The sequence below is a fragment of the Papaver somniferum genome, unplaced genomic scaffold, assembly GCF_003573695.1.
Source record: "Papaver somniferum cultivar HN1 unplaced genomic scaffold, ASM357369v1 unplaced-scaffold_137, whole genome shotgun sequence".
NCBI classification, from domain to species: Eukaryota; Viridiplantae; Streptophyta; class Magnoliopsida; order Ranunculales; family Papaveraceae; genus Papaver; species Papaver somniferum.
Genome location: NW_020622934.1, coordinates 22491958 through 22564046, shown reverse-complemented (window position 1 = coordinate 22564046; position 72089 = coordinate 22491958). Strand labels below are relative to the sequence as shown.

At 37.7% G+C, this 72089-nt stretch overlaps 2 protein-coding genes, 2 non-coding genes and 1 pseudogene across 6 annotated transcripts; 4 read left to right on the top strand and 1 right to left on the bottom strand.

Annotated features, from left to right (window-relative positions):
- Positions 1-42395: 42395 nt before the first annotated feature.
- LOC113334902 lies at positions 42396-47041 on the top strand. 3 transcript variants are annotated; one of them, XM_026581126.1, is made up of 9 exons: positions 42396-42689; positions 43773-43911; positions 44354-44629; positions 44704-44852; positions 44953-45162; positions 45259-45351; positions 45455-45562; positions 45667-46138; positions 46765-47041. In XM_026581126.1, exons 3-9 carry the CDS (start codon positions 44590-44592, stop codon positions 46797-46799), a joined length of 1107 nt encoding a protein of 368 aa, XP_026436911.1. In that variant the 5' UTR covers positions 42396-42689; positions 43773-43911; positions 44354-44589; the 3' UTR covers positions 46800-47041. The 3 variants fall into 3 exon arrangements, with proteins under 3 accessions (XP_026436911.1, XP_026436912.1, XP_026436913.1); XM_026581127.1 differs by having other exon boundaries at positions 44345-44629; XM_026581128.1 differs by having other exon boundaries at positions 44623-44852.
- Positions 47042-48380: 1339 nt separating this feature from the next.
- On the bottom strand, positions 48381-50026 carry LOC113334694 (patatin-like protein 2). The gene is made up of 4 exons (XM_026580887.1): positions 49880-50026; positions 49564-49748; positions 49100-49460; positions 48381-49010 (listed from the first exon to the last, which is right to left on the bottom strand). The coding sequence occupies exons 1-4, from the start codon at positions 50024-50026 to the stop codon at positions 48381-48383; spliced, it is 1323 nt and encodes a 440-aa protein (XP_026436672.1).
- Positions 50027-54703: 4677 nt separating this feature from the next.
- On the top strand, positions 54704-54785 carry LOC113335047. The gene has a single exon (XR_003353146.1). It is a non-coding gene; the product is annotated as a small nucleolar RNA snoR118 (small nucleolar RNA).
- Positions 54786-55778: 993 nt separating this feature from the next.
- On the top strand, positions 55779-55863 carry LOC113335100. Its single transcript, XR_003353162.1, has one exon. It is a non-coding gene; the product is annotated as a small nucleolar RNA snoR118 (small nucleolar RNA).
- A 1095-nt stretch (positions 55864-56958) lies between these two features.
- LOC113334693 lies at positions 56959-58414 on the top strand (annotated as a pseudogene).
- The last annotated feature ends 13675 nt before the right edge of the window (positions 58415-72089 follow it).

Below are 72089 nucleotides of genomic sequence, written 5' to 3'. Positions count from 1 at the left end.
CTTAGAACGTACCTACAAAGTTCTAGGAAAAAATATAAGCTCAGATTCCATGAAATGTGACATGTGCAAGACAGTTTAAGCTCACAGCAAAATGGATATGTCAATCTAGCTATCAAAGGAACAATCCTAGCACTGATAACAAATAAAGACATGTGATAAGAGTGTAAAGTATATCTACACATGTGTAAAGAAAGATCGGATGTTATGACTACTAATCACCAAGAGATAGTTTCTCAGGCTAAGAACCGAGGTCGAAATCTAGCTACCTGTCCGGACTTTACGAGAATTGTGAATGAGTTGGAGGTATTTCACAATTACTCGCGTTGTACATCAATGGCATACACCCTTCCTTGCTTATAACACAAAAACACAAAAGATGACTCTTTACATGAATCTTATTTACATTGACTACTCTCTTTTATTTTTGGAACAAGAGAGGATGGAATTGATAAATACTTGATTTTTTTTTTGAATTTTTTTTCTGATATTAATTTATTTATTTTTTTTCTGAATATACATCATATTTTTTTTTTTAACATGGTAACACTTTTGATACATATACAAAAGGAAACAAAAAATTACATGACTCTTAGCAAGAGGTAGCCCTTTTTGATGCACCCAGTTAAATTCGATGGTTGTCTTTCTTAATGTAACCTCCACCTTCTATCCCAACCAACCAAAGAACAAGCTAGTCAAGTTTCGTTCAGTATTCTAAAGTGATTGGAAATCGTGACTTCCGATAGAACACCTCAAGGATGAGGCTATACATGTATTGGTAGATCGTGCGCGTGCAAGTTTCTTATCACTATGTGAATTGTGCTAGAATCAGGGGTGCCTAAATATCTAGACTAAGAATCCTTATGTTTACATACATGCACAAGAGTCAACATTTCAAGGTAAATGAGCTCCATTTTTATGTTTTTTTCAATTTTTTAATTTTTGATTTTGATTTTTTCATTTTTTTCATTTTTTTCAAAAAGAAAGAGTTCTATTTTTCAATTATAGCATGTGATCGTGGTATCTATACCATACCCCCAAACCTAAACTAAACATTGTCCTCACTGTTCCAAAATATGAAAAGAATTATAACATACGAAGAGGATTATGCTGAGTAGAGAGAAAGGAAAGAGAATACCCGATTTGACGGCGAAAGCAAAATTAGAACTCTGTTATTCAAGGCAAAAATCCAACATATTTCAGTTAAGAGTCACATTGGATTAGCAAAATATGTACAAAAGAAACAAAAGATTTAACTAAGAAACTATCTACTAGATTCTATACAAGAAAATTTGGTTTTTAATGGGATTGGACTTTTTGGAAAAAATTTGGTTTTGTCGGGAGACATTTGATTTTGATGGGAAAAAAGAAAAATTTTAGTTTTTAGGGAATCATTTGGTTTTTAATGGGTTTTGAAAAGAAAAATTTGGTTTTAAAATCGGGAGGAAGCCCACATTGGTGGAAGAATGCACAGCCCACTAGAAATTTGAAAACAGCTCACAACTGCTGTGTAAAATGAAGCCTAGCTGAGTGTGAAGTGAAGCCCAACGAATCAGTTTGAATTTTGAAAGTTTGGCCCACTCGAAGTTTGGTTCAGGCCCACAGTTCAGAAACAAGCCCAGAGTTCAGAAACAGTTGGGTTTTGGGCTAGCAGTTAACTGGAATGCGAGGCACAGCTGGGTTTTAAAACTTTAAAACGTTTTTCAAATTTTTGGTCTGGGTCTAAGCTCACAATGTAGGGGTTTAAAGTTCAGTTGAGTCTAAGCCCACGAATGGTTGGAGCCCACAGTTTAAACAAATTTCAGTTTGAGGCCCAAAATGTAACTAAGTCCACAGTCCAATTCACAAGCCCATAATCACTTTTAGAATTTACACTGCCCAAAAAGAAATGCAACTGGGTTTGAAAATGGTTGTCAACTTTTGTTTGGGTCAAGCCCACAGTTCAGGCTTACTCTTGTAGCACAGCCCAGCTGTTCTGTTTTAGTTGCACAGCCCAGTTGGGCTTGGTTCACAGCAACAACAACTTCAGCAAGAGCACCAGAGGCTCATCAGCAACAGCAACAAGAAGAAGAAGCAGCAGCAGTAGGAGGCAGCAAGACAGCAGCAGCATCAACACAGAAAACAGCAGCAGCGCCAGAGGCTGGCTGTAGCAGCACCTGTTGGCTCAAAAGAGAAGATCAGTCTCTTTGAAGCAAATGGGTTAGGCCAAGAAGCAATGAGGAAAAAGGGCAAGCAACACAGCAAGAAAATAACAAGTATGCTCAGGCAGCAAGTTTCAGACAAGGAAATGCTATAGGTGCTAGGCCACAGGGCAATGCTGCAGATGAAGCAAGGCTGCAGAGCATCATGCTTACAGGGCATGGCAAAGCTACAGGCAATGAGCAAAGCTGAAGAGCAAGGATGCAAACACAGATGCAAATGCAAGATGCAGATATGGAGAATATGCAGGCATGCAATGATATGCAAGTGACAGATGCAAGTTATGATGACAATATGCAAACTAGAGATGATGCAGGTATGCAGATATGGAGGATGCAATGCTTACATCTAAGATGCAGATGCTAAATGATGCAGATATGGATGCAGGAGATGCAGAACTATAGTTACAGCTAAAGCTAAGTTACACTAAGAGCTACACTAAGTTACAGATGCAGTTATACTAATATAGCTAAGTTATACTAAAGCTATTACACTAATATAGTTATACTAAGTTACAACAGCAAAACACTAAGTTACATCTACAACAGGCTAAGTTACACTAAGACAGGTACACTATTTTTTTTTTTTCTTTTCAACTACACAGCACCAGTCCCCGGCAACGGCGCCAAAAACTTGGTGGCTCTCTAAAAGAGTCACAGAAATGATACCTGCAAGTGCACAGGGTCTGTTGTAGTGAGTGTAAATACGGGTCGAATCCACAGGGACTAGGGTGTGAGTTGAAGTTTACTAAGCTAATTCTCTGAGCAGTGAACTAATGAAGCAAAGAGTGACAGTGGCAAATGACAGTTACAATGGCAATGAGCCAAAGGCAGTGAAGTATAGAATTTAGAAGCAAACAGTGAAGCAAGAATTTGGAAACAAATGTAAACAAAATACCAAGGTCTTTGAATCCACCTCTAACTCACACTGACTATTAATCACTGACAGTAACTTTTTTTTTCTATAACCACCAGCAAGAGGGATGTCAATCCTCTATATATCAAGGGTCATTTTGATATGAAATCTCCTGTCACAACTAAGGTATCTTCCCTAAGTATTAACTGTCTGTTTAAAGCACAATTAATCAAAAGAACAATATATAAAATTAAGCGTGAGTTGCAGTTCAACAACACTAGATGATTCTAACTACAATGGATGCCTGACATCCAATGTGAAAGGCTAGTGTTGAAGCCCTAAGATGGAGTTTCACTATGAGCATTTAAACACATCATGGCTACTGACAAGAGCATGAATAACAAATGTTAAGCTAGGGTTTCATCTCTGCCTTAGTAGTAGAATTAAAACATGATGAAGTTCTTAAACATGTTGTTTGTCAGACAACAATGTATAAAACTATCCTACTGATGCTAACATAAGAACATAACATGAACATGAGCTTAATGAAAATTGTAACAATCACACAATCACATTCAAAACATGTTGGAGTTCTGAACAACAAATATTTAACAGTGCATTTGAATTGAAAATTGTGGAACTGAAAGATTGACAAACCCTAAAACTAACAGTTCATGGAAATGTAAATTACAAAATAAAACCTAAACTATTCATATTGATGCTCTGGCTAATCCAGGCATACCTTCTACAACACCCACACATCCCTATTTATAGATGCAACATAAAAATATCAAAATCCCCAAAAATTAGGGTTTCACCTAAATCGAAATTAAATCATACCAACTCTCTGAAATTTGATTTTGATTTCGACCCATCCCTCTTGTGCGTCTCCTACATCTCCTGTTGCTTCCAATTTCATCTTTAACCTAACCTATTTCATCAACCCCTAAAACTAGGGTTTCAGAGAGAAAAAGATCGAAAGGTTGATGTAATAGGTAGATAGAGTGATGGGTGTTGGTTGTTAGAGTGATATGATGAAGGTGGTGGCGGTATGTAAGGTGCAAACAGAGTTGGTGGTGGCAGTGGAATAGTTGCAGAGGGAGTGGGAGGAAGAAGATGGGTTCGATGGAAAGAAGGAGGGGAGTGTTTGGCGATGGGTATAGGTGTAGGTTGTCACAGTGTGAAGCGGGTGTAGCCAATTCGATGTCCAGCGAAGCTGAGCCGTGGGATGCGGAAATGATAGATAGATCTAACGGCTACAAGTGAATAGGATGGTATCGACCGTCGGATGCCTGATACAACTAAACTGACGGCTCAAGATGGGGTTAGGTGCTGTAGTGTTAGACAGGAGCTTCAGACTTTGATGTACTGATAATGCTGCGACCGTATGATGCTGAGATGATCCAATCTGACGGCTAGAAAGGGAAACGGGTATGGATATAGGAAATGGGTTTGGGTAAGGGTTTTGGACCTTGGGTATGCCAAGCCCATATCTTCTTTAAGAACAATTCTTCCTTGTTAAGCCCATTTCTAGCCTTTTGGTCTTGTGCACAACATTCCTCGCGGCTTCCTTGCGTAATTCCTCTCGGCTTCCACCACTTTTCTGCTCTTTTCGCTCCGTAATTCCATCCAAACTTTATTTAGAACCTAAAAATACAAAATTAATTAAGAAAAGTATTTATTCTTGAAAACAATGAAAATACAGAATATGGGATAAAATGGAGAATTAGAGCACAAAAGATGAGTTAATTGCCAAGAAAAAGATATAGAAATATGCACTTTTTAGCACTCATCAGACAGAACCTTAGTATATAGCTGCTAGCAACTGTGCTACTCAGGCTGTATGGTTAAGAATGATGCTGAAGTCATTATTTCAAGAACAAACAACACCAACAACAATAGTTTGTGATAATAAGTCGACAATTTCACTAACTAAGAATCCAGTACTTCATGGAAGAAGTAAGCATATTGATATCAAATATCGTTACATCAGAGAGCGTGTAAGCAATAAGGAGATAGATGTTGAGTTTGTTGAGAGTGAAGAGCAAGTGGAAGATATTTTCACCAAGTCCTTGAAGTCTAACACTTTCATTTAGTTGCGTGGAAAGTTGGGGATGATTAGCAAAGAGTATCTTGGTTTAAGGGAGGATGTTGAAGAATAAACCAAGATACTATGAAGAAGATGGAAGAGATCAACAAGAGTTGTTGACGCATGGCAGGATATTTAGAAGTTTACTTGGGTTGCAAGTATTACTGTTTTTAGAGTTTTTTTACGTGAGTATTTTCTAGAAGAGTCTTTGTTAGAGTTTGATTATGTTAGGAAAGTGTTTATTACTTAAGATTCAAGTTTGTAAACATATAAATAGGCTGTTAACCCGTGATTTTTTATAATATTAATTAAGAGAAGTTTGTTTGATTTTAGTTTTGTGTTCTTTCATTAAGTCTTTGATATCAGATTTTCTACACTCGATCTTTGAACATATAGAAAAGGGAATTGAATCTCATTTAGACCGATGGAGAGGATATACAGGACTGGTATCATCCATCGTTTGCTGGGTGCAGAACTTACCTCAAGCACCAATATAGTATCCCTAATTTGTTGCATGTGGATATATTGATGGCAACACAAACTTTACTATTACTACGGCACAATAAGGAAAGCCTACAATTACAAAGTAAGGAAATCTATGAAGAGAAATCAACATAATATACATAGTACTCGTTCATCATGAGCTAACTGAAACATACAACTAGATCTAGAATTAGGGAACTTCCATGTTTGTTAAATTTGCACACTTTCATGTTTATCAGTTTGGCTTCGAATACATGCAGGACTTAATGGGACTTTCTTATATCAAGTGGACATTGCAAGATGGAGGGAACTTTCCTTTTAGCTGTACACCCACGACTTCTCACTAATCTAAAACACCAGCATGCAGTTTCTCAAAGTTCAAAGACAATGTGTGACTGGCTTTCAAAGTTCAAAGACATGTAATTTTGTTTTATGTTTACTAGTTTAAAAATATATATCCGATTCTTTTGGAAATTTAGTGTGGTTTGTTGTGAAATATTGGTAGTACACCACCGATATTATTGATAAATCATTGAATTCAAATTGGTGTTATAGGACTGAGGAAGTCCACATCATTAGCTTGTCCAATTCAAGGTTATTCTTTCTTAGAACCTTTCTTAATGCTAACCTAGTGAGACTTTTCAAGTTACCACAGTTACAAGTTACTGGCCTAGCGAACTTATTTATTCTCATTTTTGATCTAACACTGGAAAAAAAATTGAGATTTGGAAAAATATGAGATAATAAAAGATTAGCCAGCAATGAGGTTGGAATCTAGATTAATTAAGCATGAGCTTGGGGCAGAACTTATTTACTTCCCTAATAATAGATTATCAATCAATTAAACAAAGTATACTCTATAAAATTGAATCACAAGTAATTAAGAAAATTATGTGAATATTTAGAACTCTGAAAAAGCGGTGATTGAATGAATTATAAATTGTAAATTAGAGAAAATAAAATTGTTACCAATCATTCATGCATAGATAGCTTAATCCATTGCCTTGGTTGCGCGAGAGTTAGCTCATCATCATGGAAACACGCCCAAAATTCATTTTTGTTGCTCAAAGGGTGTTTACAAAGATGAAATGGGAGAAACAATGATAAAACAATGATTTTCTTTTCTCTACCAAAAACTCTGCCCAAATGTGCTCTCTAGCTCTCTATTTATACACACAAATACACATCACTCAAATATATTCTTTCATAACTCCAAAATCTTCTTCTTTTTAATTAAAAATATCTTCAGAATTTTTCCTTCTCTTTATTCTATATATTTCTTTACTAAACCCATATCTTCTTTAATTCGCGGAATAAAATCCAAGATAAAATCTTCTAAGGATATCTTTCTTGTTTAATACAAGATAACTTCCTTTTTCTTCAAAACTTCATGTTTGTAAGGCAAGAAGATATTCTTATCTTAAAGATAATAAATCCTTTACCGTTGAAACCAAATTTCCCGCCAATTTTTTCTTTTCAAATCAAGGAACAAGATGGAGCCCCCTAACCAGTAATGGGGTGCGATTAGCAGTTGGTTCCCAGGGGTGCCCCTTATCAGTTAGGTGCCCCTTATCCAAAACTGAGAGTCTGAATAACATGTGTCCTCCGGGTGCCTATACCAACTTTTCGAGCCGAATTTTATAAAAATGTTTATTTTCCAAAAATACCTACAAACACATAAAACACCATAATAAGTAGAAAATCGAGTACCAACAATACTGAAAATTGAGGATAATTTGGTCACAAAAATGTGTCTATCACAGACCATATGACATGTGATTCTAAAAAAATCTCTCACCTTAAACCATCCTTACAAAAAACAGTCTCTACTGCAAATGGCTCACAAGCTCCAATTACTGGTGAAGGGTCAATATCTCTCACTGAAACTTTAAACTTAGATTTTGTCTTAGTAGTTCCTACATTAGACTGTAATCTCCTATCAGTTTCCCAAATAACTAATACTTTACATTGTGTAGTATATTTTGGCCTGACTGTTGTGTTTTTAAGGAAATCACAACGAAGCAAACAATTGGTTATGGTGTTAAACGTGGGAAACTATATTATCTGGATTTAGTGTCAAGTAGTTCGGATAAGCTGCGTCAAACTCTTCTTGCTGATGGTTCTGAGGGGGAGAGACAAAAATCTCAAATTTTGTTATGGCATCGACGATTAGGACATGCGTCGTTTGGTTATTTACAAAAATTATGTCCTAGTTTATTTGCAAAACTTGATATTTCTAGTTTTCATTGTGAAGTATGTGAACTTGCAAAAATCCATCGTGCTTTTTTTCCATTATCATTCAATAAGAGTCCAGTTCCTTTTATGATCATACACTCTGATGTTTGGGGGCCATCTAAAACTACTACCCTGGGTGGTTCAAGATGGTTTGTTACTTTTATTGATGATTGCACTAGAATGACGTGGGTGTGTCTCATGAAAAACAAAAGTGAAGTTACCGCCTTGTTTTAAAAGTTCCATAAGATGATTGACACTCAGTACAACAAACAGATTCAAGTACTTTGTAGTGATAATGGTGGTGAATATATGGATTATTACCTTCAACATTATTTGGAGGGACACGGAATTATTCATTAAACTACTTGTTCTAATACGCCTCAGCAGAATGGAATAGCAGAGAGAAAGAATCGTCACTTACTGGAAGTGGTTCGTGCTTCATTGATAAAAGCATATATTCCATTGATGTATTGGGGAGAGGCATTACTTCTGCAGCATATCTTATAAATCGAGTGTCATCCAGTACCATTGTGTTTCAAACACCCCATCAAGCTCTTGATGAAGAAGTTGTGGCTCCAACTGTTCCTAATCTGCCGCCTCATGTGTTTGGTTGTGTAGCTTATGTTCATCTGCACAAGAACCAACATGATAAGTTGGCTCCTAGAGCTCTGAAGTATGTATTTGTGGGATATGCAACAACTAAAAAGGGATACCTTTGCTATCATTCTCCAACCAAAAGAATGTTTTTTACTTTGGATGTTGTATTTCATGAAGATACTATGTATTTTTCATGTGAGTCTGAACTTAAGGGGGAGTACCATAAGGAAATTCAGACTCTTAACTATGATGAAGATATATTGGAAATTGATGTATCTGTTATTGTCAACTCTGATGATATGGTAAGAGAATCTGTTGATGAAAGTTCTTCAAAAGAAGAAACAGAAATTACAGTATTGGATCGTGATATAGAGATTCAAGATGAGGTTATGATAGAAGAGATTACAGAGTCTACGTTACCTCAAGAAGATGAAACACCAAACCAATCGTATGCTACGGATTTTCTTGAAGAATCAAGGAAACAACTTCCACAACATGTAAAAAGAGGTATTCCTAAACCCAAATATGAACCTGAAATCTCTAGGTAAGGTTAAGTACCCTATGAGTCATTATGTCTCTCACCATCGTTTTTCTAAAGGTACTAAGGCATTCGTTAATAAATTGTCTATTGTTTTTATTCCTAACAATGTGCAGGAAGCATTAGCTGATCCAAAATGGAGAGAAGCTATAGAAGAAGAAATGAGGTCCCTTTTTCAGAATGATACTTGGGATTATATTGATTGTCCAGAAGAAAGAAAGATTGTGGGGTGTCGTTGGATTATCACCATTAAATGCAAGGCAAATGGTGATATTGAACGTTATAAAGCAAGATTAGTTGCTAAAGGGTACAGCCAAACTTATGGTATCGACTATACAGAAACCTTTGCTCCAGTAGAAAAAATCAACACAGTACGAGTCTTGTTATCGTTTGCTGCAAACTTGGATTGGCCTTTGCAGCAGTTTGATGTAAAGAATGCCTTCTTCTATGGTGAATTAACTGAAGAAGTTTACATGGAGCTCCCACCTGGTATTTCAGTTCCAGGATCTCATGGTAAGAAGGTATGTAATCTAAACAAGTCATTGTATGGACTAAAACAATCTCCAATGGCCTGGTTTGGAAGATTCACCAAATCTATGAGGAACTTTGGATATCTTCATAGTAATTCTGATCATACTTTGTTCATAAAGAAAAGGAAGGATAAAGTTACTGCTCTTATCATATATGTAGATGATATGGTGGTGACAGGAAATGATCCAGAGGAGAGGAAATCTTTGCAAAGATACTTATCAAAGGAATTTCAAATGAAAGATCTTGGTTCATTGAAATACTTCCTTGGGATTGAAGTTTCTCGATCCGGTGAAGGAATTTTTTTATCACAAAGGAAATATGTTCTTGATCTGCTAAAAGAAGTGGGCATGTCAGCCAGTCCATACACCTTTAGAAGAAAAGGTAAATCTGTGTATTGAACCTGATTAAGTTCCTACTGATAAAAGGAGATATCAAAGACTTGTGAGGAGATTGACGTATCTATCTCACAGAAGGCCATATCTTGCTTATGCACTCAGTGTTGTTAGTCAATTCATGCACAATCCAGGTGAACAACACATGGATGCAGTTTTACGTATTTTAAGGTATTTAAAGTCTGCTCCTGGAAAAGGAATTTTATTCTCTAAAAATGAAGATTATAGAAAGGTTGTGGCATATACATATTCTGACTATGCAGGATAAATAGATGGCAGACGTTCTACTGCAGGCTACTTTACCTTTGTGGGAGGTAACTTAGTTACTTGGAGAAGTAAGAAACAAAATATTGTTACACGATGAAGTGCAGAGGATGAATTCAGAGGTATGGCATATGGCATTTATGAAACTTTGTGGTTGAGGCTTCTCCTTAAGGATTTGGGGGTTCCTCTCAAGGATCCTATTACTCTGTATTGTGATAAAAAAGCTGCACGTGATATTTCTTATAATCCTGTTCAGCATGATCGTACTAAACATGTGGAGGTTGACAGGTTCTTCATCAAAGAGAAGCTGGACAACAACATTATTGAGCTTCCACCGGTTCGGTCTGAAGAAAAACTTGGAGATATTCTCACACATGGAGTGTCAAGCAAAAATACTTGAGTTTTCTAGACAAGTTGGGCATGTGTGATATCTATGCACCAACTTGAGGGGGAGTGTTAATATATATCTTTATTCAAGGATAATATATTGTTTCCTAGTATATAGGATCTTAGCTTTAATCGTAATATTGGACTTTATATATTCATGAGCTGTGTAACCAGAATTGAAAAGATTATCATAATAAGAATTATCTTCTTCTCGTTCCTATATTTGTGAAGAGAGACAAATTCTTTTACTCTTCTTACATTACTCATTCATTAACAATTATGAATAGCGACTCAATAATCAAGATACAACTTAGTTTCTCTCGTTTTTGAATCACCTTTGTTTAAAGAGATTCAGACCAAGATACTAAAAATAGATTCAGACCAAAATACCAAAAATAAACAGTAAAATTATTGAGAATCCTGAAGTCAAGACATCTTACAATTTTGAGAGGAAATATCATAATGCTGAAAATAATTTGAAGTTGATGGTGCTGCTTCCATGATTTTTCTGGGATGATATACATCTATCTGTATCATCAATTAACAATTTAACAGATCGTTTGTTTTCAAGGTTAGGGTTTGCTTTCTTCCTATCATTCTCTCTAAACAGACTAAGGGAGGCGCAGTTTAGTTCCTTCATATCATTCTCTAAACTTTGTACATATATAATACCGATAAGGGTAACGGCTCATCCGTGTATTTGTCTGACCGTTCTTTTGGATACATATTTGACAGACCGTTCTTGTGGACTGGCGATTGGTAGCGAAACAAGATGTTGCGGAATCACAAACAATGAGACGAAGATGTTTATGATTAATTTTTATATCTTGCCTATCGGAGATATCAATCTCAAGCCAATCAATCTGATTGTACTCGTACGGTAGAATATGCAAGATCAGATTACACAACTACGATAAAAGTAGTATCGGTCTGGATTCACAATCCCAATGAAGTCTTTAAGTCGTTAACTTAGTTTTAGAAGAAGAAAACAAAAGGTTAAAGGAGAATCGACTCTAGCAAACAAACTAGTATCACACGTAAGGTGTGGGGATTATTTTGCACAGATGCTAGAGTTCCTCTTATATAGTCTTTCAAATCAGGGTTTGCAATCAATGTTAGATTAGTAACAAAGCATTCAATATTCACCGTTAGATGAAAACCTGATTAGATTCAAGCTAATATCTTTCAACCGTTAGATCGAAAACTTAGCTTGTTACACAAAAATGAAATGCAGGTTTCTAGGTTTGTGTAACCGTACCCAAACATATGCATTAGTTTGTTCAACAATAGTTAACCAAAAGGTTAGCCATATGATTACATCCATATCAACCATATTCTTCTTCACCATAACTAGTTCAAATGACTTCACATGAACTAGTTAGAGAGTTGTTCAATTGCAAGGAAATCTTATGTAACTACACAAGACACAATTGAAACAAAGATGATTTGATTCACTTGAATCGGTTCATGAACTTTATAGCCACGGTTTGCAAACTGCATTCCTCAGTATTTATAAATAAGTTCAAAAAAATCATCTTTAGATACTAGTCATCCTTCTTTATCATTGAATATTTGTAATTATTGAACAAATAAAGTCATTTGTATTCGTTTATCAATGTGTATCTTTGAAAATCAAAATTTTATTCTAAAAATTAAGGCATGCAATTATGTCATTTATTCACTTTTATTATAAGATAATATTTGATTGATTGTGCATGTGTAATGCTGGAAAATTTGGTTAGCCCATACATTAATGAAATTTATTTTGCCGAATTTAATAATTCCCATTAATAACACCCTTTTTTATACTGATCGGTAAATTTTCAGTGTTGGCGAGTTTCAAATTCAGATCACTGGTATCATCATCCAACAACTTTACCACTATGTTACAGCCACACCGACGAACCCAAAATATAAGACTTGTGGCTAAGAATAATAAGTTTTGAATCAAGTTTATATTTTCACATTGTTAATTAACATGACTAAATCAACATTAATTTTTTAACTTATTATTAATAAGAGAAATTAAAACGAGAAATTCCTTTCTTTATAACGCCCACATTGATTTGATTGTAGATCAATGAAATTTCATCTTAATTTCTTTTGTTAATAACACGTAGTAAATTAATAAAAGTTACTTGAGTCATATTAAAAGTGTGAAAATTTAAATTCTATTTAAAACTGGCTATTCTTATCTGAAAATTCTAAGGATGAATTATGGAAGAAAGGGGGGACCAAACTAGGGTCTCTAGGATTCTACAAAAAGACATAAATCTATCTTATTTTATTCTTTGCATGTTCATCATTATTTTTATAGTAATATTTTTTTACTGGATGGATTTATCTGACGGAAATAATTTAGAAACTCGATTAACCAGTAACAAGTCAGTTTTTTTTTGCTCGTTGAAGGAAAAAGATTGGCTGCAAAACACTAAGAAATCAGGAAACGTTTCAAATTAATTCTTACTAATTACCGGATAGTAATCGAAGGACCGTTTAGTGTTGGGTCTAAATTTAAGAGGACTAAAGATTCAAGATGGCTCCTACTGGAATCAGTTGTACTCTTGAATTTTTTGCCTCATATATGAAGTTTGAAAATCTGATTTTGTTAATTTAAATTTTGATGAAGAACAAATTCATCCTCGAAAATCCAATTTTTTTATTTTAGTTTTTAATGAAACACAGATTGATACGCTGACACTAATTTAAATTTCCTTTTTGTACGAGAGATCTTTTTATAATGAATCAATAATCTTTTGTTTTTCTATAAACTGAAAGTTAATTTATCTTAAAACTTAGACTTCAAATTTGTTATTGAGATAGAGAAGAAGGAGGGAGATCGAGTGTGAGAAAGTCATATTATCTTTTTAAAACCTCGTATATTTTTGTGCAAAAATATATTTTATATTTTTAAATTAAGTGCATGAATCGCATGCTTTTAATATACAACTCTCATATAATAATGTGTAATATATATTTCATATTTATTGCTGCATGTTTGCATTACTGGATATAGACGACTTTACGATTGTTTACCAACTATTGATTCTTGGTGATCTCTTTTTTATTTTCGATTAGATAATCCCATAAAGTTGGCAGGATATCTGGAGCCAATATCTTCTTGTTTATTGAGGCCTATAAAAAGGTGGTAAAAGTCGTACACAAAAAATTCATCTTTCCTAATGTGTTTTCATATACAGAGAGGTTCCACAGTTTTTGGTGGTAAATACACTTCATAGTTAGAGATAAAAACTAGCTTTTGCAAGTAACTGACGAGGATGAAGACGTCACCCATTTTTGTGCTAGCATTTCTGTTACCGTTAGATGAAAACCTGATTAGATTCAAGCTAATATCTTTCTACATGGTTATAACTCTTACAATTATCATCTTTAGAGCTAACCTCTTTTTTTTGTCTTAATCTTGGATTACAGGTTATGGTTCATGCAAGTATGATATTGCAATGGCGTAATTTTGATAATAAAGACCTAGTTGTCGTGAATCATCTCAAAATATAGATCTAATATGATGGAAGTGAACAACAATCAAGACAATTTGGTCTTCAAAATTTAGCCAAATTTCTTTGTCTAAGGATTTAATTTGTTAATTATAATTTCTACATTAAGAGTATGTTTGGGTTGGCGTTTGTAGCAGAGACGTTTATTTTGAATGCACTTTCAGTATTAGGATAGTCTCACATTTATTTACCATAAATAATAGATATCGAGTTTATGTTAATTTTGGGTTTTTTCTTCATTTATTATCATATGCATAGTTTCTCTTAGGAATAATTCAACTTCTAGACAATCTATCTCTTTTCTTTAGTTTGGTAATATCCACACGCGGTGGAGATACTTTCCTAATCTGAAGTGACAAAATCTGTTGCCCTCAATTTGTTTTGTTGTTCTTTATATCATTCATGACAATCTTTAATCAAACAATTGTTTCACTTCTCTTTAAAAAAATGGTGATTTTTATATGTTATTTTATGATAACGGACATAGCAACGGTTAGTTAGAAAATAAAAAGAATTATGAATTTATGATTTGAAATTCCAAACAAACGGTTATAAGTGCATGAAACCAGTTATAATGAGTCTAAAACTGTTGTTAAAATATTTTTTATATTTTATTATTTTACTGTTAAGATTATAAGAGAGTACTCTATATACGCACTCTTAAACTTTGCTTTACTCGTTATACATGTACCCAAATGGATTTTAATGTGGCGATATTTATTTTCAGAGTTATACATGCACACCTGAAGGAGATTACCTACTCATTTTATGTTCTCTACAAATACACCAGTGGTTCTGCATTCAATATTATTAATTGTTTGTTTAATCCGGTGGATAAAGGATTATTAGGTGATTAAATATTAGTATTATTAATTGTTTGAATTCTCCGGTTCCGTTGTCAGCATAAACTTTGCACTCTTTTTGCTTATTGCTATCATGAAGGCGGGAATTATGTGCAAATGTTGTATAATCGATGACCTACCTAAAGAGGCCCCTAGTCTTCAAGCAACCCGTTAGGCAATAACTCCACGAAGAAACTTAATTAGCTGGTGTATGGAATCTCAATACAATGTGGATTTGTTTATTCCCTGCCTAACACCATATTACTATAAGTTACTTAGAAGTTAATAACGAAAATAATTTAATTATACTCCTAATTTCAACTATATGTTCACCAAATAGTAACAACATATTATTATAAATTACTTGGAAGTTAATAACGACAATAGTTTAACTATATTCCTAATTTCAACTATATGTTCACCAAATAGCAATACTTGCTTAATGGCACACTGAAATATTCCTAATTTTAACTCTATGTTTCACAAATCGTAATGCTTGCTTAATGACACACATGAAATATAAACTAGGTCCGGCTGGGTGTATCCGGGCCTACATCCCGGCGTCCCAAAATTTAATCGAAAATAATGTAAGGCCAACTAAAATAGACACCCCACACCAACTGGTTACCCCTGAATGGGAACATTACATTACTTTCCTATCCTTAGGGTTTTAAGGGCATTTATCCTCAGGGTTTTAAGGCCATTTCTTCTCAAACTAATTTTACTTCCGCTGCCTTCTTCTTCATTTCCTCACCAAATACTCTCTCTCCAAAGTTTTCAGTTTTCAATCTTCTCGCTTTTTTTCTCCTTATCTTCGTAACAATGGCTGGAGGAGTTGTTGATGATCTTACGACGGCTGTTGGTGCAGGAGAGAATACATTTTTCGTTCACTGGGTACACTATTCCAAAGCCGTTGAATTCTATAAAGCTGCTTTTGGTGCTGATGAGGTAGTGGAAAAACTTAATCCTGGTTACCCTGATGAAAAGATCCCTATGAGTGCAGATCTAAAAGCAGGATCTGAGGTTGTTTTTTATTTGGAGGTCATTGCCGTAGAGGAAGAGGAGGACGATGATAATACCGTTTATCCGTAAGTAGTAATTTATTTGGAGGTCATTGCCGTTGTATTGTTCTGTCTCGGCGTTGTACTGTTGTGTATTTTCAGTATATGCCGTTTCATTTGTAGAAGTCTTGTCGGCTTGTATCATCTTTTAATTAGCTTGTATCATCTTTTATTTAGACGGCGGGAGGAACCACCTCCTTTACCAAGAGCGCAACAACAGATTATGCGACCAGGTGCCGTGCCAAGAGATTCATATGCTTATCAACACGAAGTTGCTATAACTGTGAACGATAACATCGAGGGCGATGTAGATTTTTTGAGGAATACTCAACAAAGAGCTCCACCTTCCAATTATAGAGATTCAGTGCTGGCAGATGGGTTGGTTTGCTGCTGCCCTATATGTTTGGAGGACTTAAGACTAGAGATTGGTGATAACAGTAATAAAATATGTACGAGTTGTAAACACTCTTTCCATCGAAATTGCATCCAACGATGGTTAGAATCTGATTACTCGAAAACGTGCCCTATTTGCCGAGCTACGTTGACATCCTTTGATGATGAAGCCTCTTTTATGTAATTCTGCTATGTATTTCTTTTTCTATCATGCAATTACAGAAATTTCTATTGTTTCGTTGTTTCAGTTATGAGTGCAAAAAACAACAGTACAAGTACGTAAGGAAGGACATTGCTAATGCCTCAAACTCTTAGCTAAAAGCCATCTAAAATTTGTGTCAACAAAAATGATCCAAATTTGAACCACGAAACAGACTTCCATTGATGAAATAAGGCTGTCAGAAAAAGTCACCATGGCCTTCCCTTGATAAAAATAAAATAAAAATGTAGGAATCCCCCACAAAACAGTTCTTTTAAGTAATAAAACCGCGTTTGGGAACTAATATTTCCCGAACAGCATTCCCCCATTTTTACACATCTTCTAGCATCAAAAAAGTTGGAGTCTTACTGAATAACAGAATGCGCATGCAATATTTTATTCATTTTTCTCTCTTGGGGAGGGACGCGTTACGCGCATAAGTGTACACTTGCCCTTTGCAAGTCTGGTGGTCTGTCTTCATAGTAACTTGCTGCATTTGTGAATGAGAGAGCTGAGTATGTCGAACAATAGTACAAACGGTGGTATTGTTTAGTGACTAACGTAAATAAAAAGAAAAAAAGTACTAATGTGATGAATGTGCAAGAATTTCATTCATGTACATAGCTGCGCCGTATGTTCAACTATAGCACTTTGATTGCTAAAAACAGCCCAATAAAAGGTCAAATGGTCAATATTCTTGCGCACGTCCATAATTTGCTGGTACAACCGTGTGCTCACAATTTTGTGTTGGGTGCAATAATCAAAAATAAGGAAAAATTAAATAAGCAAAAGTTATTGATACTTAGCTCCTTTATAATGGAAGTGATCGATTTGATGAAACGGACGAGCTCCCCATATCTCCGCAACCGCAACAAGGCAAAATTTTGGAAAAACAGAATGAGTCACGTGTTCAACACGTTGCCCTTAAGACATTAGCGCCCGGATACACTCAAGAGTGATGCTATAGCCCTCAGGACGGATATCTTCAGGATAAAACACCCTACTACATCTACTACTAGCATATGTAGTAGATGCTCAACTTGAGTTTGGCAACTCCGAAAAAACCATAAAGGAAAATATCGAACACTTGAGAAAACAATATAAAATGTTTTTTCCCTTAGGGGTCCCTCTAAATATAGAGCAACCACTTTCCCATAGATTTTACAAAAGTAGTGAATTTGTTTATATAATTGACAAATACAACTTAAGAAGAAAAACTCCCCGATGTGGGACTAAAAGGTTTATATTGTTTCTTAAAACTACTAAAAATTGGAAACTCCACAATGTGGGACTAATAAGTTTCATTCACAAAAGAAAACAATAAATTATAATTTTTATTAAAACTTTAAAAAATTATTTTTTATTAATCGTTTTCCAACAATCTCCCACATGAATGAAAACTCAATAAAACATGAAAACACAGATAGATCTTGGTAGATCAACATCCCAATCTCACGATCCAAACAGACGGATCGTGCAAGTGTTGAAATCATACTAGTCATTTCTACGTCCTCTCCCTCACACAAAAGTGTGTTGACCCCAGGGTCATACTATGGATTGCACAAATCATAATAGTATTGAGAGCTTTCATCTTTAGTTCTCACATGGTGAGACTATAGGTATCTTTCACCAAAGTGAAAAAGCATGAACTAGTGAACCCTTAGTGACCTTTAGTTCCTAAGTTCCAGTAATACCAAAACCTTCAAAACGAAAATCACATAAAAAGCGCAGGAAATACCATTTTAGGCAGAGGTGTCCATGAGGTCTTGAACCTTTGCTTAGTGAGATATAACCGGAATAACTTGCTAGAGACAGTGAACTATGTCTTGAACTGCTAGCATTTGATGTAATTCGCGATAACAACCACGGGTGATATCTCCAAGGTTGCTGCCAAGCTCGTGCCGTTTTGTCCAATTTGGCCCTGGACATATCCTGTTTCTCAGAATGCTCTAGAGAATCAAAGCTCATATTCTCATAGGAAGCGGCCCACTTCCTCATTCAGATAGGTGAGTTTCCATAAAGAGTGTTACTTCTACACCCCACTTCAATCTTAAATTGAAACTATAGAACTCATTAAGACTTCTTAAAAGTCATCCTTCACATGCAGTCACACTATCACGTCTACACCATAGGGAAGGGACAGAGAATAAAATTCTCTGATAGTGTTTACCTTTACCCACCACAAGTTAGTTGTCTCATTCGAAACCTTGATCTTGGCATCTCCAGTCAGCAAGGTTAAGTATCCTTCATGGCAAGTTTAATTCATGAGCTTAAGCCCCTTCCCCCTCGATGCATTTCTAACTATCTCTTGGGATAAACCTTTCGTCAAAGGTTGCGCGATATTCTCCTTGGACTTTATCCAATCAATGGAAATAACGCCGATTGAGATTAGTTATTTTCAGCTTTAGCTATTATAGCTTGGCTAACACAATGTATAGATATAGCTAGCACAAGCCTATGCCATAGAGGAATGTCTTCTAAAAAGCATCTTAGGCACTCGACCCCCTCTCGTGCTTTATATAACTCAATAATCTCAGATTCCATAATGAATTGAGCAATATATGTTTGTTTGTAAATCTTCCAAAAACAAACCCTCATGCTAGAGTGAAACATATCCACTCGTAGACTTAGACTCCTCTGAGTCAACTATCCAATTTACATCACAAAGTCCCTCAAGGACAGCAAGATACCTTTCATAAATCAAATATAAGGTAATAAATTATTTTAGGTACCATAATACTCTACTCAGTGTATCTAAATGTTATTGCTCTGGACTACAATTATATATACTTAACTTACTCACAATATAGGCAATGTCTGGACTCTTACAGTTCATTAAATTCATCAGACATCCAATAACTCTTGAGTATTCAAGTTAAGATACTCCATTACCCTTTTTTCTTGAGTCTACAATAATAATCGTACGGAGTACAAGCAGGCTTAAAATCACACTGATTGTATCTCTTAAGTACAAATTCAACATAATGAGAATGACTAAGACTATATATGTTAGATTATTTTCTAATCTTCATCCCTAAGATTACATCAACAGGGCCCAAGTCTTTCAAGTCAACGTTCTCATTCAGCGCATGTTTTTAGTGGAATTAACACATCTATGTTTGTATCAAGTATAAGCATTTCATCAACATACAAGCATACAATCACACAGGCATCCTTAACAAGTTACTTGTAAATATACTTGTCAGATTCATTAACTTAAATCCAGTACACATTATCACATGACCAAATTTTCCATGTCACTGTTTACGTGCTTATTTTATAAACCATACAAAATTTTGTTCAACTTACAAACTTTGTCATCATAACCTTTCAATACAAAGTCCTCAGGTTGGTCTATGTAAATTTCTCTATCTAATTCACGATTTTAGAAAAACTGTCTTAACATCCATCTGATGTATCTCTAATTTGTTTATGACAGCAATAACAATTAGCATCTCAACGGAAGTAAATATCGTCACATGTGAATAAGAATCAAGGAAATATACACCTTCTTTTAGTTTACATCCTTTAGCTACCAACTTAGCCTAATATTTTTCCACAGTTCCATATACCTAATGTTTCCTCTTAAAGACTCATTTACATCTCATGGTCTTACTCTCTGGAGGTAAACTAGAAACCTCCCAAGTCAGGTTCCGACGGACTGAGTCCATTTCACTAAATGAAGCTTCTTACCAGAATGGGGTTTCAGTAGATATCAAGGCTTCTTTACAAGTCCAAGGCTTAGACTAAGCTAGGCATGTTATGAATTCGGCTTCATAAGAAGTCTCAAGTCTAATTGTTTTACTTCTCTTAGGCTCAACTTTAAATTCATCTTCCTTTAAGATAAGTTCTGACTATTTGAAAATAAATCTAGGGGATCAACAACACATCTCTAATGAGGTACATGTTTAAGAATAAACATGTTCAAAGAACTCAGCATCCCTAGATTATGTAATAGTATTCACAACAAAGTCAGAAAAATCACACCAAAGTATGAAAAATCAGAATACACAACCAAAAATCTATATGTAGAAGTATACTCAGCATACCCTATATGAAGACACAATCAACATTTTTGGTTTCTATCTAGTTCTTTTAGGAAGAGGAATGACAATCTTAGTCAAACATCCCCACACTTTGATGCATTCATAAGAAGGTCATCTACCTTTCCATAAGTCATATGGAGTTTCATCTTATCCTTAAGGGTACTATATTCAGGATATACTAGTTAAGAGGACTGCCTTCCCCCACAAGGCCGCAGGTAATCCTGAACTAATCAACATGGAAATTATCATCTTCTTAAGGATACGGTTGTTATGTTCAAGGCTTCTAATTGGTTTTGAACTTCAAGTTTATACATCTTAAGGCTTCTAAGGCATCATCCTTATTCCTAAGAAAGTATACAAGATAGTACCTCGTACAATCATCCACGAAAGTTATAAACCATATTTTACCATAGTGGTTTTGGATTGAACTCATGTCAACTAGGCCTAACTGAATTAATTCTAAGGGCTTAGAATTAGTCTGAACATTTGTGCTAAAAATTTTTATAGCATATTCATTTCACTTTTGTGTTCAAGATCCAAACTAAATTTGGGTACGAAGCCTATGCTAGGCAGTTTATACATTGACTTATAATTTTACGGTTCCAAGTCTACCATGCAAAACATTCAAAGACACACAAAAGAAAGCACAAGAATCAACTATGTTCACTTCATCAGATTTTCCTTTAAACTTATATAGACCCTAAGTCCTATAACTGTTGCCTAAAAAATCAATGCCCTTAGTTATAACAAGTTTTCCACATTTAATTAAGATCTTCAATCTTTTACCATCTTCAAGAGAACAAGATACAAGATTCTTTCATATGCTCGGAACATGAAAACTTCATTCAGTGTGAGAATATTACAGATATGAGCTTATGCTCGACCTTTCCCTTTTATGCAACCTCTGTCGCAGATGAGTTACTCATATAGAGTTTCTCGACATCCCTTATCCTCTGATAAGAGGTGAACAGGTCTCTGTTTCAACAAACATACTTAGTGGCTCCAGAGTCCACCCACCAGTCTCTCACATTGGTTATTAAAATAACTTCCGACATCATGTCAATGAACTCGTTCTAATTTGTTTCAACTAAATTAGCATTAACTTTTACTTATTAAGGTTTTATGTTGTCTACACTTTACTGCCGTATGGCCAGGAATTTTACAAACATAACAATCACCCTTAATTAAAGTAATGCCGGATTCAGTTTTACGAAACATACCTTTCTTATGAAGAGACTTAGAGTTGTGTTTGATGTTCTCGCCTTTGTCAGCTTTGGAAGACTTGTGTTCATCCACATGCGCCTGGTAGCCATGTTCCTTTTCAATTTCATGTCACAACTTCGTTTATACTCTGACCACGGACACGGTAATTTCCCAATCACCTAATACACCACATCTCACAAACCTTAGTTCAGATAAAATATGAGTTTTGAAGATAATATCTAGATTTATAAACTTCGTTTGAACCACCATATCAAAAAACTCATGGTTACCCCATAAAAACTACTTTAGTTAACAACAAAATTCTGCCCGTCAAAATTTTTCAGCAACGTTTCTCTGTTTTGTAAAATATCAAACAAATACTTTTACAACTCCAAAAATTCTAAAATTTTACGTGGGTAACTATCAGGATGTCTACTACGTTGTGTCAAAAGGGTTCATCAAAATTCCTTCTAGGTTAAGAGATAGACTCGAAACTCTACAGCTGACCAAAAAATCGTTTTTGTTTTTCACTCCACAATTAACATCCATGATTCACAAACCAACCAACCATTTTCGATTATTACAAATTATAATGTCTTAAGATTGTTGGGTGCAATAATCAAAAACAAGAAAAAATCAAATAAGCAAAAGTTATTGATACTTAGCTCCTTTATAATGGAAGTGATCAATTTGATGAAACGGACGAGCTCCTCATATCTCCGCAACAGCAACAAGGCAAAACTTTGGAAAAACAGAGTGAGTCACGTGTTCAACACGTTTCCTTTAAGACACTAGCGCCCGGCTACACTCAAGAGTGATGCTATAGCCCTCACAGGATGGATATCTCCAGGATAAAACACCCTACTACACCTTCTACTAGCATATGTAGTAGATGCTCAACTTGAGCTTGGAAACTCCGAAAAAAGCATAAAGGAAAATATCGAACACTTGAGAAAACAATATAAAATGTTTTTTCCCTTATGGTCCCTCTAAATATAGAGCAACCCCTTTCCCATAGATTTTACAAAAGTAGTGAATTTGTTTATATAATTGACAAATACAACTTAAGAAGAAAAACTCTCTGATGTGGGACTAAAAGGTTTATATTATTTCTTAAAACTACTAAAAATTGAAAACTCCACAATGTGGGACTAATAAGTTTCATTCACAAAAGAAAACAATAAATTATAATTGTTATTAAAACTTTAAAACTTTATTTTTTGCTAATCGTTTTCCAACATTTTGTGTACACAAAAAAGAGTAGTTTCCCTAGTATGGAGAGGAAATATTGGATTGAAATCGGTTATTATTTGCTGCATGCAGAACTTCAGGATATACTAGTACCATATTCCAGGACTTGAATGGGACTTTCTTCCGTCAAGTGGCCATTGCAAGATGGAGGGAACTTTCCTTTACCTGTACACCCACGATTTCCCTCTGTCAGAGTCCTCAAAATCCACAATAATCTAAAACACCAGCATGCAGTTTCTCAAAGTTCAAAGGCCATAGTTGTGTGACTGGCTTTCATTGGTGGGTCACCCATGTGCTATTTCCTAATATTTGTGCATATAATGAGACACTTCTAAAGCTAACTTGCAAAGGAAACTCACTGCAAGAAAATAACAAAATTACACCAAAATGACTTGCATCTGTATAAAGAGCTACATGATATATAATTTTTGAACTAAAATCGTGTTATTCTTGGTACAAAGTAAAGAAACATCGTATCATCTATGATTAGCGTATTTGAATTGATAGAAAGTTAACATTTTCATTTGAGGTGATTAATGCCTGGGTGTAGAGAAAGAGTTTTGTAATGGTTGTGATGTCCTAACATTTGCCATTTGACACAAGCAAATTTACATATATGATGAGCACCTTGACGTAAGATTAGAGTACAAATTAAGGTAAATGATAATATCCATTTACTTAAGTAATACCTGTTGCGTAAAATTTCTGGAAAATGGATGATATGACCACGGATGTATAAAGTATGGGAACAGTGGACAAGCGGACAAGCAAACTATGGGTCTGGGTGGAAAAAATATAAGAAAATTTAGTCATTTATGTCATTTAATTCAACTTTTATTCTTTACCATATCATTTTCTCTCTCCTATTTATTTTCTCTATATAATTTTAAGTTAATCGTGAGAAAAGTCATAACTTCCAAATATAAGTCGGATTTTAATGAAATTTATATTTTTGGAAAAGGCTCGAAATTCTCCACGAAACAAGATCCATTATTGATATGAAATTCGGAAAAAAAAAATTATTGTAAGCCAGGCCGAGGATACATTATGCACACAAGTGCAACTTGGTCAGAATTTATTTCCTATAAAAATATGCATTATGCACGTAGGTGCAACTTGACCAAAGTGCATTTTGTATAAAAATATGCATTATGCACCCAGGTACAACCTGGCCAAGACACTTTTTGTATAAGAATCGAAAAAATATGCATTATGCACCCAGGTACAACCTGGCCAAGACACTTTTTGTATAAGAATCGAAAAAATATGCATTATGCACTTGGGTGCACCCATGCTAAAACTTATTTCTTATAAGAATATACATTATGCACTCAGGTGCATCTTATGTATTTCATGGAAAAATCTTGGTTTATCTTAGTAATCACCTACAATATATTATGCACAACCAAAATCACTAGTTCATAATCTCGAGTAATAAATCCAAACCCACGACTATTAATTACCATCACATTCACCACTAATACATCAACCAAAAACAAGTTTTAAAGAAAAATAAATAAGAATACATCAACCAAAAATAAGTATAAAATAATAAAAAAAATAATTTCAAAAAATATACATTATGCATTCAGGTGTATCAAGACTAAAACTTATTTTTTACCAGAATATACATTATGCACTCAGGTGCATCTTATACTATTTTAATTTCCAAAATCAAAATTTTTTGAAGCTTAGGGGTTTTATTAAAAACAAAAAATGAGTAATAAAATAAGTGCCTTATTAAAAACTATTTTAATTCACCACTTCAACGTTCTCTCCAAAAGTCGCTCCGTTTCATTGTTCGTTCCAGCAGCCGCTCCGCTTCAGCGTGCTCTCCGTAAGCTGCTCTAGGATCCGAAGCTTCAGCGTTTTGCTCCATAAACTTCAACGTCCTCTCCAAGAGCCGAAGCCGCTTCAACGCCTATTTCCTTCCAAGAATCGTGGCGTAGCCGCCACACTCTTCTCTTTCAAGGATCGTGATTACATCCAACCAAGGTTCGTAGTTGTGGCCATATTTTTCTCGCCAAACCTCGTGGTCATGGAATGTTTACTCGCTTACGCATCCAGCCAATCCCTTTGCTTACATGGACGCCCATGAAATTCCAGCAATCCTATTTTGGTTCCCATGACGATGTAGTCCCTTCTGATCGCATCTGCTTCCAAGAACTGTTGCTTCTCGTTTGTCGATACCAGCCAGAGCTTTACCATAGAAACAACCACTACAAAGGTAATCCATACTTCTCCATATTTTAGTTTCACGTGGAAGAAGTAATAGATTCGCCAGTACGGATGCAAGATGATATCTTTATCATGGTCAACTCACCGACCATACAAGATGGAAACATGTAAACCACACTTGGGATTGAGGCTCTACACAGGATCCCTTGACTGTCAAAGCTCAGAAGACACGGTCAACCAAAAATTCATGACCATGACAAGGTCATCCACCCTTCAAAGGTGTAACGTAAGAATATCATCACTTTCCTGTCTAGAAGGCTCCTGCAACACTTTACGAGGCCGCGGCGGATCCCAAACCTACTCAGAGAAAGAAACTTCAGTAGCCAAAGAGAAGTGCGACTGGGGACTTCTCATCACGGTCCATCCCCGACAATAATCAAGCATTCATGAGATAACCCCAGGGACGCGGCTGAAAAAATTTCTTGAAGATACAGAGGGAGTCACAATTAACGACATAACTCTCTCACTTCTACCTCTTCATTATCCAGAGTGTTTCGTCCATGTGATATTCCAAGCATCCCAGCATCACATCCAGGGGAGTATGATAAGATTATCAAATCCCATAGGCGTGGATTCAAGGCGACACAATTAAATTAGGCTACAATTTGGTATTGAAGCCTCCTTCATGTTTAGAAGTTTAAACGCAGTCACCACCTTACTAGTGAATGCAGCGGAAGCACATCTTCCACATGGCGAATACCAGAATGGGATGCCTTCACTGCCCTCAACCAGGTTATTTCCGATTTCAACATCGTCACTGTCGAAGTTTTACGATCCGCAAGAATTTCTCAACATGAAGATACATTCAAAAGCATGCCACAGAGATACATTCACATATCCAGCCACGCCATCAGATCTAACAGAAGTATAACTGGGGACTGCTCACCGCATCCCATTCCATAAAATAATCCAATATTCAGAAGATGGTTCAAAGGATGTTGCTTGGAATGAATTCCTGGTAGAAGCACATCGGCGACGGAGCGCCTCTAAACTCATCTATTTCACGCCCAATGGTTCCAGAAGATTTTGACCAACAACGCAACCACAATCTCCAAGATTATCCCTGATATGATCATTGTTGAGCATATATTTCATCCATCAATCCCAAGAGTGTAATGAAGTTTGGTAAATTTTAAAATCCATTGGAGAAGTTAGATACTCATTATTCTTGATCTAGAACCTTAGTACATATTCTGGAGAAGATTGATGGTACTTTTGGGTGGTTACATGCGAGAGAAACTACCTTGAGTTCTCCTGGATCGCCTTGCTGCTGATTATAACTATTGAAGATTGTTTTGTTGTCGTTAATGCTCGCTCTACCACCGCTAACAAACGACAAAGAGGAGCCAGACGCTGCAGACGAAAGCACAGAGCCGGACGAGCAATAAAAAACAGAAGAGGGTCGATACCTCTTTTCATACGAACAGAGTTTCTAGGGTTTGAATAGAAGAAGGATTCCCTCTTTCTCCATGAACGAGAATAGATGACTGGGCGCACCACACTCATGCTCCATAGCCAAACAAGACGTGTGCTAATATCTACGCTTCGTGTCTCCAGCACTTTGTGGTCAATCCAGCGCCAACGCTCCGAGTGCCAGCATCAATAGTCTGTGGCCAAAGTTGCAGCGCCATCATCAAGTGTTATGTGGACAAAGTTGCAACGCCATATCCACCATTCCACGGAATGAAGCCAATTTCCACCATTCCACGGAATAAAGCCAGTATCCGCTATTTTACGGACTGAAGAAAGTTTCCACCATTCTATGGACTGAAGCCAGTTTCCACCATTCCACAGACTGAAGCCAGTTTCCACCATTCTACGGACTGAAGCCGGTTTCCGCCAGCCCAAAGCAGCGCCATCTTAGTTGTCAAAAGCAGCACCATCTTCACCAGCAAAAGCGGCACCATCTTAGCCGTTCAAAGCAGCGCCATCTTCCCGTCCCACAGCTAGCCAACATCGCCATTGACCTAGTCAGCGCTAACAGTCCGTGCCAAGCCAGCGCCAACAGAACGCGGCCATACCCGCGCCATCAGTCAGCCAACCAAAGCAGCGCCAGCCACCTTTCCATAGCCGGCTAGCACCCGCTCCGCGGACCAAGTCGCACTGCCACCTCTGCCGATCAGTAGCCAAAGTTGCAACGTTGATGCCAACACCCCAAGGCCAAGTCAGAATTACGCATAGCCGCCAACACAGGGATCACGGATTCCTCATGCCTTCAGCTAAAGGTTAGTTGAATTTCCTCGGCAATCTCTTCACGTCTTTCCATTTCGATTTTACTCTTTTCTTTTCACCATCTCATGCTTACCCCGCAACAATGCCACTGTTACGTGCTAAGCAGGGGACTTAATGGTGGTTTTTATCTTAGGATTAAAATCGTAAAACCTTGCATCTGATGTGACGTCACTCTGTAAGGAAACAAAGTCGTGAGTGTTAACCTCTCCGCTGGCATATCTATTGAGCCGTTCAATATATCTACATGAAATTTATCCAGACTGGCGAATGTAGCAACCATCCCAGATGTTCTGTAAATTTCGGTGCCTTGCCTATATAAGTTCCTTTAAATGCCTTCTATATTATGTTCCCCGGCTGAACCCTTAATGTTGATATGGCATGACGATTTGTGTTCACTCGCAGCAGAGTAGCACGAATTTCCAAATATCAAGGATAAGGTCTTTGCATAAGGTATTCAATCAGAAAAGTATGCTGGTCTCTAGCAATGAACTTAAAAGAACTCTGTGTCAACACATAGAATTCAATCAGTTGCCCTGACTAACTTGCAGAAGTTAGGGTTTCGCGCCTCGCGCAGTGTACCAGACCTTGCTTAGTAAGCCTATGCAAACTAGGAAATTAATCCACCATGGATTAGTAGGTACAAAACCCTGCCCAGAATCAGAAAAAACAGGGAGCCGCAGCAGCAAGGGGAGGCGTTGCCATGCCTTAGTCCAGCTGGCGCCACTTGCCATCGGCCATGCCCCATCCTAAATCGGCCCTATTTCCCTCGACCAATCAGGTCGCTTTAAACTCGCCACGCGCACATGAATTGTCGCTGAGCCCATACTTGCCGGTCCCACTTCCCATCGACCAATCAGGTCGCTCTAAAGCAGCCACACTCTCGCCAGAAGTGTAGCCACGCCCATGCTTGGTCGGCCCTCTTTTAATCGACCAATCAGGTCGCTATAAAGCCGCCACACTCTCTCCAGAAGTGTAGCCACACCCATGATTGGCCAGCCCTCTTTTAATCGACCAATCAGGTCGCTCTAAAGCCGCCACACTCTCACCAGAAGTATAGCTGCGCCTTATGTTTGGCTGGCCCCCTTTTCTTAGCCAATCAAGCCGCTCTAAATTTTCCACCATACATTAAAGGCCAAACGCACCCTTCCGCACCACCATACTAGCTTGCAAGCCAAACACCCCCTGCCACAACAACATATTAATTGGCATGCCAACATGCCACTCTACCGCGGTAACATGCCAACACGCCACTCTGCCGCGGTAACATGCCACTTCGTGGCAACCTTCCATAAATAGCACCCTATGTGCTAACCTACCTCTTGTTCGTGGCCAACGCCATGAAAAGCTTAAGATTAGGGTTTTCTGGTCAAAAGCACGCTTATGCATTAACCAAAGCCCTAATTTCCAGTCGTGGCACAAATTATGCCACTTCGACTCCACAACATGCCAGGAGCCATGTGGGACCCAGGAAGCCCTAGGGTTGGCGCCATATAATAGCCACCCACGGCAATCCCTACTTCTGTGGCCGTTTCCATACTATGGCCTTTCCATAACTCCTTTGGCATAGCTATGGCGCCATTTGCTAAAAATTATCGCCATGCCGCGGCCGCATGCTAATCATATTTTTGATAGTAGTAAATAGAGTTGTCGTTTACTCGAACTTAGTTGAGATTGATTATAGGCTTAAATATAAAAATAAGAAATTATATACAAAATATGTCACGGGATGAAGAATTCACTGGGACTCAGGATTTCATTGTTTTTCATATTCAAGTGGTTTAGAAACTAATCCTAGGCAATTATAGCTCCAAACACAAGAAATATTAACTCTATTCTTTGCCAAAATAGATTTCGTAAAACATCAATTGTAAATTACAAGCATAGTGTATCAAAAGCACCTAAGACTAAGCATACACTATCAAACAAGATAACAATTGATTAATAGAAATCATAAATCATTTATAATTGGTGCAAAAAGTAAATAAGGAATTAATTAAATTTACCACATGATGAAATTCAGCTTCGTCCTTCGTCCCAGCGATGGGGTCTAGCTCATCATGTTGAAAACCCTCTCAAAGAATTTATTTATGCTCAAAAATGGTTTACAAATGATGAAAAGGGGAGAAATGATGAAAACCCGGGTTTGTAACAATTATGCATGTTACAAACTTATTGTTACAAAAACGATACAACTAATGTGTCACTGTCACTGTATCATGAACGACTGTCTACAGGCGTCTTATGTTCTTCGTGTTCATCAATGGCAGCAGCAGCAACAAGTTTCTCAAACTTGATTTCTCTCCATTCTGTTCTTCCCCCTAACGCTCCATCCCTTTATCTGACTCCAAACTCATCTATAAATACACCACAGGACCATCAACCTCTCGAGTAAATACCAGAAAATATCGTATTAAAGTTTAGGAGATTTTATTCTCTTTTCCTCTATTATACACGTCTGAGTTGTCCGAAACTTTTCAATCTCTCTCTGGATTGGATAGAAACAAATTTTCAGAGAATATATCCTCTTAAATCCCACGTAATATGCTCTTATAACTCAAGCGTAATCCGAGAATATTTGTTACCCTGTTTAACGCAACAACCATTCATGGGAGGATTTTATTCCTTGTGTTCCTTCCAAAAACACGTCCTGCGACCTATTGATTAAGTGACAACATAATCGCAGCATAATATCCAGGAAATCTTTCCCAAAATCTCGTGCAGTGGTGATGAAATATTTCCCGCAGAAAAATGATTTTCAAATGAAGAAGAAGCGGGTGCCCCCTATCCAGAGTAGGGGCGCTTTAACAGCATGGGTGCCCTGGGGTGGCCCTTATCCAAAATGAGGGTGTCTTTAGTACTTTTCCGGGGGTGCCCCGAGCAACTTTTCGAGCCGAATTTTCCAAAAATGTTTATTTCCCAAAAATACCTACAAACACATAAAATACCATAATAAGTACGAAATCGAGTACCAACAATACAGAACATTGAAGAAAAATTAGACACAAAAATGTGTCTATCAAATACCCCCAAACTTATTATTTGCTAGTACTCAAGCAAAACTAATCTAGAAATAAAATCCTAACTCGCTAGGTGGCCCTAGCGACCGAGTTAATCTCGGGAGGGTTTACCAGAGGTGTAACCATAAAATCTTTACTCCAGACCCTAGCTATCTATGCAGAACCTTGGAAGGCACTAAAGAATCTCCTTGGTTGGCATATAAACATTGACTATAGGAGGAAGTACCCTGATGCGAAATTCAAATTGTTGTACACGAGTTTTCACTCAGCATACTATAATTCATATATAAGTGACAGAGCTCTACTCAGATAGTTTCTAGACATCATACCCGGAGTCAACCAATCACATGGAAAGATTAAGAAGATGGATAAATAGAAAAGTAGATGGTTTAAAGTGAAGGGTGTTTCCCATATCTGTCTGAAGGCCTCTGCCAAGATGAACCTATCCTAATGGACTGAGATATCGGTCTGACTAATATCAACACAACTGGCATATACAAGGGCACCAGTGGTCAACTTTATTAAATTTATTCCGGCTGGTATGATGGTCTGGTCTCAAATTTTTTTTTTTTTTTTTTTGGTATCTCAATCACCCTAATTCACCCTAGAAAAGGTAACAACTTGAATCGTGTGCCCCACCAAGTCACTTAAAAAAAACAAAAACATAAGGATTAGGATTCAACGAGATATGGCGAAACTACCATGTTTTTTTTTTAATTCTAACACCTGAGCTCTGTGCTTTTATGAATAGACTCTTTAGATGTTTCCATCTAATCAGATTGGTTCCTCAACTCCTACAACCAAGATGTTCCCATCCACTTAGATTGGTTAGTGCCAACCTTAATAAGCATAAATTTCTAGGCTTTGGAGTTTATTTATTGCAACTAAAAAGTTTCTCCCATACCCTCAAAATTAAATCTAACATTGTCCTCAATGTTCTAAAGATAAAATTAAAAGCATGAACAATGAGAAACTGTTACCACTCGAAGCAAAAGAGTTATGGAAAGATATTACTGTGTTGCATGAGATTGGGTTACCTCCCAAGAAGTGCTAAGTTTAAAGACTTCATCCAGACATCGGAAGGAATTAATCACCTCATAAAATCATAAAGTAATAGACGGAATATCTGCGGATCACCAAAATCAAATAGAGCTATCACAAGTAAAAGGAATCTGCAACATACCAAGAAAATTAACAAATAAAGCACAACCTTGTCTAGTTTCATGTTTAAGACAACTACATCTAGCTGTGGTTCAGGTTCAGGTTCTATAACAGGGTCTAGATAAAATATTTCCATGGGTTGCATTTCCTCATAAGTTAGATCCGAAATGTTCAGGTTCTAGAGTCTGGAAAAACTCAAATACAAACTTAGAAGCACATAATAATAACCTGAATAACTGGGGATCCTCTAAGTCAATCAGATTTGATTCACACATCTAACCACAATGAGAGTGGTGGTGTTCCTTAAACAAATATGTCGACCCTAATCTCCTAAAGTAATTAGGTTTAGTCTCAAAACTCAATAACTGACACATTTCAAATTCAAACGTTCCCACAATTGGAATAAAAGTTTTTGGTGGGAAAACAAAATCAAACTAGTATCATATCCAGGGTAAACCACATCAACCAGAGGATGGGTTTCTAACAACTGAACTTCTTCCTGGATATTATTAGGTTCGGGAAAACGCGTATGAAGATAATCTTGTAAAATGGTTGAGGTACATATGTCAAGTCCCAAGTGAGGAACCTTTCTAAGAGTTAAACCACATGGAGAATGATGATCACCCCCAAACTTAGAGTTTTCAGTGTCTCTATAAAGACTAGTCACAACTTCCCTAATTTCTAGGTCATCAGATTCCTGAAAATGGTCAATTGATTCTTCTAAGTCAGGTTCATCCTCACTCATCTCTATGAGTTCATTTTCTTCTAAGAGTAGAGTTTCTAAATTTCTAGACTCGAAAACAATATTCTCGGGATAAACTAGTTCCTCTAAACCATCATTGGCTTCGTAATCAAAAGGAAATACAACTTCGTCTAAAACGGTATTATCTCTAGTCAAATCCCCGTCCTTTTGAATAGGTGGATAATATTTAAAATTATCGGGATTTGAACCAGAAATATCATTATCATTATCAAGCTCAATAGGAGTAACAAATTCCTGATCACCATGCTTAAATACTTCATATTCTTCATCAACATTATCCACATCATACTCATCATTATCATAACATGGAAATGGCTGAACCTCATCTATACAAGGAGTGTCACAAATTCTAACCTCGATATCTTGATTATGCAAATAACTATCCTCATTTTCAAGAGTATTATTGGATATACTATATTGGAAATTCAAGTCATTTCGAGTAATACTTTCGTTCGTATCTAACTCAAGTCTACGTGTCGACTCAACTATCATCTCAAGGGTCTCTTTTAAAGAAAGCTCCCTAAGTGTTGGATCTAAGTTTTCACTTAACCTATTGAGGATATCTTCCAAAGAAGATTCAGTCGTTGCTGCAGTTCTTTCGTCCATAACTACATTGTTCACCTCATCTAATTTGTATGTCGATTCAGCTAACTTACGTGATGACTCAGCTAAATTCCTGAGAGACTCTTCTAGAGAAGGAATAGGAACTGAAGGATCATAAAAATGACTACTTTTCAATAGTTTGATTGTATCCTCTAAAGACGAAGAACTAGTATTATAATCTTCTTGCTCGTATGACCAATGCGTGTGTGGATAGTAATTGGGCTCACCATGGTATGACCCAAAACCTTGAAAAGGTTGGCGTGCCCAACCACTATTCACACTATGATCATAAAAAGAGTAATGTCCATGTTGTTCAGTTGGATAATTATTGTATTGGCTATACCAGTTCGACATCCTAACTGCAAGGGAATTCTAAACAAACACAAAGAAGGCTGACTCGACCACAACAAGCCTATTTTATCTATCAAACAAAAAGCATGATGGCTCCCTTAGATTGTTTCTAGACCAGCTTTTATTCTTTCGAAATGGAATTCTTTACAATCTGAGAAAACCTCTCTGGAATCAACCCGAGTTAAAGTAAGTTGAATAGAGACGAGGGAAGCTCAGTAGAGCTTTGATACGCAAGGTCTCACCGGAATTTCAAGGCGGCGTATTCAACTCACAGTAACCATCATGAACTTCAAAGTATGCTCAAAAGAGTAACCAGTATTTTTCGGATGACTTTCCTAATAAGCTCGTTACCCTATCGGTCTCGTTCTAGTCCAAATTTTAAGGCTTAGGTTCGCGTAGGTTACGTGTTCCTAAGGCGGGCAAGAAGGAAACGGTGATGAAATACGAGTTCTTATCTTGATTTGGCCAGACCTTTCCCTTTACTAGAAAATTAAATCCGATTTCAAGTCCTCAACATATATGCATACAAAATCATCCAGTAAACCCGCTGACAGGGGATTCGCGGGTGTTTAGAATTCATACCTCTCGTTCCAAACGGGGGATGAACCGTTGAAGTCGAATCGGGCCACCGACTCCAACGTCAGTGTACGAACCCGAGGGGCCGAGGCGATATCGTAATCGCCGTCCTTCCCTGTGCAGTTTATATTTAAAATAACCCTTCCTTAGGGTTTTAAAAATAAAGTCCAACGTTCAATGTCCAAAAGAAAAGAAAAGAAATGTCCAAAAATAAAATATTACAAAAGTAAAAACCTTAATTACAGTTTCTAAAAAAATAAAAATAAAATTATTTACAAAATCTTCTTCTTCACTCCTTTTGGATTTCTCTTTTCTTTCCTTTTTGGGCTTTTCCTTTCTTTTCAGCACTTTCTCTTTTTCTTTTAGCTTAGCTCGAAATCTGAAAGCAAACAAAAACATCAAAAAGCGTAAAAAAGAACAAATAAAATAAAACCTATAAACAAATCCGCATCGGCGGCGCCAAAATGATCGTATTTTTGATAGTGGCAAATAGAGTTCTCGTTCACTCGGACTTAGTTGAGATTGATTCTAGGCTTAAATATAAAAATAAGAAATTATATACAAAATATGTCATGGGATGAAGAATTCACTGGGACTCAGGATTTCATTTTTTTTCATATTCAAGTGGTTCAGAAATTAATCCTAGGCAATTATAGCTCCAAACACAAGAAATATTAACTTTATTCTTTGCCAAAATAGATTTCGTAAAACATCAATTGTAAATTACAAGCATAGTGTATCAAAAGCACCTAAGACTAAGCATACACTATCAAACAAGATAACAATTGATTAATAGAAATCATAAATCATTTATAATCGGTGCAAAAAGTAAATAAGGAATTAATTAAATTTACCACATGATGAAATTCAACTTCGTCCGTCGTCCCAGCGATGGGGTCTAGCTCATCATGCTGAAAACCCTCTCAAAGAATTTATTTATGCTCAAAAATGGTTTACAAATGATGAAAAGGGGAGAAATGATGAAAAGCCGGGTTTGTAACAATTATGCCTGTTACAAACTAACTGTTACAAAGAACGATACAACTAATGTGTCACTGTAGCATGAACGATTGTCTACAGGCGTCTTATGGTCTTCGTGTTCATCAATGGCAGCAGCAGCAGCAGGTTTCTCAAACTTGATTTCTCTCCATTCTGTTCTTCCCCCTAACGCTCCATCCCCTTATCTGACTCCAAACTCAGCTATAAATACACTAGAGGACCATCAATCTCTCGAGTAAATAGCAGAAAATATCGTATTAAAGTTTAGGAGATTTTATTCTCCTTTCCTCTATTATACACGTCTGAGTTGTCCGAAACTTTTCAAACTCTCTCTGGATTGGATAGAAACAAATTTTAAGAGAATATATCTTCTTAAATCCCACGTAATATGCTCTTATAACTCAAGCGTAATCCGAGAATATTTGTTACCCTGTTTAACGCAACAACCATTCATGGGCAGATTTTATTCCTTGTTTTCCTTCCAAAAACACGTCCTGCGACCTATTGATTAAGTGACAACATAATCACAGTATAATATCCAAAAATCTCCCAGAAATCTTTCCCAAAATCTCGTGCAGTGGTGATGAAATATTTCCCGCCGAAAAATGATTTTCAAATGAAGAAGAAAGGGGTGCCCCCTATCCAGAGTAGGGGGCTTTAACAGCAGGAGTGCCCTGGGGTGGCCCTTATCCAAAATGCGGGTGCCTTTAGTACTTTTCCGGGGGTGCCCCGAGCAACTTTTCGAGCCGAATTTTCCAAAAATGTTTATTTCCCAGAAATACCTACAAACACATAAAATACCATAATAAGTACGAAATCGAGTACCAACAATACAGAACATTGAGGACAAATTAGACACAAAAATGTGTTTATCACATGCCACACGCACCAATTAGGGTTTCGACATGCTAAACCCTAATTTGGGCAAAGTTTCTACGCCAACCAAAGCCAAATAATGTTTCACTGAGCATTGGGATTGATGTGGCATGTGGGTTCAACACCACGACCCCAAACCCTAGTATTGGCCATGTCGCCAAACCCTAACCTTGGCCACGACGCCAAACCTTGGTTTTGGCCATGCTACAACGTCATCGGCACGCCGCTATGCCACGGCTACTAGCATGACGCTATGCCACGTCTACGCCATTGGCATGCCGCTATGCCACGACCACGCCATTGGCATGCCGCTATGCCATGACTCCACCAGGCGCCACTATGCCAATGGCGCCACTTCGCTATACAACAATATGCAGCCATAATCAATGGACATCCTTGCTCATGAGATGCAGTCTCAGCCATCCAAGTTTGCCACCGAACTGGCAGACTTGTGACAAGTTTCAGGTGACCAGCTGCCTAAATCTAATGGCCATGGCTATGCCAGGAGACAATTGCACCGTGCCACTGGCATGCACGAGCCATGCCAGCCATGCCACATTGCCACTGGCGTATACCAAAACGCCACCGCTCCATTATCAGGCGCCAACACAAGGTAACCATAATCAACGGCTACCCTCCTTCATGAGATTCAATCTCAGCAATCCAAGTTTGCCACCGACCTGACAGACTTGTGGCAAGTTTCAGGCGACCAGCTGCCTAAATCTAGTGGCCATGGCTACGTCAGGCAACACTTGCACCGTGCCACTGGCATGCACCAGCCATGCCACATTGCCACTGGCGTATACCAAAACGCCACCGCGCCATTATCAGGCGCCAACACAAGGTAACCATAATCAACGGCTACCCTCCTTCATGAGATTCAATCTCAGCCATCCAAGTTTGCCACCGACCTGACAGACTTGTGGCAAGTTTCAGGCGACCAGCTGCCTAAATCTAGTGGCCATGGCTACGTCAGGCAACACTTGCACCGTGCCACTGGCATGCACCAGCCATGCCACATTTCCACTGGCGTATACCAAAACGCCACCGCGCCATTATCAGGCGCCAACACAAGGTAACCATAATCAACGGCTACCCTCCTTCATGAGATGCGATCTCAGCCATCGAAGTTCGCCACCAAACTGACAAACCTGTGGCAAGTTTTAGGCAACCAGCCAAAACGAGCCTAATAGCATTACATGTTATTTTCCTGCGATAAGTCCCTTGACTTAGACTTGACACATGTACCGAAGTGCTGCATGTTTTCCACAAAACACACTCGAGACATCAAACGTGTCACAAACTGGGGGATGTTCATCAGGGTATTGGTCTGACGGTTTACAGCGTGCGGCGTGCAATGCGCCCGTTACAAGAAATTGTCATGAAGCGGGACAATTAGTGGTGGTGAAAAGTAACGGTGTAAAAAAATTTATTTCCTTCATCATGGAAGCATAATGTCTGACGGTTACACGAATTCATTTCCTTCATCATGGAAGCATAACGTGTGACGGTTACACGTTACCCTTTTCTTCCACCACTCAATCGTTTCCACTTCCTACGAGACCAGGGTACGTTTCAATATGACTTGTATAAATAGGCTTCACCTATTTTCACCAAACAACAAGTTTTGGTGGGCAACAACACAATATCTAGAAATCACATGGTAGCTTTCCATTCTGCTATCCATTTCTACCTTCAGATACAAGTCATAAACAACCACACCTTTAGAATCAATGATTCTGGTCTCGATACTCTCTTCGCTTCCCTCTCTAAGACCAACCCTTCTCCTTCACTTTGTGACCGAAGCAAGCCTGGAACGACCATTTCTTGGTTTAGGCAAGGATTGTACAGATTGATCTCTCGAATCAAAAGTACTCCCCTGCAGTGCATTATTTACGGTCTAACCTATTTTGGTTCCCATGCAATTCCATCCAACCTATTTTGGTTCCCATGACGATGTAGTCCCTTCTGATCACATCTGCTTCCAAGAACTGTTGCTTCTCGTTTGTCGATACCAGCCAGAGCTTTACCATAGCAACAACCACTACAAAGGTAATCCATACTTCTCCATATTTTAGTTTCACGTGGAAGAAGTAATAGAGTCGCCAGTAGGGATGCAAGATGATATATTTATCATGGTCAACTCACCGACCATACAAGATGGAAACATGTAAACCACACTTGGGACTGAGGCTCTACACGGGATCCCTTCACTGTCAAACCTTAGAAGACACGGTCAACCAAAAAGTCATGGCCACGACAAGGTCATCCACCCTTCAAAGGTGTAACGTAAGAATATCATCACCTCTCTGTCTAGAAGGCGCCTGCAACACTTTACGAGGCCTTGGCGGATCCCAAACCTACTCAGAGAAAGCAACTTCAGTAACCAAAGAGAAGTGTGACTGGGGACTGCTCATCACGGTCCATCCCCGACAACAATCAAGCATTCATGAGATAACTCCATGGACGCGGCTGAAACATTTTTCTTGAAGATACAGAGAGAGTCACAATTAACGACATAACTCTCTCGCTTCTACCTCTTCATTATCCAGAATGTTTCGTCCATGTGATATTCCAAGCATCCCGGCATCACATCCATGGGAGTATGATAAGATATCAAATCCCATAGGCGTGTATTCAAGGTGACGCAATTAAATTAGGCTACAATTGGGGACTGAAGCCTCCTTCATGTTTAGAAGCTTAAACGCAGTCACCACCTTACCAGTGAATGCAGCAGAAGCACATTTTCCACGAGAAAATAGGCTCAGGATAATTACACATGGGGAATACCATAATGGGATGCCTTCACTGCCCTCAACCAGGTTATTTCCGATTTCAACATCGTCACTGTTGAAGTTTTACGAGACGCAATAATTTCTCAACATGAAGCCGTACACGTGCATCAAAAACCCCAAAATCACGCCACATAGATACGTTCACATATCCATCCACGCCATCGGATCTAACAGAAGTATAACTGGGGACTGCACACCGCATCCCATTCCATACAATAATCCAAGATTCAGAAGATGGTTCAAAGGATGTTGCTTGGAATGAATTCCTGGTAGAAGCACATCGACAAAGGAGAGCCTCTCAACTCATCTATTTCGCGTCCAATGGTTCCAGAAGATTTTGACCAACAACGCAACCACAATCTCCAAGATTAGCCCTGACATGATCATTGCTGAGCATATATTTCATCCATCCATCCCAAGAGTGTAATGGAGTTTGGTAAATTTTAAAATCCATTGGAGAGGTTAGATACTCATTATTATGGAGCTAGAACCTTAGTACACATTCTGGAGAAGATCGATGGTATTGTTGGGTGGCTACATGCGAGAGCAACTACCTTGAGTTCTCCTGGCTCGCCTTGCTGCTGATTATAACTATTGGAGATTGTTTTGTTGCCATTAATGCTCGCTCTACCACCGCTAACAAACGACGAAGAGGAGCCAGACGCTGCAGACGAAAGCACAGAGCCGGACGAGCAACAAAAAACATAAGAGGGTCGATACCCCTTTTCATACGAACAAAGTTCTAAGGTTTGAATAGAAGAAGGATTCCCCATTGCTCCATGAACGAAAATAGATGACTGGGCGCACCACACTCATGCTTCATAGCCAAACAAGACGTGTGCTAATATCTACGCTCCGTGGCTCCAACACTCCGTGGTCAAGCCAGCGCCAACGTCCCGAGCGCCAGCATCAATAGTCTGTGGCCAAAGTTGCAGCGCCATCATCAAGTGTTATGTGGCCAAAGTTGCAACGCCATTTCCACCATTCCACGGAATGAAGCCAATTTTCACCATTCCACGGAATGAATCCAGTATCCACCATTCTACGGACTGAAGCCAGTTTCTACCATTCTATGGACTAAAGCCAGTTTCCACCATTCCACGGACTGAAGCCAGTTTACACCATTCTACGGACTGAAGCCAGTTTCCGCCAGCCCAAAGCAGCGCCATCTTAGCCGTTCAAAGCAGCACCATCTTCACCAGCCAAAGCGGCACCATCTTAGCCGTTCAAAGAAGCGTCATCTTCCCGCTCCACAGCTAGACATCAGCGCCATTGACCTAGCCAGCGCCAACAGTCCGCTCCACATCCAGCGCCATCTTCTCCGCTTCATAGCAAGCCAACATCGTCATCTTCTCCGCTTCATAGCAGGCCAACAACGCCATCTTCTCCGCTCCATAGCCAGCGCCACCTTTCTGCTCCACAGTCGTCCAACAGTCCGCGCCAAGCCAACACCAACAGAACGCGTCCACCCACGTCAATCCCTACTCTTGTGGCCGTTTCCACACTATGCCCTTGCCATAATTCCTTTGGCATAACTATGGCGCCATTTGCACAAAAGTATCGCCATGTTGCGGCCGCATGCCACACGCACTAATTAGGGCTTCGATATGCCAAACCCTAATTTGGGCAAAGTTACTACCCAACCAAAGCCAAACAACGTTTCCTAGAGCGTTGGGATTGATGTGGCAACAAGGCCAATGTTGCCACGCCACATGTGGGTTCAACACCACGGCGTCAAACCCTAGCATCGGCCATGCTACCAAACCCTAGCATTGGCCATGTGGCCAAACCCTAACCTTGGCCCCGGCGCCAAACCTTGGCTTTGGTCATGCTACAACGCCAGCCACGCCACTGACATGACGTATGCCAAAGCCACGCCACTGGCAATGCCGCTATTCCACGGCCACGCCACTGGCATGCCGCATGCCACAGCCGCGCCACTGACATGCCACTAGCATGTCGTTATGCCATGACTCCACCAGGCGCCACTATGCCAATGGCGCCACTTCGCTATACAACAATATGCGGCCATAATTAATGGCTATCCTTCCTTATGAGATCCAATCTCAGCCATCCAAGTTCGCCACTGAACTGTCAAACTTGTGGCAAGTTTCAGGCGACCAGCTGCCTAAATCTAGTGGCCAGGGCTACGTCAGGCGCCACTTGCACCGTTCCACTGGCATGCACGAGCCATGCCAGCCATGCCACATTGCCACTGGCGTATACCAAAGCGCCACCGCGCCATTATCAGGCGCCAACACAAGGTAACCATAATCAACGGCTACCCTCCTTCATGAGATTCAATCTCAGCCATCTAAGTTCACCACCGAACAAATAGATCTAATGATTTTAATATGAAAACGCCCTTAACAGATTAGATAGAGAAATCCTAAACAGGGTAAAGTCCAGAGTAAAAACAAACCCATTGCAAGAAATTGAAAACCAGGTTTAGAAGACAAACCTGAAATCTGTTGATTGAAGATTCAATTCTAGATTGGGAGAGAGACCTAGAAAACAAAACTCCGTGGATAAAAAAATATTGTAAAAATCATGTTGAGACACGATCTTGATCAATTTATGTTTAACCGAAGATGGTGGAGGAGAAAACTCAATAGCAGTCTTATCAATAGAGGTTCGGGGATATTGAGAATAAACAAGAAGAAAGGATTTTCTAATCATCTGTCCTAAAAAAGTTGTAATAATTGGGTGATATGTCCATCTTAGCATATTTAAACAGTATTTCTAGGTTTTAGGATAGTAGAATAATACTCATATTTTGCTCGTCTTTTATACCCAAGAATTCAAATCCAGGGCCTATTTAACCAAAAAACTGTAAAATTTCTGCAAATCATCTGGCCCACCCACTGGTGGCATCATTCATGCCAAGAACTTGGTAGCCCGTATATATTTGGCTAGTTTTGGGGTGCTGGGCCAGCACCAGCTAAGGCATTGAGATCCCACCACTAGGCTTCGCTAGAGCAATACACCCAGAGATTGTTGATAAGCTATAGCATAAAGATGATGCTGATGGATAGAAAATGGTGACACCATACTAGGGATAGGATGCACTTAAGGACCATCATCGTGAAAGAAAGAAAAAAAATTCATGCACCAATATAAGCTATAGCCGTTAGCTTAATCAAATGACCGGCACGGACTTATATCATCGGCACTAGGATAAAACCACAGGGATAATTCGATTCAGATTACTGGCAACTAATAACAAGATGAAGCTTTCTAAAATCCCATCACAGTTGAATACCCCTACAAAGCAAGTTATTCCTTTCGCAGTGCCTGCAACTGACTACAAGAAAGCTGAGATATCGCGACACTATATTGCCACACCTTATTAATACATGTCGCTTTAAGTAGTTTCTCGCGTCAGTACCTAGTTGGTGAGGCATAAAGGGGTTATGTTTTGCCGCAGCAGGGAAATGGTGACGCATAATATGACTTTCTTGCGACACCTGATCAACTGGTGCGGCTACAGATCGAGTTTTCGCCACATCGATGCGACAATAGGTATAAATCATTTTTTATTATAATTAAGAAAACCCTTATAGCCACATAGGTGCTGCTAAAACTATAATTATTGACAAATAAAAATGAGATATTTTAATTTATTATTCATTTAGCCATATGGGTGCTGCTATAGGTATAAAGAGGGAACCCGCAAAATGGACTAAAATTACACGTGTAATATATTATTCATTTGACGAGAAAACTTTAAGTTTTATCGCCTTGCCTCTCTCTTTCTCTTTCAGAAGCAGAAGCATTCTTCTCAATTCAGGAAGAGAAGAATTCTAATTTTCTAACCTTTCTTCTTCTTAAAAATGGAATCGAAATCCAGCTGAAACCCTAGAAATTTGTGTTTCAGAAATTCGGGGGAAATCTAAGCTTTCTTCTTCTCACTGTTTCAATTACAACAAAAACCCTAAAAAAAATTGTTTTAATCCGTGGAGCAAAAACTCGTTTCCTCTATAGATCGAAGCCTTTTGAAGGTAAGCGTGATGTTATTTCTTCAATTAGACTCCATTTGTAGTAGCTACTAATCTTCAGATTGGTTGATTTTTTTTCTTTTTTTTTTATGTTATTCAATTTTTGCTACTTCTTGGTGTGGAATTAGTTTCAAAATGTGAAGTGTAATAGAGTTTATATGCTTATTCTTGGATTTCATGATTTGGATAGATGTATTATTTTGAGTTCATTGTTGATTTTTTCACCAACGATGTGGATCTTTGTTCTGAGTTTAGTGTGATTGTTTATTAACATGTGATGTAATAGAACAAGTAGGGTTTATTTGAGTTGTGAGATTAATTGGTTTAATTTAATTCTGTGTATTTGTTTTGGGTCATTTTGATTGTGTTTAGTTCGAATCTGATCATGGTGGTGCATGATGAAGTGTGTTAGTTATCATTTTGATAACTTTGACTTTTAATTTGTATTCTGTCCACCATTAGAGAGTAAAATGGAAGTAAGTGTTTTCATTTCCAGGAGTGTTCCAATTTTTATGCTGTAGCATACATAAAATGGAAATTTCTGTCACCGGCAATAAGTTCTTGTGATTTTATTTTCTGTTTCAACATTAGCTACTGATTTTTTTTCAAGACCTCTTCATGTTAATACTTCTAGGAATTCTCAGTTTTTTTTTGGATCAAGTTAGACTTTGTAGTCGATTAGTGGATTCTCAATTCTATGGTGGTGCGGTAGTGAATTTTGTAGATTCACGATGTGCCATTGTTGTTCCCATCTTCTGTGCATACTGAATTTAGCATTGAGAGTTGGCTCTTTCATGTATTGAAAGTTCACTAAAAAGGCAGAGAGCTGCCCAGATAATGCAAAGCACCGTATTGATAGAAAATCAGTTGGGCATTGATTGACATTATCTTGTTGTCCCTTTTTTTTATATCGGGAATCAGCTGACTTTCCCTGTTGATCTGAAAGAGTTGAATATGTAGGGTGTACGTACGTCTAACCTGTGTGAAGGAATGTACTCCACTAGTCACACTTTTTCTAGTAGCTGGTGTAGTAATTTCCCAATATTTGATCAGATAAGGATCTGATTTCTTACAACAACTGCGCAGGTATTAGAAACAAAAGTGGCCAATTAGTTTGAGTTGAACTGGAGCAAGCAACAAAACGGGAGAAGTTCCATTGCCGGGAGAAAACTGTTCCTCTTCTTCCCCATTAGCATCTCTTTTTCCTAGCCCTAATTGCTTCCAGGTAATCTTAGAAATTCTCTCGAATATTCTTTTCTCTATGTTTATCGTTCTCCTCTCACTCTAGAACACTGATTCATCTTAATTTAGTGATTTGGTGTAAGGTTCTGATTTCTAGTTGGATAAAATTTCTAGCTAGTCACTTCTCTTTCCTTTATTGTTTTATGTTAATTTAATAACTTTGCTAGTTTTATTGAGTAATACGAAAGGCTTCTATTTATTTTCAGTAAGATGTTAGCCTGGTGCCTTTTGCAATTAGGTATTTGTATTTGTTTGTAAACAGAACTGTGAGATATATTAAATGTATAGTATTATTTATTATGAAACATCTGAAATTCAGAAACTTAGCTTCTAGGGTCTTCTCAAACCTAGTCTTAGTCTCTGATATTTAGTGTTCTGTTTATTTTAAGTTTCATTGCCATGTTCTCATAATCTAGCATAAATAGATAAGAGTTGGATGCAAAAAGCTAGGGGTCATTGTGACTACATTCGTGGTTGCGATGAGTTTTGACATTTGCTTGGGCTCATCGTACTGCTGATTTGGGTGAGAATATCTACTGCCCGTGTATCTCCTGCAACAATGGTATCCCAAGGTCTAGACAAATGGTGAGAAAGCACATATTGCAGTTGGGAATAAAGCGAACTTACACATGTTGGAAGAAACATGGGGAGGCAGAAGTGAATGTTATTCATGATGAGGTTCCAAATCCTACAGGGGCATGGTATGCATGGTTTATTACGAGATTCATTCCCAGTATCAAGGTTTCTTTCAAAGGATGATGATGTTTCGGGACAGCCCAATTCAGATGGAGAAAGTCTAGCAACGGATCAAAATATTCCAAATGCATTGGAGTCTTGCTTACAACCTCTCGGCGATTCGACTGGAGACTGCATTGGGACGAACAACGAAGGGAAGATAAGGAATGGTTATGGGGAGAACTTAAGGTAAATTTTTAATATTATGTTAACTGTTATGCGCATTTACGAAAAAGAAAAATTAATCTAAGTTTCATATGTGACAAATTTCTTATGTTAAATGTTTCAGGATTTATTCGAGTTGGATGAAATCCGTAAGAAACCTACCTTGCAAAGTATCTGCTCTGGTGTATTCAGGAACAGAAAGGCAAAATGGAAAGCAGCTGGCTTTGCACAGTACAAAAAACATGAAGATCATATTAGACATAAGCCTGAAATGTTAACTGAAAAGGAATTGGAGGATCTGGTGACATTTTGGTCCGAAGATGAAGGACAACAGGTATGGGTGAATCCTCTTAGTCCTGTATATTTACTTGTTTAATTTATTTTCACATTTATGTTTAGCTGATTTTGATCTTTTTGTATAATATATAAGGTATTGTCTGAGCGTAACACTATTAAACGAAGTCAACAAGTTGTTAAACACATAGGGGGTAAAAAGAGTATCGCAAGAAGCATAGCCGAAATGGTATATTTTATTAAGTGAAAAACATATCCATATATGAACTATGTCTTATTGAGTTTACAAATAGAATTAATTGGTGTTCTTGTGTACTATGGAACTGTGATAGACCGAGAAAAATGGTGGGGTTCCGCCAACTGAAGGTGACATCTTCATCAAATATCATACAAGTAAGAAGTCCAAAAAGGCTAAGAACCCAGTTTCTGAAGACTTCATAGTAAGTCGTGATTCAATATTTACTTAAACCTGTTATGATCTTTTTGCACATATTTTCATTGGTAATATCTACCATTACTTATTTTGATTGGTAATATCTTGCAGGTACAGATGAGAGAACGAGCTGGCTTAGATGAGAATGGCTTCGATGAGAATGATGTGAAACAATCTATCCCTGATTATATCTATAAGGAAGTAGTACCCGCAGCTACAAGACATCGTAAACGTGCAAGAGTTGTAGAAGATGGTACCACGTCGTGCGCTAGTTCTGGCTATTCTTCTAGAATAGGAGAGTTGGAGCAACAAGTGGTTGACTTGAAGGACATAATTTTTGAAAAAGACAAAGAGACAGAGAGAATCATTGGAGAATTGACCAAGGAAAATGATAGAAGATTTAAGGAGTTTGAGAAGAGAATGATGGATAATGTAGCCTCCCTTGTGTTCAGACCAGAACAGTTTTTCAGACCTCAAGAGCAAGTATTCATACCTCAACATCCACTCTATAGGGGTGCAACATCAGATCCACTCTATAGGGCTGCAATTTCAGATCCTTTCTATAGGGCTGCAACATCCAGCTGTAAGTACTATTGTACTTAAATGCATAAATTTAATTTGGTTGGTTAACTTTTATTATATTTTACAAGAATACAAACTAGATACCAAAAGAATTTTTCTTAGGACTCATATCAGGACCCTGACATGGTGTGGAATATAGAAACTTAATTAGCTAATTTCCTAAACTCGTCGTCATTAGAGTAACACTGTGGCATTTGTGTAAATGCATATAATTCCAGGTTTTATAGCTTGACATTATCAAGGGAAAAGACGCTATCATGAAATGGATAGATTTCTGAACAGTTTAAGATGTGGCTATAAGTTATAACAGAGGATATAAGTTAGTGTCATTAACTGAAGTGATTATAACCTTGAATATGATTTGGGTAAAGAATGCTGATAATTGAATTTGATTTCTTTGTAAAGTGTTGTTGTCGGACTTGAATATGATGAACTGAATTGCATGCTAGGGAGGGAAAATTTGCTGAAGGATGACTGTGGTTTTATACATGATGTGTATTTAAGCTGTATATATATATGGGTCTTATTGCCTGCTATCTTGTTGCATTCCAAGCTTATTTAAGCTTATTGAGAAAGAGAACATAAGCTTATTGTGATGATCTGTTTTTTTTTTTTTGATTTGTGCAGCAGGAGAACATGGTTGCAGCTCTAGATTGCATTGAACACTCGTATAGATTAGCTACAGTTGGAGATCGGATATCTATATGGCCCGGATTGGCTGGAAGAATCGAGTATTTTGATGGAGTATTAGGTTCAAGAACATAGTGATGTTTGCTTTCGGACCTTCTTCGTCTTTCCTTGTCTTCTTTTTTTGGTTTTTTTGAAGCCAATGTGACTTATAAAATTTTAATGTTAGAAATCAAATTATTTTGAAACTACTGTTATTAATTAAAATTAAAATTAATTTTAGATATTAATGTCCAAAAATATATTTGGTTTATTAAGTTTTTGCAACAGCCACTTAATCCCATTTTGCAGCCCACGAGGGTGTTGCCAAAACAAATTTTGGCAGCACTAAAGTATCCCATTTCGCCTCACAAGAAGGTGCGGCCAAAACAATTTTAGGCAGCACCAAAGTATCCCATTTTGCATCACAAAAAGGTGCGGCCAAAACAATTTTAGGCAGCACAGACACTGCTGAGGCAAAAAGAGAATATGGTGTGGCAACAAAATTTTGAAATAAATAATTAACTAAATTAATTATGAATTATAATTACTTTTTGCCACAGCAGAGTTGGTGCTGCAAAATATACATTTTGCCGCAACAAGAGAACGTGGTGCGGCTATATACTTCTTGCTACAGGGCCTGTTGCCGCAGCTGTGGCAAAAAAGTTTTGGTGCTGCTAAAAACCTATTGCAGCACCAAATGAAGGCTTACGCCACACTCGTTGGCTGCTGCAACAAATCAATTTTCTTGTAGGAATAAGACCTTCTTTCTACCTCTTCAGACTTGCTTATGCATACTCCAAACCACCATTGCAGAGAGATTGTTACCAGCGAGGATTTAGAACATAAAGACAACTGCAGTACCCTATATTAGAAAGGTAAACTCCCGGATAGCCTGCTGTTGTCAGAAAGGTCATGAAATCGTGTTCTAAAGTATAATTTTCCTGAACATTGCCTTCCTCTTTTACTACTATCCATTACTTTTTGAATTATTATATTCTTGCCTTCCTCGATCCAGTTCCATACAAACACCCATTTCCTCCTCCATCGATCGTCTTTGAAATACAACATTGTTCTGCAGCTAAGGACCATCCAATTATAGGTTCAGACTCTCTAACACTGAATTCCATCCACAAGGACTAAGAGTTTCTCCAACTGGGGTGCCCATTTTTTCACTAACAACCCTTTTTGAGATTCCTTCATTCTCTCAACAAATCCTTCTCCGAATTCAGATTTTATGTGGAATTCTCTTGGTGGTCTTAATACCCATATAAAACAGTTCCCACTATTCTCCAAACCCAAAGCTAATTCCATCATACCTGATGTTCTAATTGAGTTTTGAGAACCAATATATTTTGGAAGGAAATCTTTTTATGGTAATGGTACACGGTAATGTCAGATGAACGAAGGGGCGCAATATATTTTTGTTCAGATAGGCATGTTGCATTCTTGGTATCTATCACTGTTATCTAACAATGAGAAACAATGAGATTCGTGAATAATGCGACAAGGAAAACAAAAGATATTATGGACAGATAATGTGCACAAATTTGAGTATTACAATAACACTACGAACACTAGAGACAACTCGATAATAAACTAGCATCCATGGCACTTTCTGTATTCGAGACGTTACTGTAGTTTCTTCCAAGCCGATCCTTCCTTTCACTTGACAATAGTTTGGCAAACCTCGCGAGTGCTTCTTCATTCGTTTCTTGCTGGAGATTTTGTTGACCATTATGCACAACTGGTTCAAGTTGACCTGTCTCCACACTCACTTGTGTAACAGGTTTCTTTAACAAATCCTGGCCTAATCTGACAAGACTCTCAAGATTTTCTTTTGTAGCTATGTCCATTGAAGATAATGAACTACTTTCACTCTTGGTGAAGTTATGTTGAATTCTGAAGAAATCAATTTGATTAGCACCGAGCCAGAGTTGAGAGAGAGCTATGATAGATGCGTTGTCGTAATATGATATGTCAGACTCTGCTGGAGAGAACAAATCGCTGAGTCCATTTGTGTAGCGTAACCAGTCCGCAACTCCCCATTTAGCTGCAATGTCCGCTGTTATTTCCTTTTTTTCTGCCTCTAATATTGTTGATGATCCCGTCCCTAATGATAGTATCACAACTTTTCCCTTTCCCTGGGTGAAGAAATTTGGATTTCCCTTGCAGACTCCGGGAATCAATCCATATGGAAGCATTATCTGCATGCATAGAGAATTTTATTGATTAGAATCTCAGTCACCACAGCTTCTATATTTAGATTTATAGAACGGAAGTAATATGATCTTACCGGGCAGTTGGCAACTACCCCACCATCGATGAGGTTAAACTCTCGTACTTCTTCTGTTTCATGGACTTTGGCTTTTAATTGGAACCGGTGAGGAGGAAGGTAAGTTGGTGCAGCAGAAGTACCAATACAGACGTCTGAGAGTAAGGGATCCTCTATTAGAGAGGTTTTTGCTTTTTCAGTTGTGAAAATACAGCTGTGTTTTCGTTTCAAATCATAAGTTGGAATAGCAACCGTAGTCAACGTTTGATGCAATCGGGTTTCTCCAAGTAATTCTTTCAAAAGTCCATGAAGATATTCACCATCGTATTTTGGTCCTCCAACCATGTCATGAATCCACTTTTTGGCATTGTCAAAAATCCCACTACATATGCAAAAAAAACATATTAAAAACATAGTACAATCAACAATAATGCGATAATACTTAATCAAGCAATCAAAAAAATCAACAAAAGTATATAATATACCGATTCGATTGTGGGAAGATCCTTGAGCAGTGGTCGAGATAGAACTGAGGGATTTCTTTAGCTGCAAATAGTGGGCGGTTTTGTGCATTTGGTGCAGTTAGCATAGCTGTGACAAGTCCACCAGTACTTGTCCCACTGATGATATCAAAATAATCCGCAATTCTTGAATCCGGACCATCCAATTCCTATAGTTAGTTTTGCACAACATAATTCAATATTAGCTATAACTGATGAGATACAAAAACAAAAAGAGAGATTGTGAACATACAGTAAAATCAATGCATGCATTACTTAGAAAAATTATTATTATATATACCTGTAGTTTAGCTTCAAGAAATCCTAGAATGGTGCTTGGAATAATTCCTCGGACGCCTCCACCATCAATACATAGAATTGTTATTAGTTTGGAAGGTGGTAATCGATCATTATGACTTGCAAAATCCTCCACTTTATCCATGTCCATGATTAAAAAAACAGATGAAATCAAACAATTTAACAAACTAATATGAGTAAACTGGTAAGCAGAGATAAAAGATTGTAAGAAGCAAAGATAAGCAGTTGTAGTTTGGTGAATGAGTTATGGACGAGTATATATAGCTTACAAAAAATTGTGGATAAGTTTGTAGTTACATTGATGATTCGGATTATTGGATGATGCTATCCACTTACAATTTCTATAAGTTTGATGATCAGTTCTTGATTTGGAAATTGTTTTAATGATCTGGATAACCAGTACCATATTAAGCATGCTTAGTCCGCAAAACTTTATCCACTAAGGCTCAGAGTTAGCAACTCCATTGTAGGAGCTTCATGAGTATTCCCCTCTTACAATCTGATCCTATCCACCACGTACACTTAATTTCCTTTTTTTTTTTTTTTGTATCCAAGTAAAAGTGATCTTATCTATAGTTTTTTGTTGCTTGATTTCTTTTTTCAGTTCTTTCTCAATTCAGTCGTTTCCTAACTTCATTCTAAAGGTTGGCTACGAATATGGCAAGTCAAGTATAAGCTAAGCTGAGGTTAAGCTTCGGACCTTTGCAGGGGCTAAAACAGGCCTGCCGCCACAAGTTTAAAACTCTTAACCTACACCACTATACTTGTTATCCTACACTGCATTAATTACAGCTGTGTTAGCTCCACCATAATATGAGAAATAGGTTTGTCAGTGGGCAATGTGATTTGGTAGAAGTGGACAGGATTAAGGAGATTGATGTCCCCAAAATAATTTATACTCATCCGGTTATATTATGCACAAAAATGCATCCATCGATCGCTGCTTGCTCCTTTAGTAGCTATAATCCGTATAAATTCATCATAGCTAGCGATTGAGTAATGAGTTGATGACCACCAAGAGTATTGTACTTCGGTTGTGTATTGCATTTATAGTAGACATTATCTGACCTCATAATCCAGTTTGAACGTTATTAAGTACTCCACATTCAACTTATTAGCTGACTATCTGATTAAAAAGATGACTTGCATTTCATTTATCTTCTTCCATCTTTTCTTCTTCTTGCTGTTTGGTCTTTGAAATGAAACAAGCTTTTCGGGATAGTTATAAAGTTTGGTAGGAGGCAATTGCCTGCCATGAGAAAAATTCGTAAAACTATCATTGCTTATGCATCTCTCCATAAGCTGCGAAATGCTCCTTAGATGAGAAACTATTTGGCCGTAGTTGTCCATTGATTTTAATTTACTCGGTAAAATCTAATCAGTCCTGGTAGTGCAATAAAAAATAATTCATTTTGCAATAATGAATTATCTTAATAGCTGATGTTCCTGCTCAATCTTTTTTACTACCTTGCTTTTCATATATCATCTCCCTAAGATAACAGAACTGAACACTGCAAATTACATTGTATCCTTAGATTAATATAGTGAGAAATATTGATTGCTATATTTCCTTATTAAAAGCTCTCATTGACCTAATGCGAATTTGGTTAATATAGTGAGAAATATAGTGAGACAAAAATGTATCATCCAACCATTTCGTTACACATCATAGCAAACAAATTTTTATCTAATGCGAATTCGTTTGGCTCAGTGTGTTCATCGCTATTTTGAAAATGCAGATGGGGAAACACTCCAGTTGATGAAGGATGCATTTGTAGAAACAAGAAATAGGTTAAGCTACTGGGAGATGCAGAGTCTGCTGAGCTCTCAACAGTCAGTACTCTACTCGAAGAGTCCCTATATTCTTTATTAGACTACCTCATTCAAATTGAGCGTTGAAGAGTTTTCATGTTATATAAAGAAAATTAAGAATGTGACACAGGTTTTTAGTTAGCATGCATGTTTCCCCAAAATTTGACTCTCAATCCATTTTAAGCCTCTGTAAATACCATGCACAATATTTAGAGTCAACTGCCAGACCAATCTACGGAATCCAACTATACGACTATACTAATTCAAATTTTTACGGGAGGATTGAATCCCGACTTCGGACGACTAATCAAGGGTATCCTCGAAGTGATGTGGTGGGTAATCGAACAAAAGAAGGTATCCTCGAAGTACATAACACTAATAAAGGATATGTACGAGGGAGCTCTCATTGGTGTCCGGACGTGCGACGGCGTTTCAGACGACTTTCCGATCAAGATAGGGCTACACCAGAGATCATCCCTGAGCCCTTATTTCTTTGCGCTAGTAATGGATCAAGTAACGAGGGACATACAAGATGAGATTCCTTTTTTTTTTTTTGCATACGATATTGCGCTAATTGGATAATCAAAGAAAGAGGTAGAGGATAAAGAAAGAGGTGGAGGCAAGCTCTAGAATCAAAGGGTTTCAGACTCAGTAGGACAAAGACGGAATATCTGAGATGCCCAGCATCTGCTTTACGGGCAAATAGTACCAAAAGGAATGATCCAAAGTGATGGCGATATTGACGAGAACATTTGGCCCACCCACTGGTGGCATCATGCCAAGAACTTGGTAGCCCATATATATTTGGCCAGTTTCGGGGTGCCGGGCCTGCACCAGCTACATGAGCCCCACTGGAGCAATACAGCAAGTTGTGTTGGAAATCCTTATAAGTTATAACTTTGAATGACATTTGGGGAGATATACGAGCGTTGCTCGTAGAGAGCTCCTAGCATTCTAGTAGTGAGTGTGGTGAAGCAAGACTTTGTAACTTTTGAACTTTGTCTTTTATTAATCGATTCTTGCCTGCTTACAATGAGTAATGGACTCGCCTATATATATAGGCTTTACATAACCGACCACTTACTTCTCTAGATAGTTCGAACAGTTTGCATCTAGACTTTTCTCCACACTAAACTACTTGACCGACTTTACATTTCCTGGAATAGTCTAGTAAACGTTGTTGTATGATGCTCTCAAGGACAGAATCAGCCTTTTTTTAAAGCAATTGAAGTCATGCAAGTGCACACATACCCAGATATTTATTAGGCACTCGTACTCGCTACTAATTCAAGTTTTGGCTGCTTGTTCTTGTGTCAACACATACTGTTTAATTCATGAAGGGGATACCAATTCAGTTGTCAGCATTATTTTATTTTATATGAATTGGTGTCCCCTAGCCATTACTGATTTCCCCATTTATCAATCCTGTTATTTTTTTATATTATTTTTTTTGGCAATGAATGCAATTACTAATATTCAATTGCAGACTTTGAGAAGAGTAGCTGTCTAGCATAGCTCAAACCTAGACTGCCACTTTTTTTTTAATGCAAAATTTGCTTTCGCCTGCGCTTGTTCTTTCTTAGTGATGTTAGCCGTGCCCGTATGCATTATTGTTTCAGATATTCATGTTAACATCCATTTTGCACAAAATCAAGCTCTAGTTGAGAGTTGTTTAGCTCTTTGTGTTTTTGTTGTTCGCTAGCAAGTCATGCATGGGAATTGTACTGGTTTTGCTTCACCTAAATCATGGGCCTAAATGAGAAGTGCTAAACAGTTTTCATCCCATCTGAGAAGTCCATAAAAAGCAATGTGATTATAAAAGCTTGCATCTCTGCTCTCTCTAACTTAAATTTGAGATCCAATCTTGATCAGTGATTAGGAAAAAAAACCTTGATTTTCTTACACTTCTCAGATTTTTGTTGTTTTCTTTGTGTGTGATTCCTAATTGGCAGTGATTTTAGAGGGAGGGCTCTATTAGTATTGGGGTACCATAAGATTTAATCTTTTTGATTTCATGATTAAGAGGAGAATTAGAATATGGATTAGGTGCCATCTTTTTCATAGTAGTGCAAATTGGTCTTCCCAGTAGCAATCATGTATTTAAATCTATGGTTCAAAGGTATTAGGTATCCTTTCGAACATCTATTCTCCTCTTTTCTAAGATATCAGATTGATTTTATCTTCCCACAGTGATCGAGTCAAAATTACACTTGATATGAACCTATTGTTAACCTAAAAGAATTCAGACTCAATTAACCCAGTGAAATATTTGCCTTCATTTGGTAGCAGCAAGCCAACCATTTGGGATGTTTGTCTATCTCATATTTGTGATGAATGCATTTTATTAAGTTTTGAAGTCTATGTGTGTCTCTCTTTTCATTTGATGGATGGATAGGATTGTGGATATTTTCTTATTAGGAAAATGATATCCCAACAACCACGGTTTGTCTTAAGTGAGATAGGGGAGGGACTCACGTTGTAACATCCGGCCCCTGCTAGTCTTGGGGTAGGGTCAATTTCCTCTCCAAGAATTGGCAAGGTCTGGATTTTTTAACTATGGGTTCCTTCCATGTTTCACGGACAAACTGAAGTCCACTCAAGGTTAGTCTAGCAGGATTGCTGGATTATTGCTTGGAGAAGGGAATTCGACGATAGGGGAGTGGCTGAACTTCTTAGGATTAAGTTGGGCTGGCTGGTTTTTGGGTCGTGAGATAGGAAATGAGCTCTATCCAAACCGTCCAAAAACCCGGCCCCCCGGAGAAATATTGCAACAGGATTGTTTGGAGAAATAGGGCAGGATTGTTTGGATGGTTGATACGGTTGCAACAGTTTTGGAAAAGATTTGTTATAATGTGAGTTTAAGATAGCTTTTAAGACTGGTTTGTTGTAGACTTTTTTATGTTGATTTGACTTGTTTAATATCTTTGTGGTTGTGTTGTCTCTGTTCTAATTTGACTAGGTTTGATTTAAATTTAAGATTAGTTAGTTGGGTTGAGTATATGATGAAGTTTGCACTGGACTCTGAGCAGAAGTTCTGCTAACGATCGATATGCGGCCTAGAAAGCCAGTTCTGATACTTGACCACAATAGTTTTAATTTTCGAAGAGAAAATATTTGTACCTTGATGAGTCAAAACAAAGTTGTATCCAGATCCAGAATTAGGTCTGAGTTACTGTTTTGTTATGTTTGAGGTTATTTTTTGAAGGAGCAAAACCTGGGTTCTTTAATTAACAAAACATCCTGCATTGGAATGCTTGATACCATCCTTCAAGGGGTAGATTTGCACTGGCATGCAGATAAGCCCAATCGCAGTAGAAAACATGCAGCATAGTATAAGTAAATAAAACAAAAGGCATAGATAAGCATACATAACTGAATGTTAGAGTACTAAATTTGTTGCTTGATCAAATATTTGCATTCATTGGGTTAATCGAGCCTGAATTCCTTTGCAGTCGTTATTACGGGTTAGTTTTATCAATTGGTAGCAGCAAGACAACCATTTGGGATGTTTGTCTACCAACTCCATCTCATATTTGTGATGAATGCATTTTTATTGAGTTTTGTAGCCTATTTTGTGCATCTCTTTTCATTTGATTGATGAATGGATTTTGGATATTTTTTGATTAAGAGGAAAATGACATCCAACCACGGTTTATCTTAAGTGAGATAGGGAAGGGACTCATGCCTGCCCCTGTTAGTCTTGGGGGTGGGGGAGGTCAATTTCCTCCTCCTCAGAATTAGCAAGGTCTGGATTATTTAACCATGGGTTCCTTTCATGTTTCACGAACAGTCTAGCAGGATTGTTTGGATGGTTTATAGGGGTTGGTGATGAAGAAAAGAAATAAACAGTTCTGGAAAATTGTTTATAATCCGGGTCTAAAGATAGGTTTTGTTGTAGAGTTTTTTCCAAGGCATAGGTACACATCTTATAAGAAGAGATATTGAAAGAAAAAAACATTTTTCTGAGGATCCTAATAAAACAAATTACATTTTCGTTGATTTGACTCCATGTCTGGTTGTGTCTGTTCTGATTTGGATAGGTTCGATTCAAACTTAGTTAGTTGGGTTGAGTATATGATGAAGTTTGCACTGGGCTCTGAGCAGAAATTCTGCGCTAACTGATCGATACGCGGCCTAGAAAGCCAGTTCTGATACTCAACCATAACTAAGTTTCGTAAAGAAAAAAGATTTGTATCCAGATCCAGAATTAGGGGATTTCTTCTATGTCTGTTACAGTTTGGTTATGTTTGAGGTTAAAAGAGCAAAACCTGGGTTCTTTAATTAACAAGTTTTGACATCCTGCTGACAAACCCAGTCGCAGTGAAAAGGTTTGAATATTTCCAAGAGGTTGACTGCATTAGTAATTTTAATTTGAGATGTATGACACATATTTCTTACTTCTCCAGAGCTTTTTATATACTCCCTCTCCGTACCTGTTATATAGGTGGAATATTGCGGTTTTCTTTTTAATGGCCGATCAAAAAAAGAACAGTTTTCTTTTCTAATGCCTAAAAGAATGAAAAAGCAAGTTTTCAAGACAATTAAATTTGTATTAGCATCGTTCCTTATTTAGTTAAGATAATTTGTTTGTACAGAAATTAAATTGATGAATGCCGCTGAGTAGACCTTGAGTTCACCCTCAATGATGTTAACTACGTCTTTTGGAATTTGCCTTCCATATATTCCATGTTAAAATACCACATACTGTCGTCCAGTCAATTGCTTGTGCGTTTTACTTTCCAGTAAATCTATTTTTGTTGCTTTTTCCATTTTTTGGCTTACTTCATTAAATCTAACCTTGAGCCTGAACATTGGAGAGAAATGTCAAGGATTGATCTCTTCTACCTTTTATGCTTTCCAGCAAGAATTTTATTAAACTCACTTCTCATTGCTCATGTACGGCCCGCACGAATGTAGTAGTGCAGGATAAGCTCATTCCTGGTGTGGATTTGCTGCTTTTTACTTTTCAATCCCAATTTACAGCATTGGAGAAGTAAAGTATGAAAACGATGTATCACCGGCTTTAGCAATGTAAATTCAAGATGAGTATTATACTCGATGGAAACAATGACCAGTTATTTTAAGGAAAAATGGACGTATGCAACACACTAATAGGTAAAATAAGCATTAAGACAACCATGAAAACAAAACTTGATTGAATCTCATCCTCAAGTGTGAGGTGAGCCACCCTTCTTAAGGATCACAGCAACTGAGTTAGAAACGCACCTCTGCACGTGAATCAATCACAAAATGTGCAGCTTTGGAAGTTCACTAATTGTTCCTTCTGTTCAAGAGCTGGCTAAAAGAGAGATCACTGAAATCCCAGACCGATATATCCGCACAAGTTGCAATAGTATTAGTCTTGATCATGATATTGACCACAGTGACTCCGCTGCTCATTCGATACCTGTCATCAACATTGAGAGCCTTCTCTCTGGAGAGTCAATATTGGCTGATAATGAATTAGAAACTTCACTCTGCCTGCAAAGACTGGGGATTTTTTCAGGTAATACTGTTAGCACTAGGCAGGTTCATGTATTTACTTTACTAGAATATGACTTCCATGGTATCATGAAAACACCGTTGACCTGGCATATAGAGATTCACACATTGTAAAACTGCCAAGTAAAGAAATACTCATCTTCCCAAGCTGTTAATTTTGTTCGATGTTGTTGTTTTCTGCACAGGTGGTAGATCATGGAGTTAGTCCCTCAACAATTGAGAAAATAAAGTTGGAAATACATAACCTCTTCGAACTCCCACTAGAGGAGAAAAGAAGCTATGGCAGAAACCAGGGGATTTTGAGGGATTTGGGCAGCTCTTTGTTGTTTCAGATGAGCAGAAACTTGATTGGTCTGACATGTTTGGTATAACTACGTTACCAACTATATTAAGAAAGCCTCATATATTCGCAGGAATCCCATTACCTTTAAGGTATTCACAGTTTGATCTTTGTAATTTTCCATTCCAACCTTAGTTCTATTTTTTTGTGCTTTTTTGGTTGCAGGGAGGCTTTGGAAGGTAGCTCTAGCTTAGAATTGACCATAAATATATTAGAACAAATGGCTAAAGCTCTAAAGATGGATTCTGATGAGATGAGAGAGTTATTCAGTGAATGTTATCAAGCGATGCGAATGAATATTATCCCACTTGTCCTAAAGCTGAGCAGGTCCTAGGTTTCCACCACACTCGGATGGGGATGCTTTGACGATTGTACTTCAACTTAATGAAACAGAAGGCCTTCAGATTCGTAAAGATGGAAAATGGCTTCCAGTAAACTCATCCATAATGCTTTTGTAGTCAACATCGGTGACATGATGGAATACTTTTATTTTTCGGATTATTAGACCTTTTATTTGCATCAATACATTTGACTAGAAATTTGGTTTGCAAGCATAATGTGTTTCATTTCTCATACCCATTGGTTGGGCAGATTATGAGCAATGGTGTTTACCGCAGTATCGAGCACAGGGCAGTTGTAAATTCAACAAAAGAGAGGCTTTCGGTTGTTGCATTCCACTCGGCCAATTTAGATGCAGAGATAGGCCCTACACATAGTTTGGTAAATCCACCACAAGAACCAGCATTGTTCCGAAGAGAGTCAGTGGAGACGTACTTTAAGAACTTCTTTGCACGGAAACTTGATGGGAAGTCTTACCTAGATTCTATGAGGATTGAAAATGAACAAGGAAATCGGTCCAGTTGATTGTTATCAATGTTCAGGGTATTTGCACTGCATATATCCATGTGTCTTCTGCTACTGAATATCTAGTCTCTCAATGTATCTGTTTCCATCTTCATGTTCAATTATGGTCTCATGACCAGATGCTATCGAAAAATGATGGATGGCACCAGTTAGGATTTGAGTTCTGGTGAAAGACTTCCACACTCAGAACTGTGGAGTCTACTTGTTATTTATATCAGAGAGTACAAAGGTTGTTACAACTAATCAACCTATTCAAGAGCTATAGATGCTATTTTAACTGTAACTAAAGACCCGTACGACTAATCTAAACGCAAAATACTCGGTCATTCCTTCATACACGGAATGCTAGCTGTTTTGGTTGAGAGTCTTCAGCAGATGAGTCTCTATCTTTAACACTCCCCCTCAAGTTGTACTCAAGTTTACGAATGTGCAACTTGCCACGTAAAAGCTGAAATCTTGGTGAAGGTAGCCCCTTAGTAAAAATGTCAGCTATTTGATCCGTGAACTGATGAACTGCACTATCAAACGTTTGTTAGCCACCCTTTCCCTCACAAAATGGTAATCTATCTCGATATGCTTTGTTCGAGCATGAAAAACAGGATTAGTTGTAAGGTATGTTGCGCCCAAATTATCACACCACAGCACTGGAGTCGAGATAGGAATTCCAAGTTCACGAAGCAAAGACTCAATCCAGATAATTTCAGATGTTGCAATGGCAATGCCCCGATATTCCGCCTCAGTGCTGGATTTGCTGACCGTCTTTTGTTTTCTGGCACTCCACGATATCAGATTACCACCAAAGTAGATACCATAACCACTAGTGGATCTACGGTCATCTAGGCAACCAGCCCAATCAGCATCCGAGTAACCATGCAAAGAAAAGTCTTGTGAAGGACGAATATGAAGACCATAATCTACGGTGTGCTTCAGATATCGAAGAATACGTTTCACTTGTTCCCAATGTTCAACACAAGGATTGTGCATATACTGGCATACCTTATTAACAGCAACAGAAATGTCAGGCCTCGTGAGATGGAGGTATTGAAGAGCACCAACAACGCTTCGATATAAGGTGCAGTCTGCAAATCTTTCACTGCCTGTCTGCCTTAATTTTAAGATAGAAGACATTGGATTCGTCACCGGTTTTACACCATCCAGTTTAGTGCGTTTGAGGAGATATGTTATATACTTGCGCTGAGTGAGAATTACACCACCAGTTTGCCTTATAAACTCGACACCCAGAAAGAAATGAAGGTCCCCCATGTCTTTTATTGCAAACTCCCTACCTAGTTCTTGAATGAGTTGAGCTACCTGTGAAGAGTCCAACCCTGTGACAATAATGTCATCCACATAAATCAACACATAAGTAACTGAAAGTTTGGTTCTACAGACAAACAAGGATGTGTCTTCAACTGAACCCTTAAATCCAAGTGTCATTAGATAGTTACTGAGCCGTGAAAACCATGCACGTGGAGCCTGCTTTAACCCATATAATGACTTATGCAATTTACACACATGAGTTGGACGATTAGCATCTACATACCCTGCCGGTTGCTTCATATAGACCTCCTCATCCAGAGTACCATGGAGGAAATCATTCTCAACATCTAGTTGCTTCAACGGCCACTTGTTCATGACAGCAATAGAAAGAACCAGTCGTATAGTACATGGTTTTATAACAGGACTAAAGGTCTCTCCATAATCAACTCCTTCCTGTTGATTAAAACCTTTTGCCACCAGTCGAGCCTTACGTTTATCAATAGTGCCGTCAGAGTTTTGTTTTACTCGATAAACCCACTTTGAGCCAACTACATTCATGCCAGGTTGAAAAGGAACTATCGAATATGTGCCATTTCTGATGAGGGCATTTATTTGATTATCCATAGTTGCACGCCATTCTGGAAGTTTGCATGCTTCTGAGTAACATGTAGGTTCCATGAAATCTGAATCATTGAGGGGATGTTTAGATGCAAACAAACACAGTTTTTGAACAGGCTTGTTAATACCATATTTTGCCCTTGTTTGCATAGGATGAGTAGAGGATACAGCATTTGTAGGAGTCACTTCAGAGCTGTCATGAAATAGCATACTTGTGACAGAATCAGCAGCAGAGATACTTTGAGTATTCAGTTGTGAAGCAGAAGTTGTAGGAGATGCCATGGAAGGTTCCAAACTAGCCATATCATTACAGATGCCCAGATGCTGGTCTGCATTATTAGATACCACATGCTGTTGCGTAGGAAGATAATGTCTACGCGTAAAATGAGGAGAATATAGAAATGAAGTATCTGAAGGCACATTACCTGGACTCTGCAATGGTACACACTGCTGCTTTGGACTGAATGGAAACGACTGTTCTTCAAACCTTGCATGGAGAGTGATGTAAATCCTACCAGTCTCTATATGTAAGCAGACATAACCCTTATGAGAACTATTGTATCCTATAAAGACACATGGGAGTGATCTAGGTTCTAGATTGTTTGAGTTATAAGATCTGAGGCAAGGATAAGCAAGACAACCAAAAACCTTTAAAAACTTGTAATCTGGTTCTTTATGAAAAAGGAGTTCTAGAGGAGTTTTAACTTCACAGGATGATTTAGGCAGACGATTAATTAAGTAACAAGCAGTGACAAACGCATCAGCCCAAAATGAAGAGGGCACATGTGCTTGAAATAAAAGGGCAAGGCCAGATTCAGTGACATGGCGAATACGTCTTTCTACTATTCCATTTTGTGGTGATGTATGAGGACAAGATAATCGGTGTTGAATACCAGATTCATTTAAATACTTTGTGAACTTCTTATACTTTAAGGCATTGTCAGACTGAAAAATCTTAATCCTATGATCTGTAAGATTTTCAATTTGTTTTCGAAAATTAATAAAAATAGACAAAGCATCAGAACGTTGTACTAAAGGAAACACCCAAGTGAAATGAGAATAAACATCCATTATGAGCATGTAATATCGAAAACCAGACCTGGATAGTATAGGGGAGACCCAGATATCAGAAACAACCAAAGATAGTGGTTTATCATAAGATGTAGTTCTTAGAGAAAAAGAAAGTTTTCTGCTCTTACTAACATGACAAGAGTTGCAGAAAGTAAACATCTTATTCGAAACTGGAAGTGAAAACCTATTGCAAATGCTAGACACGGTACGGAGCATTGGATGACCCAGACGTTGATGCCATGTTGGCATGGAAGATGCAACATGAGCTTGAGAAGACCCTTGTCTGCTGACTTGTGTAAGGCCATCAAGAATGTACAGTCCACTCCTATTCAGTCCGCGCAGCAGCAGCTTTCCCGTTGTCTTGTCCTTTACAAAGAAATGAGAGGAGTGAAACTCAAAGAAAACACTATTATCTTTGCAGAATTGAGAAACTGATAACAGGTTTGTCTTTATACTGGGTACATGAAAAATGTTATTCAAACAGAATAACCTTGAGTTATGTGTGAAAGATGCATTACCAGTATGTGTGATGTTTAGTGAATTACCATTACCCACATACACTTGTTCTGTGTCTGTATATTCATGAGGGATTGTTAAGTTGTTCATATCTGCTGTGAGATGATTTGTGGCACCAGAATCAGTGACCCATTGATTGCCATAGGAAGCTTCAGGAAAAGCAATATATGCAGCTTGAGGTTTCGGCATATTGGTGCTTGGTTTGTAACGGAACCAGCATTTGTCACCAAGGTGTCCTTTCTTCTTGCAGATTTGACACTTCTCAGCAGTGTTGTTGCTTTGCATAGGAGACTTGAAGAGAGGTTTAGACTGATTTTGTTGATAATGAAAAGGTCGTTGACTTGGATTGTGGTTGTTGTTTTGGTAAGTTTTTCCTCCTGATGTTGATGAAGAAGCAATATGTGCAATTGGTTGTTGTATTTCCTCAAGCTGACGTGTGATACGCATATCAAAGTTTAGAAGATGGGAGTAAAACAGATCCATGCTCAGGTTCTCCATTGTGCCTAAGGTGGAGACAATCGAATCATATGCTTGGTTCAACCCATTGCTGATGGATTGTTTCTTTTCATCATCACTGACTGTATATCCGGATGCTGCAAGCTGTGCAAATAGTTCTTTAGCCTCATTTAAAAAGACTCGTAAAGATTTGTTACCTTTGCTTAAGTTTTGTAACTGTTTTTTGAGATTCATCTGGTGAAACTTTGTCTTCGGAGCATATTCTGCCTCCAGTGCATCCCATACCTCCTTAGATGTGTTAAGATCACGTACAACCCCAAGACACTCTGGAGTAAGAGTTGAGTGCAGCCACCCAACCAAAAGAGAGTCTTGTTCTTCATATGCAGTGAACTCTGGATTTTCAGCATCAGAATCTGGTAGTGTGTTAGGAGGTATAGTTTTTGAACCATCAATGAAGCCAGTTAGTCCATGTCCCTTCAGAATTGGTTTAAACTGCGTTTTCCACAGGGGGTAGTTGTTTTCTGTTAACTTAAGTGTTACCAGATGATGGATCTGTATGTTTCTTAACTGAGTTGTTGTCGACATTCTATTTTTTTTTAATTGGTTTGGAAGCGTAGCTTGGATCAAGGCTGATACCAAGTTAGGATTTGAGTTTTGGTGAAAGACTTCCACACTCAGAACTGTGGAGTCTACTTGTTATTTATATCAGAGAGTACAAAGGTTGTTACAACTAATCAACCTATTCAAGAGCTACAAATGCTATTTTAACTGTAACTAAAGACCCGTAAGACTAATCTAAACGCAAAAATACTCGGTCATTCCTTCATACACGGAATGCTAGTTGTTTTGGTTGAGAGTCTTCAGCAGATGAGTCTCTATCTTTAACAGCACCGACAAAGTGAGCGAAAGCAGCTTCATTAGTTTCATTTATAAATAGCAATTCTAGTACTTGGCAATGTTGGCATATTCCAACATATGATGCATCCCATCCGCATCCACGGACCACAACCCAATGTCAACCTTCTCCAAGAAATCATAAGAGGAAGGCAGGAAGAACCAAAAATGCTCAACTGGGGCGGTGGTGCAGTTGGCTAGCGCGTAGGTCTCATAGCTATATTGAGTGATCGTGAGGTCGAGAGTTCGAGCCTCTCTCGCCCCAAACCTTTTTTTCTCCTGAAGATGTTTTTTTTTTTTTGTCATTGGGAGTGCCAGTTTGAAGGGGAGGCCCTACTCTTGCTTCCGCAAATGTATTGTTGCAAAGAATCGATAAAGGGGCATCCATTTTGAACTTGAGCTGATTTTGAGTTGGTTGTTTCCATTTTTGAATCGATAAAGGCCCTACTTTGGTTTTCTCAGTAGCGGTAATTAACTTCCAACAAGCTGATTCCTAAGTATCATATGCAACAGTAAATCACTCTTATTATAAAGATCTTCCACTATGTATTCATATTTTACGCCTTTCAATACGCCAAAACCATTCCATTTCCATCTTACCTTGGCGGCCAATACTCCTTTGTTATTTGTTTTTGATACTCCTTTTTTATTTGTTTGTTACCAGTATATGACCCGTGTCGTAACGGTCCGGAAAATATCGATGACTGCTACAATTTACGTACGGCTGGAATTTAAACTAATAAAGGGGATAGAACTTAAATTTTGAAGACAGTTACAGAAATAGACTGATAGTATATGCAAGTGTTTATTGATCAACTCTAATTCCATGTAGCTCTTGTTAAAAATTTGTTTATATTTATTTTTTAACAAATTAGAAGAACTTTTGTCATATCCTTTTGTGAAAACTTATTAAAACAGGATATCCTCAATAAACAACTTTAGGCAAGGGATAGATCGAGGTATAAACTTCGATAAATGCATCAATTTTGCTTCATAAAAGCTAATTACGGCGTGGTTCAATCCTTAATAAAAAAATAGAAAACAATTAAGTGGTCTGATGTTCTCATGCTCCCTCCCAGTCGAGATTCGAACTCTTGTAATCGTCAAAAAATCCTAAATAAATGGATATATGAATAGTCTAGGGAGCACTGTGCAATGCTATAAAAAACAAAGAAAAAAAAAGAAAATCCTTAATAAAAATCCATAAACCTTTCAGTTTTTATGTTCCTACTATTTTTTTTATTGGATATTTGTTGGATAGTGTGATTAGGAGGAAGATTGCTACATGGTGTACCAAATCCATATAAAACAAAATCATCATAATTAGGGGATGGCACACCCGGTGTAATTTGGTACACCCTCCTAGCAATCTCATTTGATAGTGCCAGAATTCGGGTGAGTTTGGTTGCAGAATTCACAATACTGAGAAATTTATAATTCCACGAATTTTCTTGTTTTCAAGGCTTAAAGGCCATGTATCGTTTGGCCTAAGAATCTTAAGATTCCATGAGAATTTTATCCTAAGAATCTTAAGATTGTATATACAGTAAAACCTCAATATAAGAATACTATATAAAAGAATAAACTCGATATATGAATAAAAAAAAATTGGTCCCATTTTAACTTAATCAGTGCGAAAATTACCTCTATATAAAAATAACCTCTCTATAAGAATAATCTTCAAAACAGTGTGATTGGGAGGAAGATTATTATAGAGTGTACCAAATCCATATAAAACAAATCCATCATAATTAGGAGATGGCACACGCGGTGTAATTTGGCACACCCTCCAAGCAATCCCATTTGATGGTGCCAAAATTCGGGTGAGTTTGGTTGCAGAATTCATAATACGGAAAAATTTATAATTCCATGAATTTTCTTGTTTTAAAGGCTTAAGGGCCATGTACTGTTTGGCATTATCTTAAGAATCTTAAAATTGTATATACAATAAAACTTCTATATAAGAATACTATATAAAAGAATAAAGTCGATATACGAATAAAAAAATTTGATCCCATTTTAACTTAATCAGTGCAAAAATTACCTCTCTATAAGAATAACTTTTAATGGTCCCAATAATATTCTGAAACAGAGGTTTTACTGTATATAGAATCTAGGATTAAAAGACGGACTAACAAATCCTTTAATAAATTTCCTAACAAATCTCAGGGAAAGAGTTCAGACTCCATACGGAGAATTTACTGGAAAAGTGAATCATATATGATATCGTGATTTCAGAGTATTGATAGACGCATTTATGTGTCTATTTTGTTCTCAATGTTCTGTATTGTTAGACTTGATTAAATACTTATTGTGTTATTTTATGTTTTTGTAGATGTTTTTGGAAAAATAAGCTCTTGCGGCGAAATTGGCTCGAAAAGTGGTGTTTTACACCCTAGGATAGAGTACTAAAGACACCCCAGAAATGCACCGGAGGAACCCATAAAAATTACTAAAGGCACCCTAAGGGACATGTGTTATTCGGACTCCAGCAACGGATAAGGGGGAGACCACTGGATAAGGGGTGACCTTCTTCACAAATTCAAAAAAATATTTTGGCGGGAAAATATTTGCTCTTCACTGGCAGATTTTCTCGATTGCATTTGGACGTGATTTTGTGCGATTCAATCGCTGAAACTTTGTGGAAAGATGTGATATATCATAATAAAGATGGTATGGGTGTTTGGTTCGACCATAATTGGCTTGAATTGGCTAGGAAATCCACGAGATGGAAAAAGGGGAATACGTGCAGGGAAGATTTGTTCACGAGATTCAGCGTATTTGTATGTGTTTGGATGGAGTTGGGATGTTGTAGAAACTTTTTTGGAGTTTGTTCCACATCAACAGAAGCGCGGAAGAGGAATTAAAGGAAAGAAAATCCCGTATTTATTTGAAAAAGGAAAGAAAATATCCCGAGTAAAAGAAGATTATTTGGGATTAATGGAGGAGATTCAACGCGTGTTTTTGGTTTAAATAGGTTCATTGGGAGTCCTAGAGGGGGTGTCGAGAGTTGGAGGTCGAGAGGATAGCTAAGGACCAAGAAATCACGAGTTGATCAAACTCTGTTTCTGCTGCTGATGATGATGAAGAACACGAAGAACAGACCAGCGTAGACAGTCGTTAATTAACAGTGTCTAAGACGTACACTGGAGGGTCGCAGTGCAATCTCAACATCAGCAGCACCTGTCTCTTATCGTTCCTTTTGTGACGCCTTCTGTGGGTCCTACATTCACTGTCTTACTCATTTTTATCATTTTAATCAACTTTTGAGCAACAAACATGTATTTTGAGCAAGTGATTAATATGAAAAGCTAAATACCAACACTGGGACGACGGATGGAGCCCTATTTCACGCATGTGGTAATTTTAATAATTCTTTTTATGACTTTTGCACTTGTTTTTAATTGATTTATGGTTCGAATTAATTAGTTATCATTTTATTTGATGGGTCATGCTTGCTTAAATGTTTGATGTTCAATGCTTACGATGTATAAGTAATATTTTTAGAATCTATAATTGCAAAGAATAAGAGTCCATATTTTTAATATTTGAGCTATAATTGCATGGAATTATTATTTGAATCACATGAATGGAATTTGGTGAAATTCTTAGTCCCAGTACCTCTCACCATTGTTAATATTTTTTTTTGTATATAATTTTATTAAACCTTTAAATTTAATCTTCACAAGTCCGAGAGTTCGAATCCTATTTACTACAACAACGACTCTCAAAAACCTTAATCATTTTGGCGCCGCCGACGCGGATTTGTGCTTAGGTAGAATTTTTAGGTTTTTATTATTTTTTTAATATTCCATTTGTTCTTTTTACGTCTCTTTGGTTGTGTCTTTGTATTACAGGTTTGAAGTTGGATACTAAAGACCTTGGAATCAAAGCAAAAAAAATAAAGAAAAAAGAGAGAGAGAAAAAAAAGAGAGATTTATTTTTTTTATTTTTTTTAAGAGACTTTCCATTTTATTTTATTTTTGTAATTATTATTATTATTTTTTGTGTTTCTTTTCATTGGACTGGACTTTGGACAATTTATTTTAATTTTAAACCCTACGGAAGGGTTATAAAAAAAAAATTAAATATAAGCTGTTTGCAGGGAAGGACGACGATTACAATATCGTCTCGGCCCCTCGGGTTCGCACACTGACACCGGAGTCAGTGGCCCGAGTCGACTACAGCGGTTCTTCGACCGTCTGGTACGGGAGGTAAGCTTTCGAAACACCCGCGAATCCCCTGTCAGCGGGTTTATTGTATGCCTTAAGGTGAATATATGCTGAGGATTTGAATACAGTTGTTTTAATTTCCTAGTAAAGGGCAAGGCCTGGCCAAATTAAGATAAGGACTCGGATTTCATCACCGTTTCCTTCTTGCCCGCTTTAGGAAAACGAAACCAAACGCGAACCTAAGCTTAAAAGTTTGACTAGAACAAGACCTATAGGGTAGCGATCTTAGTAGGAAAGTCGTTCGAAAAATATTGGTTACTCTTTTAGCATACTTCGAAGTTCATGATGGTTTCTGTGAGTTGAATGCGTGATTGCACCGCCTTGTGATAGCGGTGAGGCCTTGGGTATCAAAGCTCCACTGAGCTTCCCTCGCCTCGATTCAACTTACATTAGCTCGGATTGATTCCAAAGGGGTGTGCTCAAATTGTAACGAATTCCTTTTCGAAGGAATAGAAGCTGGTCTAGAAAACAATCTAAGTGGAGCCATCATGCTTTTTGTTTGCTAGAAATCAGTAGGTTTGATTTGGTCGAGTCATCCTTGTTTGTGATTGTATAGAATTCCCTTGTAATTAAGAATGCCGAACTGGTATGACAGAAGCCAATACAATGAGTATCGATCTGAATTTGAATATGGACATCATCATTTTTATGACCATGGTGGGAATAGTAGTTGGGAACGCCAACCTTTTCAAGGTTATGGTTCATACCATGGTGAGCCCAATTACTATCCACACGCGAATTGGTCTTACGAGCAAGAAAATCAGGAACACTATAGTACTGGTTACTCGTTTTTGGAAACTAGTCCTGATTATGATATTTCTGAACCTGTTCCATCTCTAGAAGAGACCCAACAACGGATTGAAAGGACGTATAAACGTTTAGTTGCAATGAATAGTTCAAAAGAAGAGTGTACACGATATTCTGAGATGATAAACGAGAGTGGTGAACGTATAAGTGTTATGCTCTGTGAAATTCAGGCACGTTTAGGGGCAGAAAATGAACAGTTGGCTAATGCTGCTCGAAATAGTCTGAATTTCCAAAATAGGGTTTCTAATTCTACCCTTGATATCAATAGTGAATATTTGCCTAATTTAGAGGACGAGGCTAGAATAAAAGACACTACTTATTTAGATAAGGTTCAATCATCTTTGTACTATTATGATGATGAGGATAGTAGTAATGAAGAATCTGAAATATGTAGGCATAGTGATCAGGAATCTATTAATCCAATTGAGCTTTATAATGTATATTATTTCTAGTTCAAATCCAAATAATTTTTATGATTATTCACCTATTCAAAAGGACGAGGATTTGATTAGGGATACCACCGTTTTAGACGATGTAATTTTTCCTTTTGATTACGAAGCCGATAGTGGTTTAGAGGAACGGGTTTATTCCGAAAATGCTGTAGAGTCTAGCGACTTAGAAAAATAGTATTAGATGAAGAAGATATACCCGTAGAGATGAGTAAAGATGCACTACCTGATAATAAATTAGAAGAATCAATTGACCATTTTCAAGAATCTAATGATCCAGAAATTAGGGAGATTGTAACTAGTCTATCTAGAGACACTGAAAACTATAAGTTTGGGGGTGATTATCACCTTCCTAGTGCCTTAACTTTAACTCTCAGAAAGTCCCTTCACTTAGGACTTGATATCTATGCCTCGACAATTTTACAAGATTACCTTCATACTCGTTTTCCCGAACCTAATGTTGTCCAGGAAGAAGTTCAGTCGTTAGAAACCCATCCTCTGGTTGATGTGGTTTGCCCAGGCTATGATCCCCAGATTGACTTTGTTTTCCCACCAAATAGTTTTCTTCCAACTGTGGGAACGTTTATATTCCAAACGTGTCGAATATTAAGTTGTGAGACTAAACCTAAATGCTTTAGGAAATTAGAATCGACACATTTGCTTAAGAATGACCACTACTCTCATTGTGGTCAATTAGTAAGTCAAATCTTATTGACTTAGAGGATCCTCAGTTATTTAGGTTATTGTGCGCTTCTAAGATCATATTTGAGTTTTTCCAGACTCTAGAACCTAATGATTCGGATCCCACCTATGAAGAAACGCAGCCAATGAAAATTTTCTATTTAGACCCTTTCATAGAACCTGAACCTGAACCACAACTAGATATAAATTTCTTAATCAGGAAACTAAGTAAGGGCATGCTAGTTGTTCACTTCTTGGTTCATTGCAGTTTCCTTTGGTCATCTCTATTTAGTTTTGAAGACCCACAGTTATTCGACTGTTACTTTATGGTTCGAGTGACTAATCCTTTCCTAAGTCTGGCTGAAGACTTTAAACTTAGCACTTCTTGGGAGGTATCCCATGCTCATGCAACACGGTAATATCTTTCCTTAACCTTTCGTTTCAAATGGTAACAGTTTCTCCTTGTTCATGCTTTTAGTTTCATCTTTATAACATTGAGGAGAATGTTAGATTTAAGTTTGGGGGTATGGGAGAAACTTTTTAGTTGCAATTATTAAGCTCCAGAGACTAGAAATTTATGCTTATTAAGGTTGGCACTAACTAATCTAAGTGGATGGAAGCATTTTGGTTGTAGGATTTGAGGAACCAATCTGATTAGATGGAAACATCTAAAGAGTCTATTCATAAAAGCACAGAGCTCAGGTGTTAGAAAAAGAAAACATGGTAGTTTCTCCATATCCTCGTGATGGAAACATCGAAAGAATCTTGATCACTTCTTCTTCTTTTTTACCATTACTAGGGTGAAATAGAGTGACTGAGATGGAAAAAAAAATTGAGACCAGACCACCAGACCAACCGGAATAAATACAATAAAGTCGACCACTGGTAACCTTGTATATGCCAGCTGAGTTGACCTAGAGTTAGGATTATCGACCACTGGTTCCCTTGTATTTTCCAGTGTGTTGATATTATCCAGACCAGTATCTCAGTCCATTAGGATAGTTCACCTTAGTCAACATCATCCATTTTTCTCTACATCCATCTTCTTAATCTATCCATGTGATTGGTTGACTCCGGTTGATGATGTCCAGAAACTATCTGAGTAGAGCTCTGTCACTTTATATGAATTTTAGTATGCTTGAGTGCAAACTCGTGTACAGCAATTGGAATTTCGCATCAGGGTACTTCCTCCTGTAGTCAATAAGTATGCCAACCAAGGAGATTCTTTAGTGCCTTCCAAGGTTCTGCATAGATAGCTAGGGTCTGGAGTAATGGTTTTGTGGGCACACCTCTGGTAAACCCTCCCGAGATTAACTCGGTTTTATTTATTTTTTATTAGTTTTGCTCGAGGACTAGCAAATAATAAGTTTGGGGGTATTTGATAACGCATTTATGTGTCTATTTTGTTCTCAATGTTCTGTATTGTTAGACTCGATTAAATACTTATTGTGTTATTTTATGTTTTTATAGATGTTTTTGGAAAAATAAGCTCTTGCGGCGAAATTGGCTCGAAAAGTGGTGTTTTACACCCTAGGATAGAGTACTAAAGACACCCCAGAAATGCACCGGAGGAACCCAGAAAAATTACTAAAGGCACCCCAAGGGACATGTGTTATTCGGACTCCAGCAACGGATAAGGGGGCGACCACTGGATAAGGGATGACCTTCTTCACAAATTCAAAAAATATTTTGGCGGGAAAATATTTGCTCTTCGCTGGCAGATTTTCTCGATTGCATTTGGACGTGATTTTGTGCGATTCAATCGCTGAAACTTTGTGGAAAGATGTGATATATCATAATAAAGATGGTATGGTGTTTGGTTCGACCATAATTGGCTTGAATTGGCTAGGAAATCCACGAGCTGGAAAAAGGGGAATACGTGCAGGGAAGAGTTGTTCACGGGATTCAACGTGTTTGTACGTGTTTGGATGGAGTTGGGATGCTGTAGGAACTTGTTTGGAGTGTGTTCCACATCAACAGAAGCACGTAAGAGGAATTAAAGGAAAGAAAATCCCGTATTTCTTTGAAAAGGAAAGAAAATATCCCGATTAAAAGAAGATTATTTGGGATTAATGGAGGATATTCAACGCGTGTTTTTGGTTTAAATAGGTTCCCTGGGAGTCCTAGAGGGGGTGTTGAGAGTTGGAGGTCGAGAGGATAGCTCAGGAGCAAAAAATCACGAGTTGATCAAACTCTGTTTCTGCTGCTGCTGCTGATGAAGAACACCGAGAACACGATGAACAGACTAGCGTAGACAGTCGTTAATCAACAGTGTCTAAGACGCACACTTGAGGGTGCAGTGCAGTCTCAACATCAGCAGCACCTGTCTCTTATCGTTCTTTTTGTGACGCCTTCTGTGGGTCGTACATTCACTGTCTTACTCATTTTTATCATTTTAATCAACTTTTGAGCAACAAACATGTATTTTGAGCAAGTGATTAATATGAGAAGCTAAATACCAACACTGGGACGACGGATGGAGCCCTATTTCACGCATGTGGTAATTTTAATAATTCTTTTTATGACTTTTGCACTTGTTTTTAATTGATTTATGGTTCGAATTAATTAGTTATCATTTTATTTGATGGGTCATGCTTGCTTAAATGTTTGATGTTCAATGCTTACGATGTATAAGTAATATTTTAGAATCTATAACTGCAAAGAATAAGAGTCCATATTTTAATATTTGAG

Bases quoted from the DNA above. Each gene is read 5' to 3' on its own strand.
- LOC113334902 (XM_026581126.1), top strand. From the start codon at position 44,590: ATGTTATTCATGATGAGGTTCCAAATCCTACAGGGGCATG. The intron at 44,630-44,703 runs GTATGCATGGTT...GTTTCGGGACAG, and splicing joins CCAAATCCTACAGGGGCATG to CCCAATTCAGATGGAGAAAG. The intron at 45,352-45,454 runs GTATATTTTATT...GAACTGTGATAG, and splicing joins CAAGAAGCATAGCCGAAATG to ACCGAGAAAAATGGTGGGGT.
- LOC113334694 (XM_026580887.1), bottom strand. From the start codon at position 50,026: ATGGACATGGATAAAGTGGAGGATTTTGCAAGTCATAATGATCGATTA. The intron at 49,461-49,563 runs GTATATTATATA...TTGCATATGTAG, and splicing joins ATCTTCCCACAATCGAATCG to TGGGATTTTTGACAATGCCA. The intron at 49,011-49,099 runs GTAAGATCATAT...CTATGCATGCAG, and splicing joins GGGTAGTTGCCAACTGCCCG to ATAATGCTTCCATATGGATT.